The sequence below is a fragment of the Rhinolophus sinicus genome, chromosome 17 (genome assembly GCF_057876585.1).
Source record: "Rhinolophus sinicus isolate RSI-liver-muscle chromosome 17, RSI-T2T, whole genome shotgun sequence".
In the NCBI taxonomy this organism is placed as follows: Eukaryota; Metazoa; Chordata; class Mammalia; order Chiroptera; family Rhinolophidae; genus Rhinolophus; species Rhinolophus sinicus.
In genome coordinates, this window is record NC_142517.1 from 39,515,506 (window position 1) to 39,587,594 (window position 72,089).

The window sequence follows — 72,089 nt, forward strand, 5'->3', positions numbered from 1 at the left end:
TTTTGTAACTACAAATTAGTACTTCTTAATCCTTTCACCTTTTATACCCTGCCCACCAACATCCTCCCATCTATCACCCCAACAATTCTAGTACCCCTGTGATACCATACATAGTTATTACAATATTATTGACTATACTTCTTATGCTATAACTTACATCCCCATAATTACTTTGTATCAGTCAGTTTGTACTTCTTAATCTCTGCCCCTTATTTTACCCCCACACCAATCCTCTCCCATCTGGAAAACATCAAAATGTTTTCTGTATCTATGAGTTTGTTTCTGTTTTGTTTGTAAATTTTGTGTTTTAGATTCTACGTATAAGCAAAATCACATTGCAACTGACTTCCTGGACATGTATGTCTATTTCCTTCACCAGATTAAGAAAGTTTTTAGTCATCATTTCTTTAAATAGATTCTCAAGCCCTTGTTTTCTCTCTTCTCTGTCTAGTACCCCTATGATGTAAATGTTGTTATACTTGCTGTTGTCCCAGAGGTCTTTTAAACTATCCTCATTTTTTTGGATCTTTTTTCTTTTTGCTGTTCTGATTGGGTGTTTTCTGCTACCTTGTCTTTCAAATCACTGATTCGATCCTCTGCTCATCTAGTCTGCTGGTGATTCTTTCTAGTGCATTCTTCATTTCGGTTATTGTAATCTTCACTTCTGACTGGTTCTTTTTTATGGTTTCTATGTTCTTTTTGATGCTTGCTGTCTCTTTGTTGAAGATCACTTTAAGTTCCTTGCACATCCTTGTAACCATTGTTTTGAACTCTGTATCTGGTAGGTTACTTGCCTCAATTTCATTTAGCTCATTTTCTGGAGTTTTCTCCTGTTCTTTCATTTGGGATGCATTTCTTTTTTCCTTATTTTGGCTGCCTTTCTGTGTTTGTTTCTAAGTATTAGGTAGATCTGCTATGGCTCCCCATCTTAGCTTGGTGGTCTTATGTAGTAGGTGCCCTGTGGGACCCTGGCACAGTCTCCCTGGTCACCTGTTCCAGGTGCTCCAGGAGTGTCCCTTGTGTGGGTTGTGTGTGCCCTCCTGTTATAGTTGAGCCTGGATTGTCAGGGGGTGGGATTGACCCTCTGATTGATTGGCTGTGGGGGTTGGCTATGTCCAAAACTTATGGGCTGCCAGGAGTGAGGAAAGGCTTACCCCACTGAGTGTGATTTGCTCCAGTGTCTCTGGTCTCTGGTGCCTATTGAGACCACTCTTTGTGTATGCTGCTTATGGGGCTAATTGGATGCTACTCTGTGGTCTGAATCCAACCTCCAAGTATGTTATTTCTGAAGCCTCTTGAGAGATGCAGGTCCAGGTCACCTACTGCCTGTGACTAGCTTGGGCTACCTGGTAGGAGCTACAAAGTGATTAAATGTTATTTGCTGCCTGTGCTAAACCTGTAGGTATATGGGAGATGTCACACTGCGAACTGAGAATGGCTGCCACTAGTACCGGTCCTAGGGTATCTCTGCAAAAAGCCAGAACAATCCAAGGCCTGCTGCCATATGCCTGTTCCTTTAAGGTTCAGCTACTGATGTAGCCTCATGAGGTATGCAAGTTGTATGAGGCAGGGTCTCAGGAAATCACTTGAATTGGAAGAGTTCTGTTCACCAGGTTAATGTAAATTCTGGTTTGATGCCAGTGCTGAGCCTGGAGCTACTCATCAAAAGTCTCAGAGCACACCAAGGCCAGTTGCCTCCCGTCTGGGGCCTGCTGGACTCCAATAGTTTTTCAAAAAAAGAATGTAATCCAGGCGGGGATGGCTGCTCATGGAGAAAGTGCTTCAGGAGTTGGGGGAGTTGGGTGAGATGGGGTCCCGGCGGAGCTTACCAGACCATTTAGATTCAGATTTGGTGGAGAGGGGGAGGGCTCAATGCAGTAAAGATGGTACTTGCCTGCTGGCTGCATGGGAAGATAGGACTCCTCACAGGGAAAATGATGACTGTCCTCCAGCCCTTGCCTCAAAGCCACATACCTCAATCTAATCCCATATACCTCTAACACCCTAAGTCACTGTCTATTCACTGGATCCCAGGGTGAGTGCCTGAGAGCAAGTGAGTCTGTGAGTGGATTGTTTAAGATGACATCTTGGTTTCCCGCAGCCTTCCATCTCACCCAGATGGTCGGAATCCCTACTGTTTTTCACAGCCAGATTTTGTGGTGCTACTATTTTTGGCAGCACTACTCTGGGGTGAGGAACCTCACTCCTTTGGTAGGGGGGAACTTCTGTGGCTGAGATATCCCTCCTGATTCTCAACCACCACATGGAGGTTGGGACACACACCATTATGCATGTGCCCCTACTACCAATCTTGATGTGGTTTCTTCTTTATATTTTAGTTATAGGACTTTTGTTTGACTAGACTTCAGATGATTCTCCAGGTTGAATGTTCTATAATTTAGATGTAATTTTAATGTGTTCAGAAAAAGATGCAGGCACTTTGGTATCTATTCCACCATCTTGGATCTCTTCTTATTCCCCTTTCTTGTCTTATTGTATTAGCTAAATCTTTTAGTAAGATGTTCAAAAGTAATGGTGAAAATTTGCAACAACATGGATGGATCTTGAGATTATTATGCGTTGAGACCCATGTGACTTCACTCATTTGTGGGACATAAAGCTGAAAGCAACAAATGAACAAGACAAACAAACAAAAAATCATAGACACAAACAACAGTTTAGTGGTTACCAGAAAGTAAGGTGAGAGGCAGGTGGTAGAAGAGGGTAAAGGGCATCAAATATATGGTGATGGAAGGGGAACTGACTTTGGATGGTGAACGTACAATGCAATATATTGATGATGTATTATAGAAATGTACACTTGAAACCTATATAATTTTACTAACCAATGTCACCCTAATAAATTTAGTAAAGATAAAAAAAGTAATGGTGAGAAAACACATTTTTGCCTTGTTTCTGATCTTTATGGGAAAGCTTCAAGTTTTGTTCAGTTAAGTATGATGTTAGCTATATGCTTTTTGTTGGTATTCTTCATCAAGTTTAGAAGTTTCCTTCTATTTCTAGATTACTGAGTTAATGTTTCTTTAAAAAAAATCACATTATACTGTTACTGGAGTGTGAAAATTCAGTTGAGTTTTTTATATTAATCTATCTAGTATCCTTGCTAACTCTTATTAATTGTAATAATTTGCCTGTAAATACCTTTAGTGCTTTTCTGTGATGATTATAGATTTAATTTTCCTCTTCCAAATCTCACAGATTTTAGCTCTTGAGCTTATCATCCTGATCTGACAAGAACAGTCAGTATACTGCTATATCTGTAATGGCAGGCATCCTTGTCTTGTTAATTTATAAAAGTAATGCTTCTAGAATGTCAACATTAATCATGGTTGTCATTGTAAATTTTTGTCAGATAATCTGGATCACTTATGAATGTGTTCAGTTGTAAGGTGCCAGAAAATGTGACAATAGTCTATTGTCTCAAACACATAGAAGTTATCTTTCTTCACATAAAAATAAGCGTGGACATAGATCTTTTCCTCATGTATCCAAATGGCTGCTGTAAGTTCGGTCACCCAGGCCAGAACTCTTTTAAGACAGACTGGGAAAGTGAGCATCAAGCTTTTCGGGTTATATAATGAAAAATAGCATTAGAAAAGCAATTGAAATTGTATGTTTGATTAACCAAACCATAGTACAATTTATTTTATTTGGGTTAAGGAAATTCTCTTCTATTTCTGGTTTAATAAGTTTTCTTTCTAATCTTAAATTGAAGTTGATTTAATATAATGTTTTGATATGTACCAAAATTATGTTCTTTGTGCCTTAATCTATTAATATGTTGTATTACATTATGAGAGCTTTTAATATTACATTATTCCTACACTTCTAAGATATAGCCAACCTGGTCATGATTTACTTTTTAAATATATTACAGATGTCTATTTGCAGATATACACATTTAGGAGTTTTGTGTATATATGTAGTAGGCTTTGGCTAATCCTATTGTGGGCCTAGTACAATAAAAACACAAAATTATATCATTTTAGTGTAGAAATAAATTGCATTATGCAGTAGGAGAGAGACCCTTGAATGATGACATGACCTCATTTATTTTGCTAATGCATAAATGGAAGGAAGCTAGTGACTTGGGCTCCTTTGATGTGGTGGGTTTCTCATCCTGCCCTTTCTTCATTTAACACAAAACTTAGGCAGTACTTCTATGAGAAACTAAGCAAGAACTGGGAAGCTGTATCCACCCTTTCACTTGTGTCATTATCTCATGTATTTTGTGTTTTGCTTGTTTACTTGTTCAAAGGAAACTGAAATGAAAGTCACCATGAATTAGATTTCAGTCCTCATTCTTGGCAGTCTTTAAACTGAACTCAAACCTTCCTGATCTAGCCTCCTTCTACATTAAAAGTAAAATTGGCTTATAATTGTTGTTTCTTATACTGTTCTTTTCTGATTTTGACTCAAAATTATATTGATTTTATAAAATTACTTAAGTGTTTCTCTTTTCTTTCTTTTTCTTTTTTTAGGGGTTTAGTAAAATTACCAGTAGGATTATTTGGCCTTGGCCTTTTGGTATTGTTCTTTGTGTCTGTGTGTGTTAGAAGGTAGATTTTTATGCACAGATTCAATTTCTTTTATGATCATAGGTGCTTTTAGGATTTTTGTGTTTTCTTAAGTTAGGTTTGGTAAGTTATGTCTTCCTTGAAGATACATTCTTTGTCTAAGTTTTCAAATTTATTGGCTTAAATTTAATTATAGTGTTATTTTATTTCTATGCCTCTGTTGTAATTCCACCTACATGTTTCTTATCAATTCTAACTTCTTTATATGAGTCTTCACTATTTTTTTCTTGATCAATCCTGACAGAGTTTTGTCTCTTTGTCTTTTCAAGAGCCAGTATTTTATTCATTTATTGATTCTTTTATTGTATTTTTTCATGTCTTTAAATTTGCCTTCTTTGTTCATTACTTTCTTCCATCTATGTTTTTTTAGGTTTATTTATCTTTTTTTAGCTTTACAAAATTGATGCTATGATTGACTTATTACCTCTCAGCTCCAAATTTTTTGCGTTTTTAAGAAGAGCTCAACCCTATAAATATTTCTCCCCTGCCTGCCAGAAAGATCTTAAAAGACGTTTCATCTTCCAAAGAGGCTTGTGCACCAGACTCCAGGAGAATGTGTTTTGTTATCCACTGCTTGGTCTGCACAGAATCTCTAGTGGTAGGTGCTGTAGGGAATAGGATAAGTTTTCGCCAGAATTTGGCTGTTGTGTGCTTCTGTAGCTCTTGACTTGGGCAGCAACAACATAGCTAGGAGCCCCTGACAGCATGGGGTGGTACCTCACCCAAGATCCCTATTTTCGGTGCCCTCTCCTCAGTCCTACTGGCACCATGCTGGGCGTCTCAATGGGCCTGCTATTTAGTGGTACTGCAACTCAGGCTTTATCCCTATCAGCTGGCTCAGAACCACACAGGCCCAAGATTCACATAAGAAAAGGGACACTTCTCCAGCTCCTGGTTCCAGTAGAAACATAAGTACTTCCCCTTCTCCCACACTGACCAAACCCCCTTGCCCTTACCTCCCAGTGCCTTACCTGTCAGCCCAGCTTGCTTATGTCTTAGATGTTTATTTCCTCTATCACTCCTGAGGTGAGCACAGTACTCCATTTCTCAAATCCACAATGAGGTCTCAACTTCATCTGCCACTGACTTACTATCAGTCTCAATTCATCTGTGCATGGAAAAGTTGTTCCTGCTTATCTGGTACGTGTGGCCCAGCTCTGGTAAAATAATCCGTCAGACTTTTTTTGTTACCTAATTGGGTGCAACCACACCTTCTTTCACAAGGTTTGAAACACCCTTTCAAATTTGTCCTTCCTTGGACACTCCCTCAGAACTAGGATCATTACGGTTTAGGGTTTTCTTTCTGTATTTATACTAACTTTCCTATCATAATTAATAATTCTTTAAATCACAATAACATCAAATTTCCCCTGTTTCTTTCTCCTGATTGGACCTCACTTATATAGACACTAACTACATTTCAGCATGTTTTCTAATAAAGGCATTTAAGGTTATCAATCCTGCTATGATAGTGAATTATTGTAGGTGGTAAGACTCTTCTTCTACAATGAAAGTTTCTGTAATAAGAACTAGCTCATGTGTGATTGGTAAATAAGAGAATGATGACAGCATAATGCATACATTGCTTTGGTTCATACATTTTTAAAAAGCAAATATGTTAATATTTTGTCTTACCAAAAGTAATAGCAGTAAAACAGACAGTACACTAAAATGGAAAGTGCACTAATACTGCTGAATGCTGCCAGCTGTGGGAGACCATGGTACTGTACACGGTACCTATTCATCCTGTGTTCTTTCCCTGGGCTTAGTTGAGTCATGTGTTTCCTCTTGGACCTGCTTATTACGTGACTTTTCCTCATCTCTTGCATTTTCCTCTAGCTATAATGCAGCATCCTCAATACTTCCTTATATTCTCTTCTTATGTTTTCTATTGAAAAACATATAGTTTTATATTTATTCCAGTGTTTATGTAAGACTAAACATATTTTTTAAACTGTGCTATTTATGACTTCGTTAGGATTGTTATCCTCTTTATCAGTGTTCTAGTTACAATGTATATAAATTTTAGGTGTTTTACTCCTAGACCTATCTTTCTTCTGATACCTTCTACTATTTTTAGTGGGTGATCTTGCAGAAACCAAGGTTTCATAGGTGAGATCTATGTTATATTACACTCAGAACACCTATCATTTCATTCTCTTTTAACTTCAAATCTTTCCTAATTTCCTTTGTAGTTTATATTTTGACCCATGAGTAATTTAAAAACCTATTATTTAATATCAAAAAAGTATACCTTTTCTATGTTTAGATACATACATACTTACCATTGATACATACCATACTTAACATTGTTACAATTGCCAACAGTATTAAGTATAGTATATGCCATATGTGTTTGTAGCCTAGGAACAATAGATTATACCATGTCACCTAGGCATGTAGTAGGCTGTACCATCTAAGTTTCTGTAAGAACACTCTATGATGTTCACACAGCGATAAAATAACCTAATGATGCATTTCTTAGAATATACTTGTCATTAAGTGATGCATAGCTGTACTTCCATTACTACCTGACCAATTGACTGGTCCATATTTATTATATATATTCATCTATCTTAATCTATGCTATCAAAATGTTCATGTCTGTAATAAATGTCTCCATACTATCAAAAAAAGGAGACAACTGAAGTCTTATCTAATGATAAGTTCAAAATCTCTGGGTAGTATGTAAGTCACCCAAGTCAATTCTAATTTTAGATCCTCATGGTTTTCTACAGATGGATAATTGGCAAATGTATTTAATCTCCAAATACTTGATGTAAAATGATGAAAAGTGAACTTGATCACTGCAATATAGTGAGAGTGGGAAACAAAACACAGGGATCATCTTAGATTTATATAACAGATAACATCCTTCTATGAAGGAATATCAAGGAATACTACCCTGAAAAAGCATTGAATTGCTGGGTCAGCTAATTTGATCTATTCTTGAAAGGACCTATCCTATCGATGGTCTTCTATGGCCACATTTGGGGCAATCATTGAAGAGCATGCTCCAAGTGGAGGGAGATCAGAATGTTAAGAAACATCGTGTAAAGTTCCTGATACTTCATCATAGTAGTTCACATGGTTCTCTTCCACTCGTAGGATAACGTATTTGAGGGTAAGGAGTCGTCTTATTTGCCTTTTGTCTCCAACATGAAGTGCTGTGATGGGTATGAAATAAGCACTTACATGTTTGCTGAATCAATGAATGAGTGAATGGACCAATAAAGTAATTGAATAACAGAGCTAGATGGACTTTTAGGCGATGACCTTGTCCTCTCGATTTTCAAGAAATAAATGTCTACATAAAGACAATAGAAAATCTGTAATTATTTATTTTATGCGATACAGTTGTCCTCCCTTATCTGCGGTCTCACTTTCCGTGGTTTCATTTACTCTCAGTCAACTGTGGTATGAAAATATTAAATGGAATATTCCAGAAGTAAGCAATTAGTAAGTTTTAAATTGCATACCATTCTGAATAGCATGATGAAATCTCATCCTACCTGGAAGTGAATCATCCCTTTCTCCAGCATATTCACGCTGTATAACTACCCACCCCTTAGTCACTTAGGACATAGTGACTGTGTTCAGGTAACCCTTATTTTACTTACTAATGGCTCCAAAGTGCAAGAGTAATGATGCTGGCAATTCAGATATGCCAAAGAGAAGCCGTAAAGTGCTTCCATTAAGTAAAAAGGTGAAAGTTCTTGACTTAGGAAAGAAAAAAATCGTATGCTGGGGTTGCTAAGATCTATTGTAAGAATGAATCTTCTATCTGTGAAATTGTGAAGAAGGGAAAATAAATTAATACTGGTTTTGCTTTATCAGTACAAACTGCAAAAGTTATGACCACAGCACATGATAATTGGTTAGTTGGTTAAGATGGAAATTACATTTGTGGGTGGAGGACATGAACAGCAAAGGACCAAAACATGTTGCATCAGAAAGCATTGAGTCTATACAAGGATTTCAGTAAGGGATTCCCTGAAAGGAGGGACACCAAGCCATTTAACTATAAGTAAGGAATGGTTTCACAGATTGAAAAATAGGTTTGGACTGAAATATATGAAAGTTATTGGAAAGAGAGAGGAAGACCACGTTCATATAAATTTTATTGTAGTGTATTGTTATAATTGTTCTATTTTATTATTAATTAATCTCTTACTGTGACTAATTTATAAATTAAACTTTATTGTAGGTATGTATTCATAGGAAATAAAACCCTATATAAAGGGTTTAAAACTATCCCCAGTTTCAGGCATCCACTGGGGGTCTTGGAATGTATCTCCCACAGGTAGGGGTCAACTACTGTACAAAGTTTGACATACTTTGTTTCTTATAAAATTAAATTTTCTCTGGGGATAACTATGTTTAATAAATAGCAAGATCTTGTAGAAAAGTCCAAATCAAATTTGTCCTATGTAATAATCTCAAAGATTTTGAAATACCTGAGGAAATACCTTTACTTTTTATTTCTAAGTCAATCAAATATCTGATATCATATAAAGATTGAATCATCTATACCTCCATGGGGCTATTAGATTTAGTTGATATTTTTGAAATTGTTTTCTTTTTCCTTGATTGTAAAGAAAGATCTGCAAAACAATCACCCATTTATAAATCCTGTATCTGTGTTGCTTATTTATTCCTTATTCTTTTCACAAAGGTCATAGAAAATTGAGTCAGATGGTTATCTTCTCATTATTTTAATAGCTTCTTGTCTGAGAGAGGAGGCTGAAGGTTGCCTGGAATGGCCTTTGAACAATCACCACTTTAATCTGATCCTCAGGAGCTTGCTAACAATTACAAAAGCTGCTGAGGTGTCAGCAGTGTTCTGGAAACTTTTTTTCTAGTCTTTTGTGTAGATGATTTCAAAATTGTTATTACGTTTTGAGTTATTCCTTGTCTTTGAAACAAACTTTATTTGAAGCAGTGTCTCCCCAACTTTAGTCATTTATGAACTACCTTTATGATTTTTGTAAAATCTTGGAAACCATTATATTTTTTCTTGAAATAAATTCACATTTTTACTTAAATACTACATACTTAAGGAATCTTTATCCTGTTACTAAAATATAAAAGCAATATCCCTTTCCATAGATAGCTTACTGTAATAACAAATTCAATAGAATCAAACAAAATCATTAAATTGTAACTAGGTACCCTGTTTCCCCAAAAATAAGACCTAACTGGACAATCAGCTCCAATGCGTCTTTTGGAGCAAAAATTAATATAAGACTGGTTATATTATATTATATTATATTATATTATATTATATTATACCCAGTCTTATAGTAAAATAAGTAAAATAATTATCGTAAAATAAGACCAGGTCTTATATTAAGTTTTGCTCCAAAAGATGCATTAGAGCTAATTGTCTGGCTAGGTCTTATTTTAGGAGAAACGTGGTATCAATTTCTCCTAAAGTATGGGAGCTTGAGATCTGATTTTTATTATGAAAAAGTAAAGGTTAACTCATGTTAGAAAGATATTAAATAAATTTTAGCCTTAAATTGAGACTTCTTCTTTGACATTGTTAGGTTGAAATTAAAGAAAATAATGTCCTTGCTCTGAGAATTAACATTATTTTCTCTACGTCCTGTTATCAAATGCCATGTCCAACGTTACCCAAAGCCATGTCTGTACTACCAATATAGTTTCTGTTCTCCAGTTTTGGGAAATACTATTCTAAAGAAATATGTTCTGATATGTTGTATAATGTTTTAAATTGTGCACTCATATATGTATGTGTGTGTGTGTGTGTGTGTGTGTGTGAAAGCTGTGTATGTGTGCGATAGAGATGTAAGATAGCAAAAGCTTATAGCTTATATATGTGTAAAAATTTCCTTCAGAACTAGACAAACACCAACTTTAAATAAAGATTTTTTGTATACAATTTTCCCCAACTCTCTGATTTAACTTAATGGCTTTCATTTAAATACCTATATAGTTCCATATCAGGAAAAATTAAGATTTCCCCATTTTCAATAGAGAAGAAAAAAGAGTTAATTCTGATATTTGTTTCATCAATTTCTGCTTTGGGGCCTCTCTTTTTGCTGCCCCTCACCCCCTTCTGCCCAGACACTAATACGTTCTCTACTTAACAGCCAGAATGATCTCTTACGCAATCAGATAAAAATCTCACCTCTGCCTAAAATGGTTCATGACTTTCCCATGTAGTTTAAAACAATTCTGAATGTGAGCTTTAACCTGACGACCTTCGGTGAGCGACCTCCTGCAGTGGCTCATTTCCCTAGCTCACCGAGTGGAGCCAATCTGGCTTCATTTCTGTTTTCATACATGCCAGGCTTTTCCTGCTTTACATCTCTTTCACTGCTGTTTTGTTTGTTTGGTTTTGGTTTTTGTAGTTGTTTGTTTTCCTTGAAATTCTCTTCCCTTGGGGCTCCAGCTGGCTTCTTCTTTCTCTTCCTTAAGTCGCAGATGAAATGTCTTCTTGACTATCACTGTAAACCCTTTTGAAGTGGATCATCCCTTTATGTAGTATTCTCTACCTGAACGTTTTTCTTATGTTTAGTATTTTGAATACACATTTGTCTCTTCACTTGTTTATTTTCTACTTCTCTACTAGACACTAAGCTCTGTGAGGACAGGGCTTATGGTTATGGGTTTCAGTTGCCATGGCCAATGCTGTCCCAATACCATCTTTGGTATATACTCATAGAAGCACTAAATATTAAGTGAATTAATCCTCTTCAAAGAGTTGCTTTATTTGTTTGGTAGGCTGCCCTGATGATAATCTCACTTTTAAATAATTTCTTTGTTAAGAAAGTAGTGTGTGGTGTTTTCAGTATTGAGAAAGAGTCAACAATTGAATAAACAACTTCCCTTAGTTTGTAACAGAGCGTAAAACTAATTGTAATGACTGAGCATAAGGGGCAGCATTAGCATCAAAGATATATGGTTTTGCAGCATCAAAGGCAAGGCGGCAATGCTGTTTTAAATCTTCTAATGATCTCCTTATAATTATGAATTCTTAAGAAGAAATTGAACTACTTTCTATGTTTGAAAATCTGCTTAACTATGCTTAATTCTTTTGCTTTGGCTCATCTCCAGCTCTGACACTTTCTTTGCTTAACTAGAATTGCATTTGGACTTTGAGAGGAAACAGCTATTGTTATACATTTATAGGTGTGAGCACCAGCTGCTTATGGAAATTTGAATTCATTATACATGAGAGTTGATAAAAAAAACAAAGAAAACCTTGAATTGGTGGCTTTATCCCAAAGACCTGAACCGAAACTTTACTACTGATTTACTATGGAAAATTTATTTTGTTACTGAAGTAACTACTGCAACGACCAGGTAAGCAGGGATGGAGTTGGAAGGAAAACTTCCTATTCCACTACAGCAAACATCAGGGGTATTCTTGACATTTCTTATAAAAGCAATAACTATAGTTTCCAGAGAATTATTGTGATACGTATTTCCTATAATTTGTTTTATAATTGCACCATATTATGGGTTAAATTTATTTCTCTAATTGACCTGAGAATATATCACCATGGAAATCATTGTGAGTCTGACAAAATACCTTCAAATAGCCAAAGTACAAAATGTACTTTGGAATACTGCTCAATAACAAGTGAGTGATTGCCTGTACATTTGGCTTTCATAATGGAAAGTTTTTGGTTTACATAGTAGTTAAGACTGAGTGGATCAGTCTTGGATGCCATCAAAGTTGTATTTGTTTAGTGACATAATGACAACTAAGACAACAAAAACCTTTTATAGGAAGTTTCATCTATAAATACAGCTCTATGGCATAAGTTATGGCATAAGTGAGGAAAACACTTTGTCAGTTCTAATTTGAATAAGAAAATTTAGGACCACACCTATACCAATACAAAAGCTCAAAATTATGAACTAGTTGATACTGCGATACCTTTTTTTCTACATTATTTTCAAAAATTTTTGAGGTCCATCAAGGACAGCTGAAATTATATGCTGTTATGTATGGTACAATATTGACATTAAGTCATTCTTTACTTAAGTTTTTATTTTTATTTTGACAACTAGTTTTAAGTGGTCGCCAATTGATGACTTTTGGAATTAAAGTAAGTCACTCACGTTGAGCTAATTTCATTTGATAAACTCATGCATAAAATGTTAATAGCTTTTTCAGATAGTAGAAAGTAAATAAAAATATATGTTATCATTAAAAAAAATCCATATGTGAATAGTGAGTGACACAAGAGGGTAATTTTAGAGATTTTAGTAAAGTGATATGATGACAATAAAATAATATTTTTGTTTTTATTTCTGGCTTCAGCCAAAATGTATCATTTTTATAAGTACTAAAGTCATCATTTAAAAAGTCAAACTCTGAGTAATGTCCTTTCCCTTGATATATAATTGCATTTCCTTCAATAATACAATTTGGTAGAATACATAGTAAAAAAGAATTAAAGAACTTTTCAAATTAATACAAAGATTCTCTATTTCTTTCAGATATGCTTGCTTTAACTGTCTGGAAAGTCTCAACCTCCTCTTTCAAAACAGAAAAATATCTTTTCTTTATTGCCCTTCACCTTCCTCCACTTTAATTTTTTCAATTACAATTGACAGTCAATATTGTTTTTATATTAATTTCAGGTGTACAGCATAATGGTTGGACATTTGTATAATTATGAAGTAATTCTCCTGACTAGTCTAGTACCTAGCTGGCACTATGCATACCGTGTTTCCCGAAAATAAGACCTAGATAGACCATCAGCTCTAATGCATCTTTTGGAGCAAAAATTAGTATAAGACTGGGTCTTATTTTAATATAAGACCAGGTATAATATAATATAATATGATACTGAATATTATATTAATTTTTGCTCCAAAAGACGCATTAGAGCTGATTGTCCGACTAGGTCTTATTTTGGGGGAAACTCGGTAGTTATTACCGTATTATTAATTATATTCCTTATATTTTACTTTGCAGCCCCATGAATATTTTGTAACTACTAATTTGTACTTCTTAATCCTGCTACCTTTTTTACACTGTCCCCCAACTCCTATTTATCACCTCAATAAACCTAGTACCCATCTGACATTATGCATACCGTGTTTCCCTGAAAATAAGACCTAGCTGGACAATCAGCTCTAATGCATCTTTTGGAGCAAAAGTTCACATAAGACTCGGTCTTATTTTACTATATTATAAAGACCTGGTATTATATTATATTATAAGGTAATATAAAGATGCATTAGAGCTGATTGTCCAACTAGCTATTATTTTCGGGGAAACACGATAGTCATTACAATATTATTAACTATATTCCTGATGCTATACCCTACATCCTCATGACTACTTTGTAACAACCAATTTGTACTTCTCAATCCCTTCCCCTTTTCCACCCACACCCTTAACTCCTCTACCCCCCACCTGGCAACCATCAAAATTTTCTCAGTATCTCTGAGTTTGTTCCTCTTTTTTAAATTTTTTTTATTTTGTTCTTTAGATTCTGAATTAAGCAAACTCATATTGCATCTGCCTTTCTTTGTCTGACATACTGCACTCAGCACAATACCCTCCAGGTCCAGACATGCATTCTGACCCATGGGTCCATGCAGAAGCCATTCTGATCCATGGCTGACCAATATTCTGTTGTATATATGTACCGCCTCCTCTTTACCCATTCATCCTTTGCTGGACTCCAGGCTGCCTCCACATTTCAGTCACTGTAACAATGCTGCAATGGCCATTTGGATGCACACATCCCCTCTAAATAGCGTTTTGTGTTTCTTTGGATAAATACCCAGAAGTGAGATTACTGTGGTTTCTTTTTTTGTCTATTGTTATAGCCTTTGTTTTAAAGTCTATTTTGTCTGGTATAAGTATTGTTATACCAGCTTTATTTGTTTGTTTGTTTCCATTCTCGTGAAATATCTTTTTCCCATCCCTTAACTTTCAGTCTGGTGTGTCTTTCAATCTGAAGTTAGTCTATTGTAGGCAACATATGTAAGGATCTTTTACTCTTCTCCATTCAGCCACCCTATATTTTGATTGGAGCATTTAATTCACTTTCATTGAAAGTAATTGATAGATATGTAGTTATTACTATTTTATTATTCATATTTTTGATTTTTTTCCTTTGTCTTAAAGAAGTTCCTCTAACACTCCTTGTAATACTGGTTTGTCAGTGATGAACACCTTTAGTTTTTCTTCATCTAGATTTTAAATAATAGCTTTCCTGGATAGAGTGCTCTTGGTTATTGGTCCTTGATTTTCATCACTTTGAATATTTCCTGCCAATCCCTTCTGGCCTGCAAAGTTTCTGTTGAGAAATCCACTGATTCTATGGGTTCTCCCTTGTAGATAACTAACTGCTTTTCTCTTGCTGCTTTCAAGATTCTTTCTTGGTCTTTAATCTTTCATATTTTAATTATGATGTGTCTTGGTGTGGGCCTCTTTGGGTTCATCTTGTTGGGACTCTGCACTTCCTGGGCTTATATGTGTATTCCCTTCTCCAGATTAGGAAGGTTTTCCATCATTATTTCTTCCAATAGGTTTTCAATTCCTTGCTCTCTCTCTCTTCTCCTTCTGGTATGCCTGTGATGAAAATGTTGATATGCTTGATGTTGTCCCAGAGGCCCCTTAAATTCTCCTCCATTTTTTAGATTCTTTTTAATCTTTTTGCTCTTCTGATTGGGTGTTATCTGCTATTTTATCTTCAAAATAGCTAATTAGATCTTCTGCTTCACATAATCTACTATTGATTCCCTCTAATGTATTGTTCATTTCAATTCTTGTATTCATTTCTGACTTTTCAAAAAAATGTTTTCTATCTCCATTTTTGTTTCCTATCTCTTTGTTTCAGTTTTCTCTGGGATCATTGAGCATCCTTATAACCAGTGTTTTGAACTCTGCATATGGAGATTGCTCATCTCCATTTTGTTTAGTTCTTTTTCTGGAGCTTTGTTCTGTTCTTTCATTTGGGACATGTCTCCCCATTTTGACTGCCTCCCTATGTTTGTTTCCATGTATTAAGCAGAGCTGCTATGTCTCCTAGTCTTAGTAGAGTGGCCTTATGTAGTAGGTGTTCTGTGAGCCACAACAGTGCAGTCTCCCTGGTCACTTGAGCCAGGTACTGCAGGCATGTCCCTTGTGTGGGTTGTGTGTGCCCTCCTGTTGTAGTTGAGCTTTAGTTGCTATTTGCACATCAATGGGAAGGATTGACCATCAGGCTGATTTTTTGTGAGGACTGACTATGACTACAGTGTAGGAACTGTGGTCCTACACTGACCCTATGGAGCAGGATTCACTTTGGCTGCTCTGGTGCCTGCTCAGTCTACTCCTTGGTGTGCTATTTGTGGAGATGGTTGTGTGGTACTCTGATGTGGCCTGGAGTTGGTCACCAGCTATATTGGTCATGGGGCTTCTTGGGAGGGGTTCTGTTGCAGGCCAAGATCAGCTGCTGCCTGTGCACTGACTGGAGCCACTTGTTATCACCTACAAAGTGACCTCCAGGTGGTTGCTCCTTGTGCTGGGCTTAGAGGTGATTGGGAGAGCCTAAGCTGTGAGCCAAGCCTGGTTGCCACTACTGCTGGGTTTGGGGCCGCTTAGCAAAAGGTACAGGGAATGCTGAGGCCAGATGCTACTTATTTGGGGTTTGTGAACCTCTGAGAGATATTAGAAACACCCTCACCATAAGCAAAAACAAGCCATTTGTATTGAAAAGGCATTGGAAGTGGCTTGGGTGGGCCTGCAAGTGTGTGGGGTGGGGTCTCATGGAATCTGGGCAGGGTAAACAGTGTCAGCTAGGTTGATGGAGACATAGATAAAGAGCACCCACCTGCATTTGGTCTGTATGCTGGTTGGGGAACAGGCTCAACAAAGGAGAAATGACTTTGCCAACATTTCTGTCTTAGAGAAAGCTGCCCCCCCAGCTCTCACTCTGGAGCCAGACAACTCAGCTCCTCCCTGTATGTCCTTGGCACCTTTCAATGTGCTGCCCCAGCACTGGAGATCAGAACAAGTGAGTCTGTCAATAGTAAGTCTGTGTGTGGGCCCTTTAGGGGAATGCCCAAGACTCCAGCAGCCCTCATTCTCATTTGGCCATAAACTCTAGTTTTCACAGCCAGAAGTTGTGGAGAATTATTTTCCAAGCATTCAACCCTGGGCTGGGGAGCCTGGTGTGGGGCTAGGCTCCTTGCTCTTCAGGGTCCCTCCACAGCTGAGATATCCATTTAGGAATTTAACTGCCATGGCTTGGTTTGGGCCCAGCCTGTTCCACGTCTTCACCCCTACTCCTAATCTTGTCGTGACCCCTTCTGTATATCCTTAGTTATAAGACTTCTGTTCAGCTAATCTTCAGGTGATTCTCAATGATGGTAGTTCTGTCAGTTAATTGTAATTTTGATGTTGTCCTGAGAGGGAGAAAACACAACATTTACCTATTCTGCAATCTTGACCAGAAGATCCTGGTTTGGTTGTTTGTTTGCTTACTTGGTTACTTGTTTACTGATTGAATGATTGTACCCCTAGGCTGGTATAATCAATACATACAGAATATAGTATGCTGAAATATACATTATGAACTTTGGAGAAGAATGGAATTAATAAAGAACAGAATGAAAATTATGCTTGAGAGGGGAGATGATGGTTGGCAAGAGTGAATCATAATAATAGGAAGATTGGCTTATTTTTCCAATTCAGCACCAGCTTGGTACCTCTCTTACTCTCCTTCAAGAAACTCTGCTTTAGAGAGAGTAAAAAGGAAGGTGCTTTTTTGTAAGTATTAAGAAACAAAATTCAACTGAGTAAATTTGAATATCTAATTGGCTTTCTTAAGTGATTCCTGAATGGAGTCACTTCCATCTAGCAACCAGAAGGGTACTCTGAGTGTTTGTAGAAAATGTAAAGTTCTTATGGGAATAAGGGTGAGGCAAGGGAGATATTAACAAAAGAAAAGAAAGGATTATGTTTTAGACCAGGATATCTTCCGTTGGGAGGAAAGGGACTGCAAGGGTTTTTATCATGTCAGTTGCCTCATCTTTGGGTGGTTAGGGGGTATGGGGCATAAGAGGGCCCAAGTGACAGATTACTTCATTAATGTTGGCCAGAAATTTTCACATTGGTTGATTAAGGTTATGTTTCAAGGAGAGGTTGAAACAACAATTAGGTCAGATATTAATTCTAAGTTTGGTATCATGGCCTTTAACAAAAGTGATGTCATTTTGGGACTGTGGTTTTCCCCTTGAACTGTCAGGATATGGGCAACGTTGATAACCTAACCTCAATCTAATTGGGAAGAAGGGGAAAGGTAGTGCAAATTTAAATTCAAATCCAAAGAGACTCCTTGTGTTTCTTGTTTCTTCATAGGCTGTTCTACAGGGAGCTGTGCACTCCATAGAAGGGTTTCTTACCTAAATGATCAAGTCCCTGCTCTTGTGGCAGTGTTATGTTGGCAAGAATCATTGTAGATTACATTTGCATCCCACTGTGGAGCTGCCCTCAGCACCCACCCTGGATACAGCTTTGAATTCACCCACACTTTATAATAAATAGAACATTTGCACACAGATTTCACTTTGCTCTAGTGTCTTAATGATCTTCTCCCAGTGCCGCTGATAGACTTAAACATAATAGAAACCAATTTTGACTCTAATTCAATGTTCTCTGTAGGAGAGGATGACTGAAGTTTAATTACAATTCTTTTATACAAAATGCATGTGCGTTTTCTGGTATTTGATGTGATTCCTCCAAAATTTCCATCTCAAAATCAGCCCATTAGTAGAATAGTCACATGCAGCCCAGTTAATTATAATGGAATGTGATGGTTTGGGGCTGTATTCCAAACAGAACACCATGGCCTCTACAAAAACAAGCTTCTGAAAAAACTAATAAGCCAAGGGCCTTTGTGCTATTTCAAATGTTTTTGCTTTATTTTTTTTTTCCTCCCTTATGTAAATATATTGAAGCGAGACTAATAAAAAATATTGGTTATATAGTCTTTTTTTTTATCTATGCAGGCCATTTCATTGCCCCTAATCTTCTCTCTTTCCTATGTATAGCTATAGATAAAACTCATAGTTCCTCTGAGACCTAGAAGTTCAAAATATATTCTATAACATGGTGGATTTAAAGTATGCTCACCATTATTTTAAAGGATGAATTTCCCCAATATAATTTACTTTTGGAAAAACACATATGATAAACTGCATATTGAAGACCACAACCAGGTTTTATGTTTGTGTCTCCTAAATCACAGACCTAAATGAGAGAGGCCAAACAGGAAGTTAGATTTCATAGATTAAATTGATATTTTGCAGATTACTATTGTTAAAAAATAAAATTCAGCTGAGTAAATTTGAAAATTTGAAGATCTAATTGATGTTATTAAGCAATTCCTGAATCAGGCAGCATCCCAGCTAGCAAATAGAGGGATGCTCTGAGGGGTGATACAAAATGGAAGGTTTTTATAGGAAGAAGGGAAGGGTAAGGGAACTGTTAACAAAAGAAAAGACAGGATTATTTTTAGACCAGGACATCTTTGGGGGTCAGAGGGGAAGGCAAAGGTTTTTGTCATGTAGATTGCCTTTTCTTTCTATGAGGGCTGAAGAGGGCCCACATGACAGATTATTCCTCTGGTGCTGACCAGAAAATTCCAAACTGGTTTATTAAGATAATGTTTCTGGGAGAGATTGAAACAACAATTAGTTCAGGTATTAAATCTAGGTTTGTTATCATGGTAAAACCCACAAGTGATGCCATTTTGGGCCTGTGATTTTCTCATTAACATTATGTATGCTTCTTATACCCGTATGTGGAATGCAATACCTTGGGGCTGTATTCTCCCAACAACACACACAGAGAAGTTACCAGAGAAGGCAGAGGAGATACTGATAAGAGTGGACATCATCAAAAATGTACCTGGGCAACTTCCAGAGGTATTACTTGTGTGGAAACATCTCTGATAGAAATCTTGTGAAATAGACAAAATGCTGTTTATTGGAACTGGTCTGGTACAGGGTGAATACAAATGAACAAAAATAATTTATTGACCCACATAAAGCTAAAGGTGAGATCCCAAGAAGTGTGCTTGAATGACAATAGGTAATCAGCAAACTGCCTCAGAGATGAAGGTCTGAGGCATCTGGTTACCCAAAAAGCTTTTATTTTGCTGAATGGTGGTATGAGAATTTTTCACCAAAGCTGAATTTTTCAGGAAAATAGAAATGAGGCTAAACACTAAAAAGGATTTTCTTCTTTTCCATCATTTTCTCTTATTGTGCTATCTTATCTCTAAATAATTGTCTAATGAATACTTAAAGAATCCCAGTTTGATGGGCACCATAGTATGCCCATGCCTGAGAGGCCCACAGGAGTCAGTGTGCTCACCCCAGTACGTGACATAGTCTAGCCTGCTTAAGGACTTTGGTTCTCACTGCTGACATGGACATAGGAGCAAATTCTTTTTCCTTTAAATGAGTGTACTCATACCAGGAGATCCAGTAGCAGAAGTGTGGGTAAATTTCAAGTAAGAATTTAATGCCCTCTTCTTTCCACTATCTGATCAAAAGAAAGGGCAAAGTCCCTAGGTTGATAGTAGAAGCAAATATAATTCGATGAAAAAAGTCCTATCGGAATTGGACAAAGGGATGGGAATAAAGCAAAATGAAGCCTAACACAGGAGTGAGGGTTATTGACATTAATGATACAATGATTAAATGTTGGAAAGTTTGGTTCATGTCATTGTAGGTGAACAGGTCAAATTATATTTTGTAAATAAGCTCATGTCTTTGCTTTGATAGAGGGAAACCCAAAATTTGCACTAAGGTTGAGTATTTTTCCAAGATTTTACTTTATGAATGTGTATGTTTTTATTAACGCCAAAAACTAAAATTATGATAAAAATCTTAATTATAATAAAGGCACTACAGTATATTTGTATAGTTCTTTTTATTTTATAGGAAATATATATAAGAATATATATTGTATACAAAAAGACAGACTAACTTATTACATACACATAATTTAACATGTGATTTTCAAAAATGTAATACATTTTAGCATATATCTATATCTATATATATATATAATTTTGGCCCTGATTTAACAAGGTATGGTAACTTTTTCAGTATAAAGGCCATAATTAAATTTAATCTTCCAATTACTGTATAGGAAAATTATATAATCTATTCACATTTAACAGGATAAGTTGATTACATTAATGTTATTATGATAAATGTAGATAGAAACATGTAGATGCATTCTTTTATACTTTACTCTTTCAAAATGTTCACTTTTAGTTTACAATGCAAACTGTTGCAGGTATAGTTAATGGAGTAATACAAATTATATGCAAATTGTTTCACTTTTTGCCCTGTTTCTAGGGAACTAAAATTGCTTGAGTAATAACTTTTGGTAAGAATATCAAGTAACACCTTATGTAACTAGTATTTGGCTTTGCATTTTTTCCTTGTTTGTCTCCTTTATCTCATTCCCACGTGAGATGAGTGAAAGGATGGGCATGGAGGGTTTACAGGACAAACTGGGTCCCCAAATGCTTTATCCCTTCACCTATCATTTCCATCATTAGAGATTTATTCCTTTGGTCCTTGAAGATTTAACCTACAAGAGACACTTACCAAAATGCAAATATTCCTAGGAGAAATAACATCTTAAAATATAGTATGCTTATATTTTTTTAGCAATTAATTAACTGTAAGGTAAGAGAAGAAACAAGACACAGGATACACTTTAGGGTTGGAAGGGGAGAATAGTAGTTTGGAGAAAAGGAAGTTGGGGGTGCACCAAGCATAAAATATTCTCCCCAAATTTTATTTAAGGACAACCATCTTGTTTTAAAAGTTTGAGATTTTCCAAATATGTGGCAACTGCAAAGGCTAATTAATATATAATTGTGTATATGTCCACAGCTTGATATAAAATTGATAAAACTTGATCAAGACTGCCAAAGGACATAAAAAGAGAAGATAGAATTTATCAATATCAGGAATGAAAAAGGGGATATCACTACTTTATCCCCAAACACATTAAAGGATAATGAGGGACTATGACAAATAATTTGATGCATATCGATTTGATCACTTAAATGAAATGGACGAGTTACTTGGAAACCAAACCTATTACTATCACCCAAGATCGAATAGATAACATAAAATGCCCTATCAGTATTAAAACAATGGATTAATAGAAAAAAACAAAAACAAAACAAAACTTCCCAAAAAGAAATCTTCAGGCCCAGGTAGCTTTGCTGATGAATTCTGTTTGTGTCCCAATTGTGGTGGTAGTTTCACAAATCTATACATGTGTTAAAATTCACAAAGCTATAGATGTACAGTAGTACCTCAGTTTTGAATGTCTCTGTTGATGAACATTTCGGTTTACGAACGCTGTAAACCCGGAAGTAAATGCTTCAGTTTTCAAACACGCCTTGGAAGTTGAACATGTCCTGTAGCTACCACTGAGTGAAGGATCCTGAGGCCTAGCTGTTGGCTGTTTTCAAACGTTTCAGAACTCGATCACTCTTCCAGAACGGATTACGTTCGTAAACCGAGGTACCACTGTATCACAATTCATAGAAATACAGTGACCCACATGCCATTAAGAAATTTATTTCTCTGAAAGGCTTTAAAATATCTTGTCTCCACGTCATCCAGGGACCCAGATTCTCTCTTTCTTATTCTATGATTCCCAGGATTTAGGAATATATGGTCAATCCCTGCTGATGTGATTTTGGGAATGAAGCATTTGCTTTAGGACTTATTCAAGGATCCAAAAATCCATAGGCTTTAGTAGGCCAGTGTAGGCCAGACTGGTTTCTTTGAAAGCGCTATCCCTTAAGAACCTTTTTGCTTCTAATAAGTTCCAGGAGTACTCAAAACCAAATATTTAATCTAAACACTTACTTTTATCCTTTTAATCCTCATTATTAGTGGTCTTTGTAGTCAGTTCACCTAGTATCCCTTTGATTCATTTTAATGGTAGTACTGAAAACAAATAAACAAAACAACAAAACGTGCTTAAGTAAAAAGCAATACTCTTAATCTGATTTTTGGAACCAGGCTGCCTCAAACTGTTTGGCTAAAAATGACAATTGTCTCCTGCTGTTTCAGGTTCAAAAGCTGTTGGTGTTCCCCACACTGTGAGGCCCCAAGCTATTGGACCCCCAGTCAATCAGATAACAGACTCAGGCAGAACTCTCTTCTATCTCTGTTTGTGAATTGGCTAATTAAACCTCCTATAATTTATTGCTAAAAGTAGCAAAGTATGTCAACACATTTATCACTAGATTGACCTTTTTCACTGCTTCCTCTAGAGATTCAGGCTTGGTTGGTATATGGTTAGTCTTCTGAGTTACTGAAAAATAAACATTAGGCCATATATTTTGCCAGGGTATAACAAATGTCACCATGTTTCCAGCCTACAATATCTGTTTTCTTGGTGCCTATTCTCCAACTTGTAAGCCAATGCCATGTGTGTTAGGGTTTTAGTATGATAGAAACCTGCTTTTGGTGACCAATTTCCATATTAGTTCATGTACAAGCCAAGCTGCTAGAGGAGATCCAGGAATATACTAGCACAAACAAGATAAAAGTTATTACCCTAACTCCAGAGGAAGACAAACGGTCTAGAGAAGGTGGCTATCTACTCATGAGATGATCTAGGAACTCAGGTTTCTCCTTGCTGACTATTCCTCTGTTCTCTGGTGTGTTGTCTTTGCATTATTAAAGGTGGATCACCATTATCATGCCCAGCCACTGCAAGACGGGGGAAATAAGAAGTGAGGGAAATCAACTATTTTAAGTATAATACCTAAAAGTTGCAAAAATAAATTCTCACTTCCCACACTGGTTAAAACAACACAGTCATACTCTAACATACACCCATGTTAGCTACATATGGAGAGTTGTAGCATTTGAAGGAAGAGGAGACAATTTATATTAGGAGACAGAAGTCTCAGCCACAGTCCTCTTTTGATTTCTGCATTTTTTTCCCACATGATTGCAGTAAGAAGGGGGTTGTAAAGTCTCAGGAAGGAATGGCTGCCCCTATACGGACTGGATGCCAGCCTTGCGGGTTCTCAGGCAGAGGCTCCTGTACTCCAAACATGGCAAGGATGCAGCAGAGCAAGAGGATATCAATGTACTCTCTGGCTTGGACCATGAGCGTTCAAGAGCAAACAGTACGGAGTGAAGTATGGAGAGCTCTGAGTACAAGACCCTATAAGCCTTTCATGACTGAGATAGGGGTAGATGCCTTGGAATGACCGATACTGAAACCAGCTATGGTGATATAATCAAATTTAGGTTGATACAAAGAAAAAACAAAACAAAAAACAATTGTAAGTTTTCTTCCAACCCAGACTTTTCCTTGCAACCCAGTTGCAAATGAATACCCATTACAATGGTCCATGTTTTCTCTGGGAGGTTGATTATATTGAGCACGTGCATTGAAACACAATGTTCTTGTTGAACATCTTTTGCTGTGTCCTCTGCAGGTGAATGTGGCTGAAAGTTGACTTTCGGGCTAACTTCTTTTCCTGTTAAAGGAAAAAAATAAGTTATGTAAGAAGAAGTGTCTTCCTTTAGACTGCTAAGAGTTCCGCTCTCAAAGAACTGCCAGAAATTCTGCTAAAAGTTCCACTCAATCATTAACTATTCACACATTGAATATAAAATATGTGAAGTTATAATTCCATCTCTTAGTCTATATCCTGCTTAATTTCTTTTAGATGTTTACCATCTCTCTATTTTTTAAAAAAGAAAAAATATGCTCTTGTATTCTCTGGAAAAGATTTTGCAGTCCTAAGGCTTATGAGCTCACAGTCAGGTTTAGGCTAGACCCTGCTTTTCTTGGAACATGACATACTTCTTCTAATCCTACTTCAGCCCTGATCCTGAAAATCTTTGTATTCAGCTTTGATGACTGATAATGTTGCCTGTGTTTAAGACATGGGGAAGCCTGAGGAGGTCCTGGAACTAGGCCTAAGAGGGAGAGTCACTTTATAGTAAATGATGCTGATATTTTACTGCCTAGAACATAGTAGACTCTAATAAATATTTGCTGACTACATAATGGTAGCTATATAGGTATATATGAAATTGATTGACAGTTATTTTATATTCCTGACTTTAATAATAATAGCTAACTGAGGACTTACTAGTACAAGGCTTCATTCTATCAATAAGTAATTTATATGATTTAAGTTATTTAAACTTCAGAACAATCAAATGAAGTAGGTGTTATCATTTTTCCCATTTTCTTGATGAAGCAGAGAGAGATTAAGTTATTAAACTCAGGTCACAGTGGCAGAGCTGGAATTCAATCCAGGCGGTCTGACTCCAGAGACCTTACACTTGACCATGACATGCACCCAAGGAATTCTAGAAACGCAAAATCTATACTGTTTTAAGAAAGAAAAAAATTTCTGCTATAATATAATATTGTCCAGAGCATTCTCTCATGTCAATTAAATATTCCAAGTTATATTCTAGTGTGGCATTTGTTAAATAACTAGTCACACCATCAACTATTAAATGTTTGTAGTTGTATTGAGGGTCATTTGAGTAACTGACCTCTGTAGAGAATCGTTAATCCTTTTGGAAAATTGTTTGTTAAGACGTCTCTATTTAGTGATTGATTTTGTAATTGGTATAACACAGATTTGCAAAACAAATTGGTTTCATTTTCAGGTGTGAAAACTCTTTGCGAATTAGTAGCTTTTCCTTGATGTAGAAAATATCTTGATCACAGAAGCTAACATTTCAAATGACATCTCTGCTTTCACAATTAGGAGGCCGATATATATATATATCGCCAATAAGATGTAATTATATCAGGGGTGTTATTGAAAAAACAACAACAAAATTAATGTTATGTTGCACAGGGCTATGGAGACTTTCATGCTTACATATCAGCATATGGAACTTTAGATAGAAATATGAAACAATTCTAAAAGTTGTTGGATACAACCAAGACCTTACAATAGCTTCATCACATATTTTAAGAAAGCAACAAAAGAAAGCTTTCTGCCTTTGACTCTATCATGAAGCATTTGCAGTTTATTTCTAGGTATTATACAGGCTCTTATGGAATGCATTACAAATCCAGCATTGATTTCAATTGCTGCTGTGACAAATTACCATACACTTAGTGACAACAACACAAATTTATTATCTTACAGTTCTGGAGGTTGAAGTCCAAAATCAGCCTCATTAAAATCAAGGTGTCAATATGGCTGGTTCCTCCTGGAGGTGCTAGTAAGGAATTCATTCTTTGCTTCTTCCAGCTTCTGAAAGTGACTAGCATAGATTGACTCATTGCTGTATCATTACTCCGACCTCTGCTTTGATCACATTGCCTTCTTTCACTTTGAGCCTCTTGCCTTCCTCTAAAACAACCCTTAGGATCAGATTGGGCAAGCCAGGATAATCCAGAATAAATTCTTCATCTCAAGGTCTTTAATTTAATCACATCTGGAAAATTTGTTCTACTATATAAGGTAACATATTCACAGGTTCAGGGGATTAGAATGTTGACATCTTTGCCATTATTTAGCCAACGCAAATCATAACCTATTTTTTGTATTTTGTCTTACTCCATGCTAATTTTTTCAGTCCTTCATTTTCATTTATCAAATAGTATTATTGTAAGTGATATAAAAATATTTTTTGAAATGTAAATTAATTAATCAGTTAAATGAGTTCATCCATTTGTATATATTTATTGCGGCCCAATAGATTTAATAGGCTTTCTCCACTTTACTGCATTGGCCTCCTTGTAGCTATTTTCTACAGCCAAGAATTGGGTGAATAGACCTCTTTTTAATTTAAAAATAGTATAAAATATTTATCTTTAATAGTGTGGCATCCATCTTTCCTTTTCTAGAGATCTCGTGTTTATTCATTTAATTTTAAGAAGTCTCTTTAGTTAAAAGATTTTGAATGCATATAAAAAAGTAATAACTTAAAAAGCTGCCAGAGAGAAAGTATTAACAGAGTTTCAGAACTAAATAAAAAGTAAATTAAAAAAAAATCAACTAATATATTGTCAAAGTGACAGAATGGTGGGAGGCCATGGGGTGAATGTGAACCTGGAGAGCTAATTCAAGGAAGAACAAATGGCAGAGGCATTATGAGCTACTGTGCCAGGGATGAGTGCGACTCTAGGCTCACGCCATCTGTGTGTCCATTGATAAAACCTAAGACCAACTTTATTTGTTTGTTTGTTTGTTTATTTTGCCACAGCACTGCAGAGGAAAAGAATAAACAGTTTTGTTTATTCACAGTGGAACGTCCTAAGACAATGTGTAAAGCTTTACAAAAGAACACTGGTACAGAGGGAGCAGAATACCTTTTTTTACTTTGTCAGAAAAAAAATTTTTACAAAAATAAATGGGTTGGCTGTTTTTATATAATCTTCAGGTACTGAAGGTGTTTTGGTTTCTAGTGCTAGTGTTGTGAATTCTAACGGATTTTTCTGAAAAGTGTAAAAGGATATGCCTATAATTACCAACAAAGTGGAGGGAAAAGAATGCTTAGTAAATTAGTGATTCTATCGAGTCCTACTTTCTATCCATTTGCCTGGAAAATAAGCAGCTGAGAGAGAGGTTGGGAAGGAGTAAGATTTTACTGACATTCAGCGAATGTTGCGATGGGGTCAAAACTAATTGAATTAATGCCTACAATTATGCATTGTGTACATGATGTTCAAACACATATTAATAGACACCTTGAATGGAGAGTCCAGGTTTTGATTAAATGAATAACATTTTGGTGCTCCCCTGTATGTTTTCTCATTGTATTTGTGTGTGTGTGTGTGTGTGTGTGTGTGTGTGTGTGTGTGTATTTAAATCCACTCAAAAAGCATTTATTGAGTTCTTATTATACGTCAGGCACTCTGCCAGACCCTAAGTCCACTACAGCAAAGACCTGCCTTTCTGAGGGTAATAGTCCATTAGAAAAAGACTGACAAATAAATAAGTGCTGTTCTGTGTTAAGATGACAGGTTAAAATTGCATCATAGAATTTCTCCGTTTCTCCAACACCTCATAGTATGGGAAACTGTAAACTGCAACAACAAGAAAATAACCAACAGCAACCAAATAATGAAATGAGTATAAACTAAAGCAATAACTTCAAAAATTGACACCCATGGAAAGAAATAAGTTTCTGGAATAGAATATGGGGACTTACTAAGGCCCTGAGCAATATAGGTTGGCCAGAAATGTACTGAATTATGGATGCTCACAATACCCCCAAAATTGGGGAGAAGGAAATCAGTAAGTGTTCATTTCTTTTCACTCTTTTTACTAAAGAGGAATAAAAACAGCAACTTGGGGAGGAATACGTAGACTTGAGAGGCTGAGCTAGGCTGGATATTTCTTAAGAAAATAAAGTTTCCATAACTGCACCCTGAGTTGGAGAAATAATCTAAAAATGAGATGCTCTCTGATGCAAGTAGATTGAGTGAGCTGTTGTATAATATATGTAACAGACTCTGTTAGAGAAGATGTATTCTGACAGAGTACAAATCTACCTCAGTCAAGCTCTATTTCCCCCTCCTGTTAGGCTAAAAAATTATTGATGGTGCAAGAACTCCCCAGCCCTGACAGCCACCTAGGTGATACCAATGTGCTGCTGGGATTGAGAACCAGTGGTTCAAGGGAAAGAAAATGTAATCCCAATAAAACAAACACAGCCAAGGTATTATCTCAAGAAATGCGAGAACTCAGGGAAATTCAGCCATGCCTGAATCAAAAGATCTAGGAAGGTGAAGCTTTGGATAATCTTGTGTGTACTCATTAGCATACAGAACTATGATGAGACAGGTTGCAAAATAAATGACCAGTGAACATCAAAAAGGTTGTTATCACGAATGACAAAGACTGAGGATCTGTTAAAGATTAAAGGAGAGTAAAGTGGTGTAACTAAATGCAATGAATTATCTTGGATTGATCCTAGGTCAGAAAAAGGACAGTAGTCACTGAAGAATTTAGAGGTAAAGAGAGATTATGTCTGCAATTTTCTCTGAAGTGTTTCAGAAAAAAACCTAGATAGATAAAATGATAAAGCAAGTGTGGTAAAGTGTAATATTAGAGAAGTCTAGGTATAAGGCAAATGGCAATTCCCTGTACTGCTTTTACTACTTTTCTGTAGCTTTGAAATTATATCAAAATAAAAGTTTTTGAAAAGCACAGTAAATATTAAAACCTTAAAAATATAAGATTAATAATATAATTAAAGAATAGAAAGGTAGAAGGAAAAGATAGGTAAAAGTATAAAGGTGTTAAAGTCTATTTCATAGCAGGAAATTAATTAACAGTGTCTGAAACAATGTATTTTGGAAAAGAAAATCAGTCTGAGTCCAACATCTTAATGCTTTTTGTAAGTTTATTTTACAAACTTGAAAGAGTCTTTTAGATAATAATAATATCTGTTACTATGAGGGACATTTTGTTCGTTAAATAGTTCTTTAGATGTTCTTTAGTTTCTTTTTCTCTTGTTAAAAAGCCCATAAATAGTATGTATAATATAGTCTCTGTTAGTAAACTGTCAGCCAACCTGACTTCCATACCCTATTTGTATATATGCTTTTTATGATGAGTTGACCAGTAATTATATAATGGTAACAAAGTTTATTTCTGGGTGATAAAGTTTTGAGTTTTCTCAAACTTTAATCTTCCTAATTTTCAGCACAATTTTAACTATTTGACATAAGCAGAATGCATTTTCAAACAAAAGTGATTTTTTTTTAGAAGACAAAAAACAAAAAGATTTAGGTAAATAAATTAAACATTTTGAAGTGATAAATTGTGGATGAAGGAAATATAGATGCTTGTTACTCTCTTTGTACTTCTTTGTATTTTTAAAATTCACCATATTAAAAAGAAGCTAATTAATAATAAACACAAACAATGCAATTTTACAGAAACTGCCTTAAAGTATATATAATGTGCTGTGGGATAAGAGGGGAGAGGCTATTCTAAAATGGGGCTTTAGTAGAATGTGGAAGAAGATGAGAAGATTTGATGTTTTCTGCTTTATATCAATTCTACTTTAGGATTAGATGTTGAAAAGATCATTAATATTTTAACAATTTCCTGACACCTCTTTCCTCCAATCCCAATATGTGAAACCATATTTTAGGACCATGAACAGCCAAGGGAGATATTTCAGTGGAGAACTAACAGGATCAGATTTGCAATTTAGAATCATTACTCTGGCAGAAATAAGAAAGTTTCTATGTTTTACAGAAATGATGTTAGAGGCAAAAAACAGGAGATTAGTGCAATAAGAAGATGAGGGCCTGAAATGGAGACCCCACTCTAGTAATATTTGCTAAATGAATGAATGAATGGGTGGATGAATGAGAGCCTGAATTGAGGCAATAATGGGAAATGGTATAAGGCTGTGAGGTATATCAAAGGGGCAGGGCACAGAGGAGCACAGACTGGATGGTGAGACAAAGACAAAGGAGAGAGTCTGGGTGATGCCTAGATATCTGGCAGGGCTACAGAGCATCTTAATTTTATAAATATATATATATATATATATATATATATATATATACACACACACATATAATACATATACATATATACACACATACATATATGTATATATACATATATATGTACATATATAAGTATAAATATGTATATTTATATATTATTTATATTTATATATATATTAAGTTTATAGACGAAGTAAAGAGGGAAAGATGTAGAGATATTCTGGATAAATTGTTTTTGAAATGAGCGTGGGATATCTGGATAGAAGTGTTAAGTTGGCTTGATATAGAGAGAATTGAGGAAGTCATCTAGACTGAAAAGAAGTATCTAGGACTCACCAGCATAGCAGAATAATTGATGCTGAGATAGGGAAGGAAATTGCTCACGGATAATTCATAGTGCAAAAAGAAGGAAAAAATGCCATGGAACACCAATTTTAGGGAGAAATCAGAGCATGAGGAGCCAACAAAAGAGACTGAGAAATAATGATCAGGGAGGTAGCATGTTCTATTCCATCCTTGTCACCATGTTTGTATATTTGTCATACTTTCAGGACTAAGTCCTTTAAGGAGGGGAACAATTTCATATATGTGTAAAACCCAGAATAGGGCAAATAGTAGATGATAAATAAATGTTGCCTAAATGAATATATATGCTTTCATTACAATATATATTTTTGATAACTTCATACAAGTTATTTGCCTATGTATTTGGTAGATGTTCATGTTTATAATTTAGTAACTTACAACTTATTACCATTTTTGTTTAGCACTTCATTAATTGTAATTATTAGCCTTATATAATTGTGGCCAGAGAAACATTAGCCTACCATGACTGAATTTGAAGAACATAGGCCTGAAACAGTAGGGGCAACTAACTTGAGACAGCGTGCACACGATACCCATAATGTTCACAGATTTTTTTCTGCTTTTATAAATCTCCAGGAAGCCAAGGTATCTGAGCAACAGATGTAAAATACAGAGCAGAGAATAGGAAAAAAGACACCAGTTATTTAACATTCTGCACCACTCTTAAAAATTAATTTGCAGTTGAATAATAGCATTTCTACATAGGTATTTTGCATTAATGTGAATGTAGGTATAATAGTAAAAAAAAAATCATTTTACATTGTTAATATGATTTCTAGTTATAGACTGTCTGGCTGTCATGAGGTGCCTCCAAGGGTGATTTCAGAAACACTTAAAGAGCCCTCTGCTGCCTCATATATATAGTCTTCATCTGCTCTTTGACTCTTCTGATTTCTTTATCCTGTAAGAAGGTTATTAGATTTAAGGATTACAATCCAAACACGCATAAGAGAAGGCATAATGACTTAATTATTAAGTAACAAGCTATGAGCAAATGTGAAATTTGGAAAATAGGACAACCTTAATTTGAGCATTATTTTTGGAAGGAATAGTTAGCTCTCATAGCATAATTAACCCTTGTCAATTGAAGGGAATTATATTCATTTGATCAACTGTTATAGCCTTTTGCTATTGATTTTCTAAATCTCTAAAAAAGCAACCCTGGCAATTAAATTGTATGTTTTTTGAGGGTAGAAACTGCCTCTTAATCACCTTTATATCCTGCGCTTGTCACTAGCAGCTAACAGGGACTTGCATAGAGAGAAGAAAGAGAAAGGTAGATAAATACGTCACTACCATAAAGGGTACATTCCAGAGTAGGAAATGGATAAAGAAGAAGCAGTCAGGGAACACCAAAAATAAATGACCCATAAAAATATGTGATATGGTGAAAATTTTAAATGGAAGTTTTCTTCCTTTGAGAGATGCTGTCCAGGATTCTTCTTTAGGAAGGAGGCTTTGTCACAGCCAGGATGCTTCTTCCACAGGCATAGGACAGGAGCAGAAAATGAAAAGGAGAGCCCTAGGGTGACCTAAACCTGATGCATGCTGTTTTTAGGCCAAAATAACATCCTTTCAGACTCCTGGTTTTAGCGGAAATTGATAGAACAAAAGTACATCTGAAATGTTAATTACTCAAGGAAATAAATCCATTATGTCAATTACTATATCCTTTTGCAAACTAAAGTCTGAGTAAAAACTAAAGGAAGTTATAAAGACAAGTGATTTTAGGGAGCATTGTGAGGTTGTCTTTTCACAAAACTGAGTACGTTGGATCTAATAAAAGTAAATTTTTTTGAGTTTTTTATTTTGTAAAGATTTTTATTAAAAATATAGCTAAGATACAATATTACGTTCGTTTCAGGTGTATACCATAGTTATTCAACATTTATATAACTAAAGCAGTGATCACCATAATAAGTCCAGTAACTATCTGACACCATACCATGTTATCACAATATTGTTGACTATATTCTGTATGCTGTACATTACATCTCCATGACTTATTTGTTTCATACCTGGAACTTTGAGCCTCTTATTTCCCTTCCCTTCCCGCCCCCCCTTTTAAAATTTTCAATTACACCTGACATTTAATATTATTTTATATTAATTTCAGGTATACAGCATAGTGGGTAGAGACACATTTATATAATTTAAGAAGTAATCTCCCTGACTAGTGTAATACCCACTTGGCACCATACATAGTTATTACCATATTATTGACTATGTGCCTTATGCTTTATATCGCCATGACTATTTTGTGACTACCAGTTTGTACTTCTTAATCCCTTTCCCTTTTCACACACACCGCAAACCCACTCCCATCTGGCAACCATCAAAATGTTCTTGGTATCTATGAGTTTTTTCTGTTTTGTTTATTTTGTTCTTTAGATTCCACATATAAGCAAAATTACATTGCATCTGTCTTTCTCTGTCTGACATACATCACTCAGCATATTAGCCTCCAGGTCCATACATGCTTCCACAGATGGCAAGAGTCCATTCCATCCATGGACGAGCAATATTCCACTTATATAGGCACCACCTCCTCTTTATCCATTCATCAATCAATGGACACCCATGCTGCCTCCACATCTTGGCCATTGTAAAAAAATACTGCAATGAACATATGGATGTACTCGTCCTCTGAAAGTAGCATTTTGGATAAATACCCTGAAATGGGATTACTGGGTCCTTCTTTGTCTCTTGTTATAGCCTTTTTTTTAAAGTCTATTTCGTCTGGCATAAGTATTGCTACTCCTGATTCTTTTCTTTTGTTTGTTTTTTCTATTTTCATTAAGTATATTTTCCTCATCCCTTTACTTTCAGTCTGTGTGTGTCTTTCAATCTGAAGTGAGTCTCTTGTAGGCAGTATATGTAAGGGTTTTGTTTTCTTATCCATTCAGTCCTCCTAAGTACATTTAATCCATTTATATTGAAAGTAATTGTTGATAGATATGTAGCTATTGCCATTTTATTATTCATATTTTTCATCTTTTTCTTTTTCTGTCTTATAGAAGTCCCTCTAACATTCCTTGTAATACTGGTTTGGTGGTGATGTGAACTCCTTTAGTTTTTTTTCTTGTCTGGGAAGCACTTAATCTGTTTTTTTTTTAATTTTTTATTTTAAATGATATCCTTGCTGGGTAGAGTAGTCTTGGTTGTAGGTCTTCCATCACATTGAATATTTTTTGCAGTCCTTCTGGACTGCAAAGTTTCTGTTGTGAAACCATCTGACAATCTTATGGGAGCTCCCTTACAATTTACTAGTTGCCTTTCTCTTTCTGCCTTTAGAATTCTCTCTTTGTCCTTATCCTTTGCAGTTTTAATTATAATGTGTCTTGGTGTGGGCCTCTTTGGGTTCATCTTGTTTGGGACTCTCTGTGCTTCCTGAGCTTGTATGTCTATTTCCTTCACCAGGTGAAGGAAGTTTTCTGTCATTATTTTTTCAAAAGGGTTCTCAATCCCTGGCTTTCTCTCTTCTTTTTCTGGTACCCCTTATTATGCAAATGTGATTATGCTTTATGTTATCCTAGAGGTCTCTTAAACTATCCTTTTTTAAATTATTTTTTTTCTTTTCGCAGTTCCTATTGTGTGTTTTCTGCTAACTTTTCTTTCAAATCACTGATTTGATTCTCTGCTTCACCTAATCTGTTGGTATATTTTTCAGGGCATTCTTCATTTCAGTTATTATAGTCTTCATTTCTCACTGGTTCTTTTTTTATGTTTTTTTATACCCTTTTTATGCTTACTGTCTCTTTGTTGAAGTTCTCACTAAGTTCCTTGAGGATTCTTATAATTTGTTTTGAGCTCTGTATCTGGTAGGTTTCTTGTCTCTATTTCATTTACTTATTTTTCTGGAGTATTCTCCTGTTCTTTTATTTGGGGTGTATTTCTTTGTCTCATCATTTTGGCTGCCTCTTTGTGTTTGTTCTATGTATTAGGTAGATCTGCTACATCTCCCAGTATTGGCCAGGTGGCCTTATGCACTAGATGCCAAGTCTCCCTTTTCTCCTGTGCTGGGTGATCCAGGAGTGTCCCTTGTGTGTGTTGTGAGTGCCCTTCTGTTTTAGTTAATCTTTGATTGTTATTGAAATGTTAGTGGATGGGATTGACATTCAGGCTGACTAGCTGTGCGGTTTGGTACATCCACGCTAATGGACTGCTCTGCAGGGGGCTTACCCCTCTGAGTGGGATTTGCCCCTGTGGTCTCTGGTGCCTGTTGAGACCATCCTTTGTGTGCACCATTTGTGGAACTAATTGGGTGGTGCTCCGCTGTGGTCTAAAGCTAAATTCCAAGTATGTTAGTTCTGGGGCCTCTTGGAAGGAGCTTCAGTGAAGGCCCAAGTCAGCCACTGCCTGTGACCGGCTGGGGACTCTCTGTTAGGAACTACAAAGTAGCCTGTGGCTTTTCATTTCCTATGATACACCTGGAGACAGGTAGGAGAGGCCATGCTGCAAACTGAGGATGGCTGTCACCAGTACCAGGCCTGGGGTGGCTCCACAAAATGCCAGGACACCCTGAAGCTTGCTGTCACCTGCCAGCTCCTGTAAGGTTCAGCCACTGATAAAGCCTCATGCAGTATGCAAGTGGGGTGAGGCAGGATTTCAGGAAGTCACTAGAGTTGGAAGAGTTGTGTTCAGCAGGTTAATGCAGATTCTGATTTGGTGCCAGTGCTGGTCCTGGAGTGACTCAGCAAAATCTCAGAGCACACCAAGGCCAGTCACCACCTTCCTGGGTACACGGACCCCAAAAGTTTTCCAAGAAAGTGCAACACAGATGGGGCTGGCACTCACTGAGAAAGTGACTCCAGTATAGGGGAGGATGGGTAGGGCAAAGTCCCAGGGATTCAGCAGAACAGAGCAGCAGAGCTCACCAGACCAATGCAGTTTCAGATTTGACCATGTTGGGGAGGGCCCAACACAGAAATTACGGCACCCACCTGCCTGCTGTGGGGAAAGAGGACCCCACACAAGGGAAATGGTGGATGTTCCTCCAGTTCTCCCTGCAAGCTACACATCAGTCTCTCCCAGTATGTCTCCTATGCCCTCTGAGTCACTTTCCCTCCTCCTCACCCCAAGGTGAGTGTATGCGATTGAGTGAGTCTGTGTGCAAGCCTTTTAAGGGGATACCTATCTGGCTTTCTCAAAGCTTTCCATCCCAGTGGGTCGGTTTGAATCCCCACTGTTATTTATAGCCAGATGTTGTGAGGACTCCTTTTACCAATACCAGTATTCCAGGCTGGGGAGCCCAGTGTGGGGCTGGGGTCCCTTGCTCCTTTGGGGTGGGGAGCATCCTTCCATAGCCAAGATATCCCTCCCAATTTTCAACCACCACATGGAAGTTTGGGGCTGGCCTGTTCCATGCCTCTGTCTCTCCTATGAGTCTCGATGTGGTTTCTTCTTTATATTCTTAGTTATAAAACTTCTGTTCATCAAGACTTCAAATGGTTCCATAGGTTGATTATTCTATAATTTAGTTGTAATTTTAATGTGCTCATGGGAGGAGGCAGACATAGTGTTTATCTACTCCACCATCTCGGATCACTTCTAAATATTTTTATTTTTTAAAATTTTATCATAAATAAAAACAAGTACTTTCCAAAAAATAGCAAGAGAATGTTTGAATAAGGTTAGGGTTTGATTTCATTAAAAATAATCTCATACACCCAAGTTCGACTAATCTTTTAAAAGTGCTATAATTTTTAGTGCTGCAGACGTAGGTGACAGAAGTATGTACTTCCCAAATGAGGACTAAGTTATCTCTATAACTATTAGGCCATATATTTAAAATAATGTTTCAAATATGTAAAGTAGAATTAAAATATGTAAAGTAGCAGTTCTTTTAAAGAAAAAAATCAAAGGACTAATTTTAAAATCTGAATATAATTTTGTATGTCAAGGTATATGAGTTGTAAAATAATGCCTGTTACAATATTTATCTTCCTACAATTTCATATATCATGTCCTACAGTTGGATTCACCAGTATGTGGCAATATATTTGTTTATTATGTCCAGAAATTAGTTGAAGGGACAGATGGCAATATTGAATATAAATGTGTAATGGAGGTATAAAACGACTTTTCTTATACTAATTCAACTTTTTATAAGGAAATATTAGAATACAGTTCTGTAAGTTTTAAATTTACATATTGGAAACAAAGAGCAAATAGAGCATTTTTTTCCCACTGCATAAGGTAGTGCTTAAAACATTAACATTTAAATTGCATAAATTTTAATAATGTCTCCATAAAATGTGTTTTCTGGCATTTATTCAAGAACTGAGTAACACATACTAAAACTTGTTTTTGTCAAAAGCTTTCTGGGAACTTTTTCTTTCCTCGTGTGCTTATGCCTTCCAAAGACTATGGGACAAAAAAATCAAAGAATATACTGAATATTATTCCACCCTAATTTTCTTACCTTTTTTTTAAATTTAATACATATACAGAACTGTGCATATAAATACAGTGCTTGATGATTTTTTACAAACTTAATAAATCTGTATAACTGTATATAGATACAATGATAGAAAACTACCAACCCCCTAAAACCGCCCTTTCTTCTAGTGTCTATGCACACCCACCACCACTTCCCAAGTGTAACCACTATCCTGATTTCTAAGAGCGTAGTTTAGTTCCTTTGTTTTTATTCTTTATGTAGTCATACATGTGTATTACTTTGTGTTCACCTTCTTTTGCTTAACATTATATTTGTGAGAGTCCATATTATTTATTACTTCTAATTGCATACCATTTATTCTTACTTTAAATAGTATTCCTTTATGCAATTATATACTTTTTCTTGTCAACTGTTGAAAATCTTTTTTTTGTAGTTTCCAGTTTTAAGCTGTCATCAATATTGCTGCTATGACTACTCCAGGACATATGTTTGGTGAACATGTGTATGCATTTGTTCACTATATACCTAGGAGTAGAATTGCTGGTTCATAGGTTATGCCTTTCCAAAGTGGTTGTACCCTGCCTTGATTTTTAATCAACAGCTAAGGTATGCTATCTACGTGGGCTCTTCCCATTTACTACATTCTTAATTCAAGCATAAATCATAGGCAGGACCCCAGTGATTTCAGACCAAATTCTTTGAGACCTTTTCTTTCAGGCCAAAATAAAATTCTACAGAATAAAGAAATCATCTAGTCTACTTATGTACCACTGAATGAATGATGTTTGACTCCTTATTTTGGTGACGTGTCTTATCCAAACAAATGGAATACGTAGAGTATGTCTAGGGAAATGATGGTTACAGCTACCACTATTCGGTGTATATTTCCTCAGTACTTTTTACAGGATTCACAGTATTATTACCTTCATTTTATATGGGGGAAAATTGAGTTTCAGAGAAATTTAGTGACTACCCAAGGTGGAACAGCTAGTGAGGGCAGTGCAAGTATCCAATCTAGGTCTTTTCTGATTCCAAAGCCCAGACATTCCACTCTGCCAAGTGCTTCTCACAAACTGTGCCACCTGGTGACTCCTTTTCATGCTTCCTGACTTAATACCAGCTCATTTCTGCATAGAGAGGATATTAAATGTTAACTTCGTTGTGGATAGATTCTGCCATGTTAATTCAGAGTGGTTGCTTTATGATAGATTGTTTCCCACTGATTTTCATAATTAAAACATGTAATATGAAAAACAATTTGAAATGTTACACATTGTTTCTCCATAGCAATACATATATAAGGATGTGATAGTCTAGACACAGAAACAAAAGCAATGCTGTTTTGTTCTTTGGGTTTCTAGTAAGGGTCATAATTTCATAGTTTCAAATATTACAAGTAGAAATGCTAATTTTGTGTCTTTGAGATTTCTTATATAAGTAAGGGCAGTCACTATCTATGACCATGACTCAGAAGGCTGTCTGTTCCTTCCCGAATGCATTGAGGCTGCGTATGGGTTCACAACTGGAGTCATTAATCACAGCCACCTTTACAGACTGCCATTCTACTTCTCCCATTGTAGTTTCACCATTTTGCTCAAAATGTACCATTTCACATGTACTTGCTATATTCCCAGCTGCTTATATGTTTTAAATGTTCTATTGCATATTGGCTCCACTTCATGTCATTATACAGCTACTGCCTAAATGTCCATCCTTTGCACCCACCTCATTTGTGGAGTTTGTTGAAACAAATAATAATAGCAGATTCCAATGTCATTATTCTGGCTTCATTTTGTGACCTCCAATTTGGTGATCATCTCTTGCGATTTAGTGTAGTTATGACTTTAATTGACGTTGGTGAGATGTTCAAATAATTAGATATGATTAATATAATATAAGAGATCCAAATCTCTCATGGACGTAAAGTAGACTGCACAGTATCTTCATTCTATACGCCTTTACTTTGGTCTGAAATTTTCAGACCACATTTACATTTTCATTCTTATCATAATTAAGAAATTATGCTGAATGTCCACATTTGCTCCAAGAATGAATATAATTAAATCACTGTGCTGTTATTCTCCCCAAAGAACAAATCTTTGCCCTTGAAAAGGTATCCAGTGAGTGTCGTAGTGTTTTGTCCTTGGTCCTGTGCAAGTCACTATTTTTTGCAAGGTTGGATGAAAGGATGGGAGGAATGCTTATTAAAATTTCAGGACACTAGGAAGTATAGTAAATTAAGTAATTCAGGATTAATACTTAAACTTATTCCAGGAGGCTAGAATACATCACCAAAACAAATGAAATAAAATTTAAAATAGAAACAGGGAGAGTTATCAATTTAAACATAAAGGATTAACTGTATATGAAGATACTGATTCATGCCTGAAACAAATTCCTATAAAATTTGGAGGATTTCATTCACTTGGAATTAATTATTAGTCAGCAACCTGTATCTGGAATTTTACTAGGCAATTTTACATGTTATCTCCAGAAGATAAATAAAAGAAGTTCAAGTGGTAAATCTTTACATCTTACTTGAAACTAAGAGCATACCACGTAGGAGTAATTAACTGAAGGTATTTCTTTAGAGAGTTAAACTAATGGATTCTAGAGACATTCCTCTCTGGGTATCTAATAAATATAAGAACAAAATGTAGAACTATGAATATTCATTAATTCTTTCTTTGACTATGCCCTCTTAAATTCCATTTGTTCCAGTCATGGTTTTAGCAGTGTTAGTTTATGTTAGAATTTTCTGACTCATCTGATTTGCCAGTGGTTTATACTGTTGAAGAAACATTCCTAATTCCAACTATATTGCAAAGAAATATTCCTAACAACCAATATCTGTAGGGTGCTACAGATATGTGTATAATTTCCTAATAAAAAAAGTTGTTTGTTTGTTTGTTTAAGTACACAAGTTCTTTGTCAAGTGTTTGTAGGAATCTCTGGGGTTATGTACTGAAAAGAACAAAAGAGATAACTTCAACCTGGTTATGTTGTTAATAGCTATTACTCATCAGCTCCTTCATCTCTAAGAGGAGCTTACTGCTGTCTCTGTCAAACTGTAAAGTATGACTAGATCTGCACCTGGTGAGTGTGTCAGCATGCATTTGCTTCAAGATATATCTCCAAGGTAGGCAAATAAATTTATCCATGGTACATTGGAGAAACTCACTCAACCTTAGCTGGGACCACTCTTGGTCATGAATGTTACAGAAGTGACTCTTATCTTGGATCCCAGATTACGCATGGTGAGCTCTTCAGTTTCAGAAAGGACAAGATTCAATGTTTCCAGGCCATTTCTGAACATGATTAAATGTTAATTATTTAAGCTCCACATAATGATAATAACAATGTTTTGATTTCCATGCACATGTGTTGATCCAATAAAACATAAATTGAGTCTCTTCATAGATCCAGTGGCATGTTTGAGCACTTGAGTGAAATTGTGTTGTGATGATTATTAAATGTGAAAAGGAATGAATTCTTAGCATGAGAAACTTAATATTCAGTAAATGTTCTAAGGCATGTCTTATACTCTTATCCAAGGGAATGGGAGTTTTGCATGCATTTTATGAACAGTATGAGTATAACCCTTAGGGTTGAGTAAATTTGAACCAGTTTTGGACAATTTCTAAGATGGTTTCACAAAGTGACCAAAATTATTCAAAATTGATTTTCTGCAGTGTAACATGGACATGTATGAGAAGTAAGACTGGAAATAAATTTTTATTGAATTATATCCCTCTTGAATATGTTTCAAATTGCATGCAGCAACTGTATCCTCCTTCGGGAATGTATAGATAAGAAGGGTCACAATTCTCATCTTTTTGGAATCTAAAATTGGTTGCCATAAAGAAGTAGTGAGTGAAAGTTAGAGACCATGTAGCTTTTGAGGCTGCAGATCAGAGATTAAATCCACCTTTAGCTTAGGAGATCAGGGCAAACAACAGATAGGAAAGACATTGCATGTGAAAAATACACTGAGGCACAGTCTTTTGAGTTGGAGAACCATGAGAACAGAAGCAGTTTAAGAGCCTGTAAGCACATATAGGCTTTGACGTTTTGAAAGACTGAGAACATAGCATTTTTCTATGAACATTCTGCTTTGCCTTACAGAAAAGCCATGCATTTCTTTTGCTCCTCCTCCATGAGCTGCCCATTAAAAAAAAAAAATAATAAAAATCTTTGTATTTCTTAGAAATAGTACCCTATGCCTAATTTATTCTTATTTTTATTTTTTCAATTGAATTTGGGGTGACCTTGAGTAATAAAATTGTATGTTTCAATTGCACAATTCTATAATATATCATCTGTTTATTGCATTGCGTGTTCACCACCCAAAGTCAAATCTCTTTCTGTCCTCATATATTTGACCTCTTTTACCCTTTTCTACCTCCTCCCCTCCACTTTCCCTCTGGTGACCACTATACCATTGTCTGTGTCTGTGAAGTTTTGTTTGTTTGTCTTGCTTGTTTGTTGATTCAATCTTATAGCCCACATATGAGTAAACCATGGTTCTCAACTTTTTCTATCTGACTTACTTCACTTAGCAAGATATTCCCAAGATCCATCCATGTTGTTACAAATGGCAATATTTCATCTTTTCTTATGACTGAGTAATATTCTGTTGTATATATTTACCACATCTTCTTTACCACTGTGAATAATGCTGCAATGAACATAGGGGTACATATATCTTTATACCACATGGGTATCTACCCCATGCCCACTTTAAATATTAAAATTTGTTTGTTTGCTATTATTTTTTCTTACTTCAAATTTAAACCTTTGAGTTGCTTTGTAAATAAATCTCAAATAAGAAAATAATGACATTTTTGATCAGATAAATTTATACCTACCTCTAGACTTCTTTAACTGGAAAAAATTGCCTATAAAATTTATTATACTGAAATATTTGAAGTTATGTGTTGAATGGGTCCTTTTTCATGGGTACTCACACTCATAAAAATAAACAGTTTTACTTTCTCTTAGCTAATTGTATGTTTGAGCATCCTGGATCCAAGAGCCTTTAGTCTTGGAAGGAACATTAAATATTACATGTCTCATTTACTCTTACATTAACTAAATCTACAGTATTTCTGCTAACTATTTGTGTGGTCTGAGTCAATACTTTAATGAATGGGAACATATTACTTTTTGAGGTGGTCTATTTTTTTGGAGAGTCTGACCTATTAGAAAGTTTTTATTATTGAACAAAATCTCTCTCTGACAAAGTATGGTCTGTCTTCCTTTCTCTTCAAGTGTTTGCAAGTTGCCAACATGACTTCTACATCTCTCCTGTTGAGTCTTCATCATGTCTTTCTACCATCGATAGGTCTTTTAACTGAAACTTGTTTTGAATTCTTTCATCATCTTTATCACTGTCCTCCAGTCACTCTTATTGATGTATATTATGTTAAGTGCATCATCTATACCTGATCACAATTATCCAAACAAAACAGAAAAGAACTACCACTTCTCTGGTTCTATTAGAATAGCTTCTTTAGCTATTCTATTAGAATACTATCAGACTTTTTGGTGGCCATATTTACTGTTGCCTTTAATTGTGCTATCAGATTTTTTTGGTGGCCATATTTACTGTTGCCTTTAATCATACTGTTTCCTAAAACCCATCAACTTTTACATGACTTATGGTTCCTAAGGAACAGCTCTTATCCTCTACTTGTCAGGTAGTCAAGCAAAAATTGCTATTCAATATTGTCTGATTTCTGTCAGATAATCTTTCCTACTTCCCCAAAGTTACTCTTGCAAGTTAGTGTGTCTATATTGAAAGTTGGAGGCACAGAAAAAATACTTTTGTTTTCATTTGTTGTTTTTTCAATTTTTATCCACTAGATTTTAATTCTCTGGTCAGTTAGAAAATTTTAAAGAAAATCTAAAATGAGGTTACTGAAATACAAATAAAAAGTGCTATGCATTTGTAAGAGAACTGTTAGCTTGGTATATATGCCTATTTTGAACTAAAATTACAGATTCTTTGGCAGTTTTATCAAGTACAAATTTTGAAGAACCTTCATTTTTTATACTTTCTTTATATAAGACTCATATAAAGACAGGCCTAAAAATAGTGACTATGTAAGAGTAAATGTAACTTTTAAAATTTTAATACTAGTTCCTATCTCTCATTCTGGGATCCAACTGGATAAAGGTATGTAGTACGTTTTGTTTGTTTTTGCTCTTTTTATAATTAAAGAGCTCTTATTCAAATCCTCTACACTTTATATTTTATTTGTGCTATAACTTTTATAAACCCCAAACTAAGGATAATTCTATCATATTTATGTATGCTGATTTGGTCTTTATATATACAAACAAAATAAAAATAACATTTTTAAAGTCAATGGAATAATCAAGTGACAGGAATCACTTTTGGTGATTGTGAGCCTTTCCAGCATTTGTCAGGTACTTTTGGCAACTGAAATTATTTAAAAATTTCCCATATTAGCTTAGAAATACAAGAATATTGAATATAAAGCACAATTCAAATCATGTCCTTGCTGTGGCCCACTGGAATCAGCTGCAGCTGGCAAAAATGTAGCACATATCAGTCGTTAGTGTGAAGGCCAGATCTGAGGAAAGACTTGGTGAAGAACATGTATTTATGGAGACAACGTTAAGAATTCCAAACAATAGTAATTACACACACACACACACACACACAAAAAAAAAAAAAAACCCACCAAAAAACAGAGGAATTTTCTATTATGTGTAATATACACATATCATTCCTTAAAGACACACGTAAGTAATAAAGAGCACCATAAACAATCCTAAAGTACATATCTATATCCCTGTGTATAATATACCTAGAAGACATCTTTGAGAAAATCAATTATGTGCTATGTTGACACATTTTTCTCTTAAACTAATGATTTACTCATTTAACCAATAAGAATTATTCCAGTCCTAAATCAGTACTTTTGGCAACTCAAAAGACATTCAAATTGTTTGGAAAACAAAAGAGTAAATATAATCATATTATACCAGGATTTTAATCTTAACATATACTATTTAATCTTAATATATACTATTATAATCAACTAATAGCAACTAATGACAGCATGCATCATTTGAGTAAACAAAATATTGCTTTGTTTTGACAACACAGGTACAAACATTGCATCATACATGCTTTAAATTTACACCAAATCAAATATAGTGACTCAAAAAAGGAAAGGTATTTACAGAGTGTCAGGACCTGATATTTCACTCACTGAGTGTCATCTCCAAGATTTGACTCCACTGTGATTCAAAAGTAGTTCACATTTAAGTAACACAACATAAAAATACATAGTTTCCAAGATTCTGTTAAAGCATTCTCATTTTTTGTTGTTATCAGAAAAAGTAAAGCACTTCTACTATTTTCCATATAATATCTCATACTTACATAACACTGTGTGAAATATTATTAAGATATCCAATATAAAAACATAAATTGTACACATAATTAGTTCTAAAAAATATGACAGATGAAGTGTTATTACTATCATCCCAATTTTAAGGTGAAAACACCTGAGGTACAGAAAGGCCAAATGTCTTGTTGAAGGTCAGTGCGAAAGTTGACCACAAGAAACTTGGCTCCAAAAATCTTTCTTCTTAACTACTATACTCACACAATTCACAAATAAGTTGTCATGTACAAGTTCACTATACAAGTTATTTCATACATATGGGTTGTTTGACTTTTTAAAATTTATATATTTTATAAGAATTGTATGGTCATGTTAGGTCAGGCTGCCATAAAAACAACAACAAAATAGACTGGGCATCTTAAACAACAGATATTTAGTTTCTCGCAGTTCTGGAGGCTGGGAAGTCAACGATCAAGATGCTGACATGATTGGTTTCTTGTGAGGTTCTTCTCCTGTTTTGTAGACAGTCACTTCCTCCCTCTGTCATCTGTGTCCTTAGATGACAGAGGGAGAGAACAAGCTCTCTGTTTTCTTATAAGAATACCAATCCCATCACGAGGGCCTCATCCTCTTGACCTCATCTAAACCTAATTATTTCCCAAAGACCTCCTTTCTAAATACCATCATTTGTGGGTTAGAGCTTCAGCACATGAATTATTGGGGGACACAATTTCATCCATAGCAGTGGTAGATTGTAAACTTCTGAGATCGTGGACCATGTTTTCTGACTTTTGTATCTCCATAACTTCTACAGTAGGGTTTTGCACGTTTTGTGCTTAATAAAGATATGGATTGCTTATCATAAACTAATCATAATAGTGAACATTATTTGTAATCTTCTTTTTCCTGACTCCAAACCTAGGAAATGTATTTTAAAATCACCATAACATTTATTGACTCAACTGAAACACTTCTGAGAGTGAATGAGAGTGTCACTAAGAATTATGTTAGGGAAACTGAGACTATCCCTGGCCAATCAGGATGGATGGTCAGCTTATGTATATGAGAGTAGGAAACTTATGTATATGAGAGCAGTTCAGAGGTTTGTCCAAATGGAAATACTTGAGTAGGTTCTCTGTCTGTAAAGGCTGTGCTTTTGCAATTTTACAACATAGAATCAAAGAATTACAACATTTTAGAACTAAACAAGAATGTGGAAACTGTCATTATCTATTAGTATTACAAACCACTCAAAACTTAGTGACTTCACAATATTTATTTATTTAAATCAGGATTCTCCTGAGAAGTTTTTCTAGTCTGAGCTGAATTTGGCTGATCTCCTTTGGGTTCACCCATGTTCCTGCAGTTAGTTAGCAAGCTGGACTGAGAACTGGGCAGTCCCACCTGATATAACCAAAGCCAGATCTGGTAGTGGGCTGCCTCTTGACTAGGACATTGAGGGTGGGAGTAGCTTTCTGAGATGACTCTCATTCTCCAGCAGGCTAGCTTGGGCTTGCTTACATGTCAGGGCTTCAAGTGAAACAAGAGGGAACAAACCTAAACATGTAGGCATTGTTCAAGTCTGCTTGTATTACATGTACTATCGTCCCACTGACAAAAGCAAAGGATATGACTGAAAGCAAAGTTAGTGTGGGAAGAACTACCCAAGGGATGAATATAGGGGGCTTGAATAAATTGGAGGCCATTTCTGCAACAATCCTCCAGAGAAACTCTTTGGACTTATCTCTTTGTTTTCATGTTTGAGGAAATTAAGATACTGGGAGGTCAAGGGATTTCAGCAAGGCCACTCAGCTAATTTATACATTGTCCTGAACCAAAAATAGTATGGTGCTTTAGGACTACTTAGGTAATAAGTCAATTTGAACAATGTCTTCCATTTATTACATTTTATTTTGGGTAATTTTTATCCCATTCTACTAGTTGAAGTAAAATTAATTTACACTGATCATTAAACCCATAAAATTGTTATGAATCAAGGTTGTTATCTTTGTCTAATATAATTCTGTGAATATACAAAAAATTTAAAAAGACATATAAGAAAGAGTTTTCTATTTAAACTACTGAATCTGATGCTTCTCTTGTGAAATTTTGTTACCCTACAATTTTTCTAAATGATTTTTCCTTTAAATCCCCTGGGCTATAAAAGACATTCAAGAAAAAACATAAATTGATTAGAGAATACAACTATAAGACAATTTCTTAATTTTCGCTGTACTTTTGGTATGTTTGCTGATGAGTTTGTCATTTTTGTTGACATTAAATTTTGCTATGAATGCGTGGTTTATGTTGGTATTTGTGGTATTAACCTTGGTCCTTATGCTTTCTCTGAATATTTTTAATGATTGCTAATAAGTTTCTTGATTGTAGTCAAGGACCTGAGACCTGTTACAAAAAAATATTACTACAAAGTTCTTGATTGTCACTAATGAAACAGGAGATTTGGGAAAGACAAAGAGACATCATACATAGGAAAATACATTTTTTTTTTTTTTACCATTGACTATTTTGAGGACCACCTCAAGGCAGAATCTAGCCTAAATGAACCAAGAATTAAGTCCAAGACGCATAGTAGATGCTCATTAATCACATTCATTTTATTGCTTTCTTGTCCATATTGTAAGATTCTATTAGTCAGCTAGGGTTCTCATGATAAAATACTGCAGATTGAGTGGCTTTGACATCAGAAATTTATTTCCTCACAATTCAGGAAGTTAGACATCCAAGATTAAGATGTTGGCAGGTTTAGTTTCGCTTGAGTTCTCTCTCTTTTGATTTCTTCTCTCTCCATCTTCTCACTGTGTCCTTTCATGACATTTTCTCTGTGCACACATACTGTTTGTTTCTCTTTTACTTTTTATAAGGGCCTCTTATAATCCTGTTGTAGGGCTTCACTCTTATGACTTCACTTAACCTTCCTTACCTCCTTAAATGCCCTATCTTCAAATATAATCACATTAGAAGTTAGAGCTTCAACTTATGAATTTGGGAGCATACAATTGGATTTTCCAATGCCAGGATTGTGTAATGCACAGTAGTTAGCAGCATGCTGCAGCCAACAGCTGACTCTCACCAAATGAATCTCAGGTGGATATTGTAGTGAAGTGCCTCTGCTGAGATACCTCCTCGTGAACAACTTTCCTTGATACATTATAGAATGGATCTCTGGCAAATTCCAGAGGGCAGTTTTCTGCAAGCTACACTGGCAGGACACCACAGTAACTGGTCTACCACCAAGTGGGCCATGCCATGTCCTCTCCTATAAGACCAGGATCTCAGCCCTATGAAGATGGTGCTCTTCCTTGGATGCTTTGTGTCAGGAGCAGTGGCTATTCTTTACAGCTGCTATTTTTACATTGTTTAGACCTCTCTGTTCTTCCTGGCCAATTTTCTATTATTCCAATCCTTTGTTATAGTTAATAATTATTTTCATTAAACTTTCTCTGTTCAAATAGCTGTGTGGTTTCTCTTTCTTGATTGGATTTAAACTAATACAGTGGACCATGAAGAAGATAACCACAGTAAAAGCTCCAATCCTAAGAAAGGAAACAATTGGGGTTATTATTGCAGAAGATTTATCAAATCACAATGGGCAGGAAGAGTAAAGACTGTCTTCTCTTAGATTGTCTAGAATGTGCTGCTGTCTCAGTGGAACTGTATTGTGCATTGGTCTTCATGTCTCCTGGTAATAGTTTCTGACACTGTCCTCTTTATTCATTATTCATCCTGGTCTGATCTAAGTTGAGCACTGGAGAATATGCCACATCACTTTCAGGTGCAGTATGACTTTGTAAACCACTTCTTGTTAGTGCACATTTGAAGTCTGAGGGTTGCTCTAGGAATTGAAAAGTCACTTTATTTTCAGACCACCAGTAATTAGTCTGGGACTGTATGATGTTGAGGACTCAGAATTAACTTGAATGGCTCTACCATGTGAGGCTTGATCACATGGTTCAGGATGTCAGAATTTGTTCCACACAATTAATAGAAAAAAAAAAGTGAGGAGGAGTAAATTGTGCAATTGCATTTTCTATTAAGGAATATTTACAAAAGTTCTCATCAGATACTTTTCTTACATTCTCATCTTATCATATCTCTTCTCATCACATTAAACAAACATAGTCACAGTGCCCCAACTAATTGCAAAGGAGACTGGGAAATGTAGTCTTTAATCATAGTAACCATGTGCCCAGCTAAAAAATTCGTTAATGTGGGTCAAGGAATAAAACGGATATTGGGGAACAAGTAGGAGACTCTTGTACTTTATACATATGGACCAACATAAGAAAATTACATGTTTATAAATACATTGTAAATTTATAATAAAACATTTTTTCCTTGAACATTGCAAAGCTTCTCACTTTCAAAAATAACAGGATAGTATCACTTAAAAGCAATACTTGAAGAAATAGTAATCATATTTAGAAACAAATTCTTTTATTTGTTTAATTTCAGAAACTGGTTTCCGATTCCTGTTTCAAGAATTCTAGGCAGCGTCTGTGTAGCGGTGGTTGAGACCAGTATTTCTGAGATTTTAACATCACTTAGTCCCCCAGAGCACCACGCGTTTTATGAATCTCAAGTGAAGACAGAGAAAGAGAGAAATGAGAGAGAGGGAGAGGAAGAGGGAGAGAGAGAGGGAACTGCTTTCTTCAAGTTAGGAATAAGTAAGAACCAGAGAATTTAATTCACTTATTCATCCAAGGTTATCTTTCTAAAAGAATGACACTCTCTTCTTCTTTAGTTTAAAATCATTTGTGTCTGTGGTGTAGGTCAAATAAGCAATATAGACAATTTAAGATGAGTCACTTCAACTTTCTAATATGTACAGTGTCTGATAAAACTGAGTTTTAAAGAAACTGGTAACACTTTGACAGTGTGCATTTTTAAAAGCATCTTTTAACAAAACTCTTAAAGCACTTTATATTTGAAACACTGAAAGCTCAAAAGAAAAAAGTTAGAAACCTGAAGCAGTAGGAAACATGGATCAATTTGGGAATAATTACTTCAATTATTTCTAATAAAATCATTTTATATTAAGTGAAAATAGTCTTAAGTTTTAAACATTTTTTGAGGATTAAGAGTGGCAGCCTCAAGCCTTTATATTTCCATAAAAAATATGACTCCTATTATTCTATATTGAGTTAATGGACTTTTGTAGTTTTCTTCGATAAAGAAAAGTATATAATTACTTAGACTAATCAAGGGGCCTGCCAAATCTATTTTTCTTAAGTGCAGTCACTTGCAATAATCTAGACTAAAACTATGGATGACAGAGTCTTTTCAATGGGCATAAATTTTGCATGTGATTCCAACCCAATATTTTTACCCCCTTTGTAACACTGTCTACCTTCACTCACTTGGGAATGGCCCTTAGACTTGTAGTGGTTAAGAATATAGACTCTGGAGCAAGAGTCAAATCCCAACTCAAAAATTATTCAGCAATATGATCTTGGGTGATTCACTTAAACTTCCTGTGCCTCAATTTCCACCTCAGTATAATGGGAATGATAATAGTACCTATCTTATTCTGTTGTCAGGATCAAATAAATTAACATTAAAAGCATGTAGGACAATGTCTGTCCACTAATTAGTGTTATTTGAGTTTAGCTCTTGTTATTAAGTTCTTTCCAGCTCTAATTTATGTGATTCTGTGATCTTCTCTATAATTTTTATATAAAAATTTAACCTATTGGTAGATGCTTTTTGTTTTAATGATCTTACAAGCATTGACATCATGCTGCAAATAATGTAAGCTTATGATTTGTAGTATGTGGTACTTACAATAAGAAATTTGTCTTAATAGAGCACCTTCTGGAAATGGTGCTACTTCACTGGAAATCCAATTTTGGGCTTACAGGAGTCAGGTAGGATCCATAAGTTCAAGTGTCTTTCTGTAACAAATGGGTTATTTTCCCCCAACTTTGTATGTATAAGCATAGATAGATTGATAGATAGATGATAGATAGATAGATAGATAGATAGATAGACAGATATAGATATGTACTGTTCAATGATACATAGATAGAAATTTCTAATTCCTTCTCAGTGAGAAATAGATGAAAATCTTTGACCAGTAGAGGAAGACAAGAAAACTGTCTCTCCCATGGAACAGCCAAAATATATCTATCTATTGGAGAGTTCTTTTTTGTGTGTGCGTGGTTCAAGTTTTACTGATTCTATTTTATTGCTTCCCATGCAGGTATAAGCTGAGTATTTTTGTACTTGTAGTAAGACATTTATCTTAAATACAAATACTTTTCAGCTACTCAGCCTGACATTTTGTTCAATGTTAAAAATTTAAGGCAGAAATTTTATTAATTTTGTCTCCATTATTCTGGATATTTCTATATTTAAGAAGGGTCCATTTTTCCTAGTGTATGCTCCAAAGTATTGGTAAATCTTTTTCCCCCCTTAGTTAGAATACCAGATTCCAGAACATGGTGATAACAGAACATAATAAGTTTTGATTTTGAACTATGCGAATGTATCATCTATTCAAAAACTTTTAATCAATAATTTAAAAATACAAAAATAAATGAAAAGGTATTTCCTAAATTAAGAACTTTGTTTTGATGTATAAGGCAGTTTTAATAAAACATAAATATTAAATGAAGTTTTAATAAAAGTCTGTCCACTCAGAGTTTTAGGTTTAACTATTTTGTTCTCATTCTCCTGTAGTCCACAATACTACTTTATTACCAAATTAAAAAAAATTAGATTTCATTGTGTATGGTAAACTTTTCTTCACTTTCACAAAATATTATCTTATAAATCAACTGGGCGCTTAGGCTACAGGGTAAAAGCATAACTTGATCTTCCATTCAGTGGTAGTAAAATTTGAAGGATGCTAAATTCCCTCACAGTGAAAAATGGATCCCCATGAAGCTGACACAATGTCTGAAAATCTCACCATTAACATTGCCCCTTGAGGGCTTTGTGGAGACAAGCAATTTAATTAGGTTAAGGCATTATATTTCCTGGGTAAATCATTTGCTACCCAAACACAGTAGCATGCATTTTTCCATCTTATTAAAACTCATTAACACACAGCAGAACCCTGAGGAAATGACATGAAATAGAAAACAAGTGTATGTCTCAGAGAAATAAAGAGGTAGAGAAAGGTCAGATTCATGAGAATTTCCAGGTCCCAGTGGGCATTTCTAGACCAAAGGGAGCATCATGAGGTTTCAAGACTTTCTTGTGGTTGTTCCTAAACTTCACCGTATTATTTGGATTAGAACTGTTTGTGGAGGTTGTTCTCCATTTCTATTTTATTTTGCTTTGTTAGCTTTAATAACCAACAAACCACTTTAAGACAAGCATTGTCCACATTTGATGTGACTTTGTATTGCCTCTGTGCTGATTAGCCATGATCTTAAATTGTCATTTTATCCTGGTACTGCAGCAAGATATGTATTTGCTACGCATATCTATAAGTTTCTATGGACTATTTATTAAAAATAATGATAAACCAAAACAAATAAAGAACATAGTAGGCAAACTGGTAATGACACAGCAATGCATGGAACTCTGAGCATGGTTCCATTGGTTTATTGTAGGATAAACAAATTTAATTGTTTTTTATGTGAAAAAACAACTGTGAAAGTGACATAGAATTCCATTTTTGGCTATATTTAGTCATTAAATATCCTGAAAATTATCCAAGTTAAAACAAAATAAAGTAAAACCATAGAAAAATTCTAAGAACTCAAAAAATTAAAGAACAAACAAAATGAACAAAACACACACACACACAACCAGCAAAAATGGATGAAATCCAGTGGAATAAATTGATTATGGAGATGCAAAACTCCTGGGGAGATTATGTGACTTCTAAAATAAAAGATTTTCATCTTATTAACTATGCAGAAATAGGAGACAAGTCCTTGGTTCCATGTAATATAAGAATTGGAACTGAGTTGTTCATTTAAAGTGAAATTTTTAATGAATTTTATCTTAGTAAAGGAATAGACTAGCAAACACAGTAAGAAGACAAGGAAACTTCTCTATCTTGGCTTGGGGTCTAAATGAAGAAAAGTTTATCTTTATAAATGGTAATTGAAGGTCAACTCTTCTGCAGGTTTGGGTTTCAATATTATACTATTTATATAATACATGTACATATATTGGCACAAACACCCATGCTGAGAAATTAACATGAAAAGGTGCCACACTATGACGTTCTGTTTCACTGGGCAGAACAAAAAAACAAATTCTCTGTGGAGGAGTTACATCAGTCTCAAAAGGTTTAATATCCTGAATGTATGTTTGGTTCAGTATTGGAAAATCAATCAAGAGAATTCACTATATTCAGAAAATTACATGATCGTGTCAATTGATGCCGAAAAATCATTTAATAAAATCCAACTTCTCTTCATGATGGACATTTTTGGAAAACTAGGAATGAAAGATACTTTATGAACCTCACAAAAGGCATGTACAAAAAAAGCTAAAGCTAATAAAATTCTTAATGGTGAAATACTGAATGCTTTTCCCTTAAGATCCTTAGTGCTTTTTCCCTTAAGGAACAAGACAAGGATATCCACTCTCACCACTTCTATTCAACATTACACAAAAAGTCACAGCTAGTGAGTGCAATGAAGGAAAAAAAAAGAAAGAAAGAAAGAAAGAAAAGAAAGAAAGAAGGAAGGAAGGAAGGAAGAAAGGAAGGAAGGAAAGAAAGAAGGAAGGAAAAAACGAAGGAAGGGCATATGAATTGGAAAAGAAGAATAAAAGTCTCCCTATTCATGATTGTCTATATTTAAGAATCCCAAAGGTGGCCAGTTAGCTCAATTGGTTAGAGCGTGGTGCTTCTAACAAGGTTTCAGGTTTGATCCCACATGGGTCCCTGAGAGCTGCGCCTTCCACAACTAGATTGAAACCACTTCTTGATTTGAAGCTGATGGGTCCTGGAAAAACACACTTAAATAAATAAAAGTAAAAAAAAAAAAAAAGAACCCCAAGGATTCTGAAAAACAAAATACAGCTGATAGTACTAATAAATGAGTTTCCGGTATCATAAGATACAAAGTCAACACACAAAAAATCAATTATAAATCTGTTTGTGGCAATGAACAAAAGTAAATCAATTTTAAAAATACTATTTACAACAGATTCCCCCCAATGATATATTTGTGTATATACGTAACAGAATATCTATAAGCATCTCTATGCTGAAAATTACAAAATTTTGATCAAAGTAATAAAAAACCCAAATAAATAGAGAAACATAGTGTTTATAAACTGGAAAGTAAAATGTGATAAAGATAATTTTATTGGAAGCAATTTGGAGAAGATTAGATGCCGTAAAAGAAATATCAATGAACTTGGAAACATAACAATAGGATTAATCCAAAATGAAGCAGAAGAAAAAGAAAAAGACTGCAAAAGAAATGATCATAACCTTAGTGACTGGTGGGGGAAACAACAAATGATATAATATACATTTAATTAGAACTCCAGAATAAAGAATGGTGTCAGGAAGGAAAAAAAAATTAGAGAAAATTAGATCTGAGAAAAAGATGAAAACTGTAAACCATGGTTCCAAGATAACTCAATGAATCCACACACGTGAATTCCATGCCAGAAGAGATGATAATCAAACTGACAACTACTAACAATAAGGAAAATAACTTAGAGCAACCAGGTGTAAAAATGCATATCAAATGCGTAGGACTAAGATAAGAATGACTACACACTTCTCTTTAGAAACTGTACAAACCAGAAGCCAAAGTAATAACATTGTTAAAGTACAGAAGGGAGAAAAACACCTAGAATTTTATAACCAGAGAAAATATATTATAAAACCAAAGGTAAGTTAAAAAAATTTTTTTCAGGAAAACACAGTACAGAATTTATTGCTAGCATACCCACAGATGAAACATCAAAGGAAATTATTTGTAATACAAGAAGAAAACTTGGATGTACACAAAGGAATGAAAAATAATATTTTTTTCTCATTTTTAAATTTGTACAAAAGTTAATTGACTATTTAAATTTACTACGGTCTTCATGGTATATGTAGAAGCAAACTACATGAAAACATTAGCACAAACAGCAGGAAAGGGAAATGGTAATATATTGTTGTAAATCTTTTATATGTAAAATGTTATAATACTATTTGAAGGTAAATTCTGCTAAATTTATAAATCCTCAAGAAAACCCTAAGAGAATAATAGTCTTGGATAGGAAAAATACTCAATCCAAAAGAAGGCAGGACAAAAAGAGAGAGAAACAAAGAGCACATAGAACAAATAGAAAACAAACAGCAGGATAATGGATTGAAACCCCAAAATGTCAATGATAACATTAAATGTAAATGGTCTTAACACACCAATCAAAAGACAGATTAGCAGACTGGATAAAACACAAACCCGAATATCTATAGTGTATAAGAAATTCATTTTATATATAAAGAAGCAGATAGATTAAAAGTAAAATGATAGAATGATACATACTATGAAAAAATTAAGCATTAAAAAACGATGGATTGTCTTTATTAACATCACAAAGCCGACGTCAGAAGAAGGTATATTACCAGGCATAAAGCGGGGACATAAAAGGTCATAGCAGAATTATTTAACATAGCTGAAACCTGGACCTATCATAAACGTACATTAACAGGTAAATGGATTTTTAAAAATTGGTATACCTAATCAATGTATAAATACAACAGAAAGTAACAAAATGCTGATATACACAACTACATTGATACATCTGAGCAATATTATGTTAATAAAGAAGTCAGACACAAAGAAGTATACACTGTATGATGCCTTTGTATAAAGCTCTAGAGACATCAAATATAATATCTGACAGAAAGCAAATTCATGGTTTTCTGTGTCCAAGGATGAGAGTGGAGAGGGAATGGACAGGGAAAGAGACAAGGAAGCTTTTCCAAGGTGATGGAAATATTCGATTTTGGTGGTAGTTCTATGAGTGTATAAACCTCCCACATGTACAGTTAAAATGAGTTCATTTTATTGATTGTAAACCATATCTCCATAAGTTTATTAAAAATGAATGTATTAATGAACATAAGAATATAAAAAATCCAAAGCAATATAATTCCTCAAGACGCACAATTTAAAACAATTTCCAAAGATAATAATAGACCAGAGCAAACTCATTACATATTCAATGATTCATTAAAAAATTAAATAAAAATTTGAGTGGGAGATAGTTTTGGGAGACATAAAGTTGATAATTTGGTACATAAGATCAAGGATTAATGACCATTAAAGTCAGAAGCTTGGTTAGATTGTATGGGTGTTATGAGCAGGGCAGGTAGGAAGCTTTGATTGGAAAGAGGCATGCTTACTCTTCTGGCATACTGGCAGGGTTCTCTATTTCTTGTCCTGGGTGATATTCATCTGATGCTCACTTAATAATTTAAGCTATTGGTTTTACCCATTCTTCTCTATGTGTATTATTTTTCACAGTACAGATAAGAAAAGCCAACTGTACTAATCTGCTATCTTAGCAAGAAGCAGAATGTTGATCACTTTTTGCATTGTCACTTTAACTTTTAAAAATTACTTGATTAACTGCCAGTCCTCCTGATTAAGTAATATATATATATATACATATATATATATATGTATGTATATGACATATTTAAATATATATAGAATAAAATTTATATATTTTACCTTATTGTATGTATTTAAATAAACATATATGAATAAATTTTTACATATATAGAAAAATGCATTTCTATACATGTAGATTATATATTTATGGCATATATATATTTCTGGTAAAACTCGGAAATATGTATGTGTGTATGTGGTCATAGCATCGATTTTAATGTTTTACTTTGTTTTCATTTAATATTTCTCATATTATTAAATATTTAAACATCTATAATTTATGGTGACCATACAATATTTGAGCTGATAGGTATATGCATTGTATTTTCCCATTTATTTGATTATCTCTAAATACACATTGCTCATAATAATTCTACATTAACATCTTTTCACAAGAAAATATGATTATATTCTTAGAGTGAAATCTGAAATGTGAAATTATTGCATTAAAATTAAATTAAGAGCTACAGGGTTAAAGACAGAATATTTTTTAAAATTTTGATTCATAGTACTGGATTTCCTTTCAGATAACTTTTAACAATTTAAACTCAGAAGTAATAAGTGAGAATATCAATTTCAGCATACATAACTGGTATCATTTTTAAAACTTTCCCACTTTGGTAGATTGAAAATTGTATTTCTGTTTGATTTGTATATTTTTTTGCTATTGAAGTGGACATTTTAAATATTTTTTATCTATTTGTTTCTTTTGTAAGTTTTTTATTGAAATATATTGGACATGCAATAGGGTGCAAATTTAAGGTCTCCAACATGTTGACTTGATCCATCTATATGTTGTAATATGATTCACATTGTAGTGATAGCACCTCTATCACGTCACATAATTATCATTTTTTTTTTTAGTGGACGTAATTAAGATCTAATCTCCTAGCAAGTCTTATAATTATAATTACAATATTGTTGTCTCTATTCACTATGCTGTGTATTAAATCTTTAGGAGTTATTTATCTACTGTGTAATTATAAGTTTATACACTTAAACTACATCTCTCCTATTCCCCCACCTTCTAGCCCCTGGTAACCACCATTTTACTCTCTGTTTTTATGAATTTGGCTTTTTCAGATTCCACATATGAGTGATATCATACAGTATTTGTCTTTCTTATCTCACTTAGGATAATGTCCTCAAGGTTCATCTATGTTGTCACAAATAGATGATTTCCCTCTTTCTCATGGCTGAATTATATTTCATTGTATATATATTTTTTTCATTTTTATTCATTCATCTGTTGATAGACACTTAGGTTGTTTCCATATCTTGGTTATTGTAAATAATGTTGCAGTAAACATGGGAGTGCATATAACTCTTTGAGATCCTCTTTTCATTTCCTTTGGGTATATACCCAGAAGTAGAATCGCTGGCTCATATGGTCGTTCTATTTTTAATTTTTGAGGAACATCCATGTGGTTTCCACAGTGGCTGAACCAATTTACATTCCCACCAACAGTGTTCAAGTGTTTCTTTTTCTCCACATCTTCACCAAGACTTTTTATCTCTTGTCTTCTTGATAATGGGCAGAGGACATAAATAGACCTTTTCCCAAAGAAGACATCCAAATGGCCAACTGGTACATGAAAAGATGCTCAACTTCACTAATCATCAGGAAAATGCATATCAAAACCACAATGAGATATCTCCTCATACTTGTTAGAATGACTATCATCATGTAAGTTGATTGTTCACAATCTTTTGTTCCCTTTTCAATGAAGGATTCTCATTTTTGGGGGGTTATAAGAACTCCATTTATTTATTTATTTATGTTTTGAAGTAACTATGTCTATACATATATTCTTTATTGTCATTTTTTCTCTCTCTCTCTCTATGTGTGTATATATATATATATATACACACACATATATACATATACATTATACATATATACATATACATATATACATTAGGGATATATATATATATATATCCCTAAGTGAAAGAAATTTTTACTTTTAAATTTAGGAATTAATTTGAAAAGTTTCTAATGAGCATTTCTCAAAGAGGAAAATATATATATATTTTTCCTAACTCTTACATATATATATATGTGTATATATATATATATATATATATATATATATATACACACATATATATATATATGTAAATACACACATATGCACATACTCACAAGCACACACAAGATTCAGAGTAAGGACCTAACATTTTTGTTTGTTTGTTTGTTTTTGCATATTGCTTAAAATTATTTTTCATTTATTTGAAATGCTATCTTAGTTACATTTTATTTTTTTCCTACAAAATAAGATCTCTTTTAGTGTTTTACATTCTTTAGGTATTTTTACATCCGTATACTTAAAAAAACAAACATTTAAGGCATCGTCAATATTAAATACTATATTTAGAAAGATATGTAAATGAAGCATCATTTAAAAGATTTAGAACAAAGACACAAAAGTTATTGTATCAGAAACTTGGGTTAGGTTATAAGTGCAGCTTAGTAAAAAAGTTAGATCTGCAGATTAAGGCAGGAGAGAAAAGATGTGAGATTATATGTTTCTCATAAGCATAAAAGATAATGTTAAATTGAGTGTTCACTATATACAAGATATTGTAAAGTGCATTACATGTATTATCTGACTGAATTCTTAAAAAATCATTTTGCAAATGAGAAAACAAAGCTTAAAATAGTTAAATTTCCCCTGTCAGAAAAAATTGGAACTAGGCTTCAAATCTAAGTCAGTCTGACTCCATAGCCATCATCTTAACTGCTATGTTATACTACTTTTGTCAGATTATAGAAAACATAAAAGTTTATCTAGTGAGACAAATACTTTCCTGTCCCTAAATTCTAGAGGAAATTTATTGTGTGGATGTTGAATAACAGTGATGGATAATGTCTTCAACCCATGTTTTACAGAAAATAGAGCAACATTTTTTAAATGGCCATTTCTTGTATCAGTCTTTGATAACAGCTCAGTTCATAACATTCAATCATAACTTACTGCAGGCATTTCTATGGACAATAGGCTGAGACAGCTCAGATATGTTGCTATCTATGATCAAGTTGATTCAGGAATGTATTTATCACACGCCTATCATAGGAAGGGCCATAGAGAATGAGAAGGCGAGGCTTAATTTTAAAGAAATATCAGGGAAATTGCTGATTCTATTAGAGAGGAAAATATGTCATGCAGAAAAATCAATGTGAGTCAGCAGTTATCTGTCCTCAAAATAACCAAGATAGTTCCCTAAAGCAAGGACAGAGTTGAGATCTGAAGCTGGGTTGATTACTTGTTCTCTGCATGTGAAACTTTAAGAGTCATATGGAGTTAAACTCAGTGCCAAGTCAAAAAATGCCAGAAGGATTGAAGGGCTTCAGAAGCCTAATTCACCACTGTATCCCAGCACTCAGGAAGTACAGGGTATGGGGCATATGTTAGATAAATATTTATGCAATAAATCATGAACAATTGCACGAAAGAATGAATTATTTCCCAAGGACATTGTTTTTTTTTTTTTTTTTTAAGAGCTATGTGTGTATCTTCTTGGTTAATTTTAAAATCACATTAAAATTTTTTAACAACATATGAAATTTAATTTTTGTTGATAACTTTAATTGATGGGAGTTTTCCCTTCAATTAATAATGTAACAATTATATAAAAGCACTGTACTAAATTGTTCCTTATACATCATTTCAATAAATATTTATCAAAACCTTAAGTTAGATATTATTTTTTCACTTTTGCAGATGAGGAGAATAAAGGCTCAGAGAGGTGAAGCCTTTTGTCCAAGGTTGCTCACCTGTGAGTAGCTAGGATTTTTGCCCTGTCTTCCCAAACCCATGCCCTTTATAATTCTGTAAACCAATTATGGAGACACATTTTCTCCATTTTATTGCTTTGAGAAATGCTCATTATAAAAGTTTCAAATTATCCTAAAGTTTAAAGTAAAAATCCTTTTCACGTAGGGGGATATATGTATATATGAATGAGAGAAAAAGAGATACGAAAGTCAAAGAGAGAAAGCAAGAGATTTTCTTTTGTCCTTTCTTATCTTTCCTTGAGTGGCAACTGACTAGCACAACTGAGCCTACCTGAACTGAACCACTTAATTCAGGAATAAATCACAGAGCCTAGCAGAAAGTTATTGCTGTATATATGCATGATCTCTGATCTCAAATGAGCACCCAACCTCACTCAACATTATTATATTTCTCTATATGCTCACTACTCTATTCTCAGAAATGTCTATTGTATATTGTTCACTTTTCTAATATGTTTGATCTCTGTCCAGGTACCAAGCCAACACTGCCCTCAGATAGGCTCATATTTTATAGAGAATATAAAAGTCATCAGATGGGCAATCTCGCTTATTTCCACCACCAAAATCTACCAAGCAACCTGAATTAATGGAGGAGAAGCAGGACATTTTGGTTTTCTGATTTTAAAATTAATGAAAACATTTTTTTGTGGGCCCCTAAAACCATTCATATGTTGCTAAAACTGTTTCTACTGTGCTAGTTAGTAAGTAGGCTCTGAGGAAGAGACTTTCTCACTATCAAATACTAATTCTTCTTGGTGCACTGAATTGAATCTCCTTCCACCTGCTCAAAGAATTTTCAGTTTTGGTCCCTTCTTCTCATTATGTTAACTATTTTTTTAATACTGAATTTTAACCACTAGTATGAAAACAAGCTTAGGTGTCTTCCAGTTTTAAAACAAACAAAAAACAATTAATAGAACATTTATTCATTATCTTTCACCTGTTGCTTACTACTATCTCCACTACCATCTAGAGATAAGCTTCTCTCAGTTCTGCGTTTCTTTAAGATTAATCAAACATTTTCAATGACAATTATTTCCGGGTGGCCGGTTAGCTCAGTTGGTTTAGAGTGTGGCGCTAGTAGCACCAAGGTTGCCTATTTGATCCTTGCATGGGCCACTGTGAGCTGCACCCTCCTTAAAAAAAAAAAGAGAGAGATTAAATATTTCTCTCTCTTAACTTATAGTAATGAGTTATTTTTAAAATTGTTGCCCAAGAGAGTTTTACTACCTATGTCCTCTAATATAAAGTTGAATACAAATGACGTGGGCAGACTTCCTTGCCTTTTTTACAGTCTTAGGAAGAAAGCATTCCATTTTTTCACAGCTACAAATGATGTTAGCTGTTGGATTTTTGATAGACCCCTATTAATGAAATCTAAGAAGCTCTTTTTATTCTTAGTTTGTTGAGGGATTTTTCATATCACAAATTTATGTTGAATTTCATCTTTTGCTTTTCCTACATTACTGACATGATCATATGTTGTTGTTGTTTTTGACTGTTGATATGGTAATTGCATTGATTGATATTTTTTTTCCATTTAAAAAATTGTAGTTAAATGCACATAATGTAAAATTTACTTTTTTTCACCATTTTTAAGTGTACAGTTCGGTGGCATTAATTACATTCAGGTAATTATGAAACCATGACCATCATCCATCCCTAGAATTCTTTTCATCTTGCAGAACTAAAACTCTATCTCCATCAAACAATAACTCTATTTCCCTTTCTTCCCAGCCCCTAGCAACCATCATTCTACTTTGTGTCTCTATTATTTTGACTACTCTAAGTACCTCATCTAAATGGAATTCTACAATACTTGTCTTTTTGTGACTGGCTTATTTCACTCAGCTTAATGTCCTTAGGGTTCATCCATGTTGTAACACCCATGTTGCAGAATTTCCTTCTTTTTAAGGCTGAATAAAATTATATTATATATTTACCCATTTTTGAATTTTTCTTTGCTTTTCTTTTTCACAAATGTTTGGGATATTTTATGTTATTTGTGTTTTTTTAAGTATAAGGATAAGCTTGTTGTTTTTTACCAAAAAATCCTAAAGGGATTTGATTGATATTGCTTTGAATCTATGGATCAATTTGGGGAGAATTTTCATATTAACATTATTGAGACATCTACTTCATGGAATATGCTGTATCTCACCATTTATTTAGGTCTTCTTTAATTTCTCTCAGGAATTTCTTGTTAAATACAATCCTAAATATTTCACAGGGTTACATAATATTATGATATTAAAAATGCCATGTTTTAAACTTCAAGTTCCAAGTATTTGTGTTAGAATATAGGACAATTAGTATTTTTACTTGTATATAGACTTTTTATTTTGCAACTTTGCTAAACTCACTTAAATTTTGATAGTTTTCAGAAAGATTCCTTAAGATTTACTACATGCATGATCATGTCATCTGTAAATAAAGACAAATTCACCTCTTCCTTTCCAAAATGCATGCCTTTCATTCGTTGTTGAATAAAGTGGTGAGAGTTGGTACCCTTTTCTTGTTCCTGAGGTTGAGGGAAGTATTTAATTTTTCAACCTGAAGTAGATGTTACTTGTAGAATTTTATAGATGCCAACTATCAAGTAGATGAAATTACTTTCTCATCCTAGTTTCTGAGAATTTATGGGACTGATTATTTTGTTTATGTCTCAAAATCTCTTGCTTCCGGCACTTTCTAGTTGTTTTTGATTGGTTGCTGGATATTGTTGTTTTATGTTGTTAAGTGCTTGGATTTTTTAAGTTTCCCTTAATGATTGCTGTATTTTTTGTGGAAGACCGTTTAATTATTATAGATTGGTTTTATGCTTTTGAGTCATGTTTGAAAATTTTGACAGGGTAGATATTGACTAGTCTTTACTCTAGGAATGATTTAGTACTACTACTTATGTATGGCTACCTGGGATCTTTGCTACCTTGGTGATCATCAAGGACTGTCCAATCCATTTGGTCAATATGAATAACTCCCTTACCTGTGTGAGTTCTGAGAATGCTACAGTTTATAGCAGGGTGGTCATTTTTTACCTGGCCTTTTCTTGTATGCATCTGCGCTTATTTTTAGCAACAGACTCAGGAGGACTACTGTTGGATTCCTGAAATTCCTTTTTTTTTTCAAAAAAAATAATTTCACCTGGAACTTTGTTTTTCAACTTCTAGTTACCTAATATACACGAAGCTTAAATACATTTTTCTTCAGTTAGTGAGATCATCATGCAATGATTACAACTGTCTTCCTTCTACTATAGTCATGAAGGTGGCTCCAGAAGGAGAGAACCCCAATGCTTGTAGGGCTCATTTTTATCATTTCCTTTTTTTCTGGGATTACAGTTTTACACTGTATATTTTTCAGTATCTGAAAACAGGTGTTTGATATATTTTGTCCAGTTTTCAAGTTGTTTCCACTAGGAAGTTAAGTACAGACCCTGCTACTTCATCATGGTTGGAAACAGGTCTTGCTACATTTTTTTAAAAAATAGACTACTTTTTAAAAGTGGTTTTAGGTTCACAGCCAAATTGAGTGGCATTGAAAGAATTTCCATATATTCTTTGCCCCAACACGTGCATAACCTTCCCCATTATCAACATCCCACGCCAGAATGGTACATTTGTTACAATTGGTAAACCTACATTAACAAGTCATTATCACCCAAGTACTTTACATTAGGGTTCACTCTTGGTACACATTTTATTAGTTTGGACAAATGTATAAATAGATGTTTGATGTGAGTGAAACAGATTTACGCCATTCTAATAAATGTGTAGTGATATTGCACTGTTGTTTTAATTTACATTTATCTGATGACATATGATGTAGAGCATTTTTTCATATACTTATTTGCCATCTGTATATCTTCTTTGGTGAGGTGTCTGTTCTAATCTTTGGCCCATTTTTTAACTGAGCAGATTGTTTTCTTATTATTGAGTTTTAAGAATTCTTTAAATATTTTGGATAACAGTCCTTTATCAGGTGTGTCTTTTGCAAGCATTTCTCCCACTCTGTGGTTGCCTTCTCGTTCTCTTGAGGTTGTCTTTAGCAGAGCAGAAATTTTTAATTTCAATGAAGTCCAGCTTATTGATTCTTTCTTTCATGGATCATGACGTAGTGTCTTATCTAAAAAGCCATTGCCATACTGAAGGCCATCTAGATTTTCTTCTATATCATCTTCTAGTTTTATAATTTTTCATTTTACATTGAGTTCTATGATCCATTTCAAGTTAATTTTTGTGAAGTCTGTAAGTTCTGTGTTTATATTCTTTTCTCTCTCTTTTTTTTTTTTTTTTTTGTATTTGGATATCCAATTACTCCAGAAATATTTTTTGAAAAAGGTATCTTTGTCCCATTGCATTTCGTTTTATTCTTTGTCAAAGATCAATTGCCTATGTTTATGTAGATCTATTCTGGACTCTCTTTTCTGTTCCATTAATCTGTTTATCTATTCTTTTACCAAAACCACAGTGCCTTGATTACTGTTGCTTTACAGTAAGTTTTGAAGTTGGGTAGTGTCAGTCGTCCAACTCTGCTCTTCTCCTTCAATATTGTATTGGCTATTTTGGCTCTCTTGTCATTCCATATAAACTTTAGGATTACACAGTTTTAGATATGCTTTTAATATACACGAAATAACTTGCTGAGATTTTTATTGCATAAATCTTAGGATCAAGTTGGGAAGAACTGATGTTTGACAATATTGAGTCTTTCTACCCATCAACATGGAATATATCTCCATTTAGTTAGTTCTTCTTTGTAATTTTTCATCAGTTTTATAGTTTTCCTCCCATAGTTCTTGTACATAGATTGATAGATTTGTACCTAAGTATTTCGATTTTAGAGGGTGCTGATGTAAATGGTGTTCTGTTTTCAATTTCAAATTCTACTTATTCATTGCTGTAGAAACTCATAAACTTTTATACATTAACCTTGTATTCTGAAACCTTAATATAATAAATTTATTAGTTTCAGAAGCTTTTTGTTGTTGATTCTTTTGGATTTTCTACACAGACAATCATGTCATCTGTGAACAAAGACAGTTTTATTTTTTGTTCCCAAACTGCATAACTTTATTTCTTTTTCTTATTGCATTATATAGAATTTCTAGCATGGTGTTCAAAAAGTATGCTGAGAGGGGGCATCTTTGCCTTGTAATTTTTCAGTACTTTTAAAACTTACAGAAATATACAAAATACGAGTGGACAAGGGCTACAATGTTAGCTTTCCTCTTTCTCTTTCACTTCTTTTTATGCCATCATTTATATTTCTAATACTTTAATTTGCTTTATTTTTAGCTGGCATTAAATTTGCCAACATATGGGGCATACTATAAATATTGCTATAATATTTAGAAATTGGAAATCCAGCAGGTTAATAAGTATTCAGCAATCTATAGAGAAAAGGCCTATTGCTGAAAAGACTCTTTACGTTTATTTTGGCATATTGATCCTCTTTTGAGATTAGGTACTAGTCCATCAGTACACAGATTTACTTTTCAAATTATTAAAATAAAAGAAAAATTGTCAAATGTTCATTAAAAGTTCCCTTCAAAATCTCATTGTATAGCACTCTATTTATGTATACCAACTGATAACATGCCATTACATTGTAAATTTTTCTAAGAAGAAAAGAAGCATAAATGCCCTTCAAATCCCTCTATTTACTCTAAATAAAATTTCCAAAATAATATTACACTAGATTTCAATGTATAAAAATGAAACTATATTGTACCCAAAAAGAAGGATCTGCAGTTTGAGATTTTTTTTTTTATTGGTGAGTAGACTTTTTATAAACGATATATACACTGTTGTCCAGTGCCATTATTGTTATTTTAACATGATATACAAGTCAAATAACTAGATTGATTCATCTATTGAATATACAACACATCTGAAAATTTTATTTTCCATATTCATGCATATCAAAGCAGTATAATTTGTTGTTTACCTCAGAAGTCAACAAAGTATAAAGCATGATGATTACAGTTAACAATATTGTAATATATAGTTGAAATTTTCCAAGAGAGTAGATCTTAAGTGTTCTCACCACAAAATATATACATATATATAATTATATGAAGTGATGCACGTGTTAACTAATGCTATTATGGTAATCTTTTTGCAATATATAAATGTGTCACATCAACAGGTTGTTCACCTTAAATTTACAAGATGTTATATGTCAATTATATCTCAGTAAAGTCAGGAAAAAGTCAACAAAATATTTAATGTCATTGTTTTCACTCATTCTTTGCTTTATGCTTCTAGATGTCTCAGGACAAAGGCTGTATAGGAACATTCATAATTCACATGATAAGTTTTGGGTAATTTCCAATGACAAGTACTTTCAGTGGTTGAAAATTATAAACAGTGAGTTATAGGATTAAAAGTTTCTAAGTGAATTGATAAAGGAATATATAAAAAAGGATATAAAAACACTTCATAATTTATTCACTAATGGAAAGTAAATTGGCTTTTAAAAATCACTCAGACATTGTATTCCATCACAAACATTTTTAAATCACTATGTTCTAAAGTCATAACATTTTTACATTAATAAAATATCAAGAAGCAGTTCCCTATGGTAAATATATGATATTTGGTATAATTAATTCTTGTGTGTAATGCATTTTAATCTCATATTCTTTCTTTCTTAATAGTCATTTGGTTTCCAAACATATATTAATTCGATATTATCAATTTTAAATGTTGAAAAAGAAAACATTTCTAATCTAATCTTATCTGCCTAGGACCTGAAAAAATTTAATTTAAATTCTGTGATAAAGCATATTTACTAAAATTCTTGAAATGAAATTTGATACAGTCATTTGGACTAATTATTTTCTAGTCACATCTTTTTTATTATATATTTTATGTTTTTCAATTCAGTCATTAATTTGATTATTTGCTTTATGGGATCATGCTATTATTTTATACTACTCTAATTACTTGTGTATTTATAGCCACATTAAGCTTTTCCAGTGTCTCAATATAAGAATCTTGTTTCTATACCAATCTGGTTAGTCACTCATTTTTCACTTTTATGGAATTGTTATCATGGTATCCTCTATGTAGCACACCCTCCACCTCCCTTGGTCTTCCCCCTTTTGTTTCTTTCATTAAAATTTTACCTTAGCAATGAAGCCTCTTGGTGCTAGTTTAAGTTAATAATAACATTCAATTTTACTGAATCTTCTACCTAACAGACCGATGATACTTTCATTAAGAAAACTTGTTTGTTGGCTTATCAGCAAGCCTTAATCAACCACAGGAATTCAAACATATTGCCTATTGCTAAGAAAATATTCTTTTGTTGCATAACATTGTATATGGTTATAAAATTTTATTCATTAGCTAATGCTGGGAAGCAATTTAATAAGCTGCTCCTATTTTCTCTATTGACTAAAACTAAAGTTTTCATTTTTTAAAATTTATAGAACCCCTTCTTTGAACAAAATCTTACATGGAATTCTAACATTTGAAATAGATACACTTAAAATTGTTCTGGCTAAAACAGAAATAGCTGCTCCCCTTTTAATCTTCTCACTTATCTCTAAAAGGAGTCCAGAGAGAGAGAGAGAGAGAGAGAGAGAGAGGGAGAATAGATATGTGTTTTGATTTCTCTTTGAGTGACTCTAATTGACATGGGGCTTGTCTGTGTGCTTATGGAATCACCAGTGACCAGCATATTTGTTAACATGGACATATATTGTTAAGTGAAAAGAGCAATATAGTATGAGGCTATCTGTGCACACAAAATGTCAGCTGCCAGTCTCTTTTAGCTCTGTAGCACTGGGCAAATTATTTACCCTCTCTCTTCCTTGGTTTTCTCACTATAAAATACGAATAAAAAAATAATAATAGAAACCTCATAGAATTGTTGGGAGATTTAAATGAACTATATATTACATGTAAAGACACTTAGAATAGAGTCTGGCAGATCTACAGAGTTCTACAAATATTAGTTGTTATTTTTTTCTTTGTCTTTCCTGTACTTTAATTTCTGAACTTTCTACGTTAATATGTATAACTTGTATGGTGCAAATTATAAAAAATAAGATACAAAAAATAACTGCGAGAACATGTAGTACAAGGAAAAATAATTCCTAGAAACATAAAAAAATTGTTCCTGTATTTTTACTAAAGCTTAAATGTTAAAGTTAAGAAATGTTGTGGCTACCATGATAACTTTATAAGACTGAAAACTGGGGTTATGCCCAGGACTCAGTGCTAAGAAACTTGTTGCTTTGAATTAATAATCTGATTTTTCATCTAAGCTTTATATGATATTGGGGTTCTGCTGAGGTGCCTCTGGGGTTGGAACAGAAAATGGGGAGACAATAAATAGGTTGGGTCTAAGACACTCCTCCTTTTCCTAAACTTGGGCAACTTCATATGTGTAAGTTTTATATGGTAGATTTCTGGTGGGGGGAAATTTGAAAACAATTTTAATAGATCAAGTAAAATATATCCTACGAATACTTGAAACCCATCAGACGTATGAAGATGACTCATCTGAACAAAGAGAAATGTGCAATGAGCAGAAGAAACTTGGAATAAACACTGCTTGTCAATTTTCTGAGCATGATTAATGAAACCATTTTTTAATAAGATAGGATACCATGATGACGCAAGATTTATTAATTATTGTGGAAAACTTCTGAATTTTATAGTGACTCTCATCGATTTTCTGAGTCTACAGACAAAAATTACTATCAGATCACCTCTCCTGTTCTTAGAATTTTGAAGTTCAAGGAACTTTGAAGTATGCCAGTGCCAGTTTTCACAAAGCAACTCAATTTTAAAAGAACCTATAGAATTTGATGTCCCAAAAGGAGAGGCTTTTCCAGACACGACTCACTGAAACTCATTTGCCAGCTCAAGTTGGAGTCTCAGATCCTTTTTGTAATGCTGAGATTATAAACCAGATGCCTTCAATCACGATCAATTCCAGGAAATGCTGGCCCAGTTTACACTAAAAAAAAAAAAAAAAAAAGTGCTCAGAACTTTTGGACTACACTCATCCATTCATGCTGAGTTAAAATTAGAAGGAAAGGGACCTTAGAAATGTTTTAGAAATCATGTAGCATGTCTCAAAACTCTTGTGACATCACATGTTTATTTACCCAAGACGTATGAATAGTGGATTTAAAAGTGGATTTATGGAGGTGGTGATTTTACAGGATCTCTGACTTTGGCTGGAAGCCTTGTAAGTGGCAGGTACTTTATCATGAAGGCTAATGGGTGTGTGGCAGAAACAGTGTTTTTCCCCTTGCATCAAGTACCTTATGATACAGCCTGGAAGCTTCGAATCAGATTAATGGAATTTTCTAAATGGCAGATAAATAGTCCTTTCTATCTTTCAAATAATCCATGTGAAAGCAAACCATAGAGAAAAAAATCTCAGATGGAAGTTTCAGAGCCTATGTATAGAGACATGCCGACAATATGGATTAGCAATGACATTAAGGAAGCAACAGTAGCAAGAACAGAAAGTTCAAGAGAAGTAGACTAGAGCAGCACCATCTAACAGCATAGAAACTGAAAAGGAAGAAAAGTGGGAAAATAAATAAATGTAATAAGAAACAGTATGCACTAGGAATTCTTGTCTACCTAAAGGTTAAGTAACTTGCGGGAGAGCACATTTTGCTGCAAATGATACTGTAATAGGAGATGGGCAATTTAGTTAGCAAGATAAATGACACTGTGAGGCTTAAGGGGAGAGTGTTTGACCAAGAAGAGAAGGGATAGACTGAAACAAAGACCTGGTCTCCAGACCAGTAAACTGTTTCCATCTCTCAGGGTAGAAGGAATGACTGTTAAAATGGACTTAAAATTGTACAATTGTCTTATGTGTATTTGTAATGAAATTGAGTATATTTGATTTAACGGCTTCATTTTTATTATAATGTATCCATACTTCAGCAACTGAGGAATTCTCAAATCGTTCCTTTTTATCTAAGCCCTTGTTTAAGAATACTAAAATAGGTATCTGTTTTTAAGAATGCTGCCACATGCTACTAATAACATGTCTCTTTATAGTAGAAACAAATGAATACAGTTGGTCCAAGTTCTTTCCAATGCTAGAGTCTAGAGCAGAGTCTAGAGCAGAGGTGTCAGAACTGCAGCCCACCGGCCAACTGCGGTCCACAATCCATTGTTAATTGGCCTGCAGCAAATTCCAAAAATATATTTAGTTTACTTAAATAAACCAGGTGAGGCAATACATACTTCACCTCGAGTGAGTGGCCCGGCTGTTTGTGTGTTTTACCGCATATGGCCCTTGGTGAAAAACGTTGAAAAAAGTTTGGACACCCCTGGTCTAGAGTATTGACCATTAATTTTTCTGGAAGTAACTTTCATCCATTCTATCAAAGAAACAAGGATGTTTTGTATAGTCATTTTCTTTATTGGTGCCAGGCATGTACTAGACACTCAACAAATGTTTGTTGATAGAATGAAAGATTGATTCATTTCTCAATGACCTGCAACCTTTTCATGCTACATATTAAAAACTGTTACTTTAATAAGGGATTACCAAAAGATTATTAAATTTAAGTAAATATAGTGCTTGTGTTTTCCTTTTAGATTGGGTTTTCTAGTACAGAATTTGAACTGGTTTACTTTTGTGTGAATTAAATAAACTAAATAAAAGTTCTCTTGCATTTTTATGATATCAAACTATTTCCAAAATTCACTTTAATTGAATTAACTAGCCCAAATCAAATTGATGCCTGGCCTAAATTAACATGATATGCTTTATTAAAAAATAAATGTAGTCAAAATAGCACAATTGATGTTAACTGTAGGCATAGCTGATAGCTTCAGCATTTAAGGTCTAAACTCAAATTTGCAAATGGCTTAGAAACAGAAGTGGGAAAGCTATTAGTTATGTTTTTAAAGTACTGTAATTCATGGAAGTATGCTTCACCTATCAGTTTAGATGATTATGGAGTAGTGAACTCCTCATTGTGTTAGCTGTCCATTGTGTTGTTAACTTCTCCTTGTAAATATAGCTTCCGGCGGTCTCAGGGCAGTAGCAGGTTGACACAATCATTTCAGAATGTCAATAAAATTGTATTTCTTATAGGTAAACCTAAACAAGGTTGTAGCATGCCAGACAGTGTCTCCAGCCAGCCCACTCAGAGAGGGCATCTTGCATATCAGGTAACTGCATCCGCAGGAGACGATTTAAAATCAAGTTCCTACCACTTCTTTACCACCAGCACAGTGCTCTTACCTTGGCCCTCACATATTATTGCACTGTGAAATGCATATTTGTCAGCTTTTCTACCCCAGGCAAAAACTTCTCCTACAGCATGCATTATCACATAAGAGCAATTCTCAGTCTCCAGCCATATTGTCAAACCTCCCCTCTGTTCCTTGTCATGGCACTATTACAACTCACCCTCCTCAAATATTATTATGTCGTTGAAAATGTCTCTACGTTGAACAAAGCCAAGGCCTGGCAGTATTGCCTTTGTTAAGGCTTTACTCAGCTTTCAACACTCATGGCTATTTTAATTAGGGGCGTAAATTTAGGTGCAAAAAGCTTCATGCAAAATAAACTATCTGGTATTTCCCCTCCTCCGACTAGCATACTCTGTATGGCTCTAAACTGATCCTGAGGTCTCCGTATATTAACATATTGACATGTTTTCATTACCTAACATATTGGTATTTTATGATGGTATTAATTCAAAGATAATTGAAATCACATTGTTGTGTTTAATTATGGCCAGAGGCTCATGAAAAGACTCATCATTTTGTATTAAATAATGAATTAATTCTAGCAAATAATATAAATGTTCCAGGTTATTCAAGTAACATCGTATCTGCAATATTAAATAAATTGTCAGTACCAATCTGCTGCCATCATAATCAGTCAGTTGTGAATCATTCCACTAATAGGTCTTGTTTTTGAGTATGGGATGAGTATTATGCATGGAAATAAAAAAGATGATTAACATATGGACTCTATCCTCAGGGAACTAAAATCTAGTGGGTAGATGTATCAAATTAACAAAATATAAACACTTAACAGAGAGACCAAAAATGGGCAAGAGAAGAAATTGTAACTGCTCCAAGGTTTCAAGTGTCAGTGCCTCAGAGAACTAAACAGTAACATAAACTGACATGTCAATAGAAAGAACTCATTTGGTGGGAGAGGAGGAGTGTTGAGTTTGATATTGAACATGTTTAACTTCAAGTGAGAGTGACACTTCAAGATATCCAGTTGAAAAACCATTAATATTTTCATGAATCAAATAGTGGCAATGTTTGAATTGTGTTTTGAAGTAACGGTTATGAATTTTTTTTTTGGTCTCAGGGCTCCTTTGCATGCTAAAACATTATTGAAATCTCAGAAGAGAAACTTTCTTTATATGAGTTATATCTATCAGTATTTATTATGTTAGAAATTAA